Source organism: Anser cygnoides, chromosome 3, assembly GCF_040182565.1.
Source record: "Anser cygnoides isolate HZ-2024a breed goose chromosome 3, Taihu_goose_T2T_genome, whole genome shotgun sequence".
Lineage (NCBI taxonomy): Eukaryota > Metazoa > Chordata > Aves > Anseriformes > Anatidae > Anser > Anser cygnoides.
The window spans coordinates 105,541,805-105,613,893 of NC_089875.1; the positions used below are offsets into that span (position 1 = coordinate 105,541,805).

Genomic DNA, 72,089 nt, shown 5'->3' on the forward strand with positions numbered 1-72,089 from the left:
GTCATCCTGAGGAAGGGTCTCAAAAAGATTTGCAGTCATAAGAAAGAAGAACAGATGGTATAACAGCTTCATCTGGCAATGACTAACGTATACATATGAGGACTACTCAGGACTGATGCCTTTCTCCTCCAAGTAATTGAACAGCTTCTTTACAGGACAGCTGGAAGGACTGCTGAGCCCACTTCCATTCTTGTGGACACAGTGGCCTGGATCAGAAAAAGAACAGAGGAGCTGAGTTTCCTGGCATGACCAATGTTTTTTCTCACAAAACCAAACACAAACAAGGAGAAAATAGGTAGGGTAGTACCAAAATAATAATAATAATAATAATAATAATAATAATAATAATAATAATAATAGTCTCTATATTCCTTTTGTTTATAAACCATGAATTAAAAGGTTTATGTACCCGTGTGGCAGAAATGAATCTGAAGTTGAGTTACTACTAATGGAGACAGAATGAGCAGGAGTACTCCTTTAGCAGAGTAAGAATAGCTTTGGGAGCTAGAAATTCTGAGAGATGTTCCAGGGAAACTATAAAACTAGTGAACAGATACAGTCAAGACACATTTAGAAGAAGATTGTTCAATGACAAAAGACAGGTGTAAACTTAGATTCAAGGCAGGTCTCAGAAACTTTTCTAATAAAACAAACAAATAAACAAAAAAGCCTTTCTAGGAAGGAAGGAAGGAAGGAGAGAGAAAGAAAGAGAAAAAGAAAGAAAGAAAAGAAAGAAAGAAAGAAAGAAAGAAAGAAAGAAAGAAAGAAAGAAAGAAAGAAAGAAAGAAAGAAAGAAAAAAGAAAGAAAGAAAGAGAAAGAAAGAAGAGAAAGAAAGAAAGAAAAAGAGAAAAGGAAGGAAAGAAAAAGGAAGGAAGGAAGGAAGGAAGGAAGGAAGGAAGGAAGGAAGGAAGAAAAATGAATACTCTGAAACACAGACTGAGAAAGCAAAATCATCCATGGAAGTGTCCAAGCTTGAATGGAGATCTAGTTTAGGCCAAGCATCAATTGAAAACAAGAGAGAGATACAAAAGGGGGAAAGTTTAAATCCTACATTAAAAAAAAATAAAAATTCAAAATGCTATTTTAAATATTAACTCTAAACTCTTTAAAGGCATTTTTGCACTAGGTTATCCAAAGACTGAGCCAGAAGATATAAATATTCTGCCAAGTGTTGTCCTGCATACTTATATCTGGCATTCCTTATGCCAGCCACCAAAAGAAATTGAAAGTGGTCAAAGATTTTTATCAGATCCTCACTGTAGTCACTACTAATCTTTTTTGTTTCTTCTATATACCTTACATTATGTATTTGTTCTGTAGTACCTCAGCATTTTATAAATGCTAGTGAATTCTTAAGACATACCAGAAGTGCTGCTTAAGAAAAGTTATGCTTCTTTAAACCAAAAATCAGGAGTTGTTTGTTTTTATTTTTCCTTTTTTTTTTCTTTTTTCTATCTCATCAATTGAAAAGTCACATGGTGTGAAGTCTTACAAAATTGCATATGTATACCCGAGGGGAAGATTGCTAGTGTAGGGACCTATGTGAGCAATGGGAAACTGGAAGAAAGATTAGGTATATATCCTCATATATATGAGGATTAGAATATCCTTAGCCAGTACTGCTGCTGAACATATTTTGTCGTGAAAGCACAGCTCTACTTGCTAGGTCACTAAGCCTGGCCTACTTGAAAGACCAAAGTAATTCAGACTCCCATGCAGAGATTTGCTCATCCAGCAGTGTGTTACAGCCATGAGCCTGACTGACATGTGTGGCATTCTTCTCTTTCCTCTAGCTAAGGCAGACAATACTAGAGCCCTCCTGTGGAAAATGAAGACTGGAGGAAGCTATTCTGCATCAGCCAACTATCCTTTTGTAGAGTCAACATGATGATTCCCATTCTCCATCTGCCATATCCACACTGTCTGCCTTTCTCAAGGTCACAAAACTCAACAAAGCGTTTTAAACTACTCTGCAAAAGTATTCCACCACTGGGGCTTTCTAGAGGTAGGTTAATTTGCTTCTGAGACCATCACAAATACTCCGTCCCATTCAGCTTCCCTGAGTGCATGATATTTATAATCTTAGCATATGTACCTTAGGGAGAAACACTCCCAAGTTTTGCAATCAAGCCATTAGGCTATATATCTGAAGTGTGTGGTAACTCAGACTGAACCAAATGATAAGGGGTCTGAATGAGCAGAGAGCTGAGAGACAGAAGGTGTGATGATATATTTGAGCACCAGGGATCAGATTTCTGACAGTGACAAGGCAAAGAATTGGAAACAAGTTTCCCTGTGGGTCCTGGCATTTTCTAGACATAAAGGTGACACATATTCAGCCTAGGCTTGGGAGTATGGATTTATATAGTGCAGGCAAACACATCTGCTGCATGTGTAGTCCTCTAGCTTTGGATTAAAGATTAGAGAGAGGAGAAGAAGAAAAAAGAGAGAAAAATTTGTTGTCCCCAGGTGGTTCTTTTAATGAAAGATTATTTTGCCACTGGAGATTAGAGAGAGTTAGAACAGCTCCCAGACTTGTCCTAAAACCCTAACTTCACCCAGGTAGTCTGTGTGTGAGCTGAAAAAAAAAGAAAAAAAAAAGTGGGGGGTGGGGCCACATTTAAAGAATGTCAATGAAAGCAAAAGATGAAATAAAACTTTCTTTCTTGCCAGGTTCATGCTAGCTGAATGAGGATTGTTTGGCATGAATGCCAAACAGTGAAAGAAATATTCCTCCAGATCAAAGTGCATAACTCTGTAGGCAAATGAACACTTTGTTTTTCTTTGTCTTATGATGAAAACAAAACAAAACAAAACAAAAATTGCCTTCTATGTCTTATCTTTCATGACAGCCCATATGTGATTCCAAGTTGTCATGTTCTGAGATCGATCTAATTGAAAATCTATTGAATTGAAATAACTTAATTTTCATTAGAATATTAAAAAGCATCATTATCTTTCAAGTAAAGGAATCATAGAATCATAGAATGGCTCAGGTTGGAAGGGACCTTAAAGATCATCTAGTTCCAACCCCCCTGCCATGGGCAGGGATGACACCTACTAACCCAGGTTGCCTAGGGCCTCATCCAACCTGGTCTTGAACAACCTCCAATTCCACAACCTCTCTGTGCAACCTGTTCCAGTGCCTCACCACCCTCTGAGTGAAAAATTTCCTCCTAACCTCTAATTTAAATCTCCCCTCTTCTAGTTTAAAACCTTTCCCCTTTGTCCAGTCATTATCTGATTGAGCAAAATGTTGCTCCCCATCTTTTTTATAAGTCCCCTTTAAGTACTGAAAAGCCAGAATGAAGTCACCCCAGAGCCTTCTCTTCTGTAGGCTGAACAGCCCCTGCTTTCTCAGCCTTTCTTCATAGGAGAGGTGCCCCAGCCTCTTCATCATCTTTGTGGCCCTCCTCTGGACCTGTTCTAACAGACCCACATCCTTCTTGTGCTGGGGGCCCCAAATCTGGATGCAGTACTCCAAGTGGGGCCTCACAAGGGCAGAGTAGAGGGGGACGTCTGGCCACTCCTCTTTTGATGCAGCCCAGGATGCAGCTGGTCTTCTGGACTGCAAGCATGCACTGCTGGCTCATGTCGAGCTTTTCATCCACCAGAACCCCCAAGTCCTTCTGTGCAGGGCTGCCCTCAATGAGTTCCTCTCCCAGTCTGTACTCATGTCTGGGATTTCCCTGACCCGGGTGCAGCACCTTGCACTTTGACTCGTGGAACCTCATTAGGTTCAAGGGGTCCCACTTCCCTTTGGATGGCATCCCTTCCTTCTGTTGCATCAACAGAACACCTGCAACACCTGTGTCATCCGCAAACTAGCTGAGGGTGCACTCGATCCCACTGTCTATGTCACTGATAAAGATATTAAACAGTAAACAGTACCAGTCCCAGGACAGACCCCTGAAGGACACCTTTTTTTTTTTTCTTTTTTTTTTTTTTTCTACAGTTTTGAGGAAACTCAAATAAGTAAGCAAAACATAATGGGGAAAAAAGTGCCTTTCACTCAGTCTCCCACTGCCCAGTCTGTCTGCAGGGAAGGTTAAAGACACATGAGTAACTCTCTCCTGGTCCTTAGGAAGTTCTCTTTTGTACCAAGGCCTAGTTCCTCATACCTGTCTTTTCTCAGTGGCTTCTCTGTCTGGGCTGCAAGCTCCTAGTGCTTGCCATGACTCTCTTTTATTGCTTGCCAAGATAATAAGTCTGGAGCATTCTGCCAGGACAGACTCAGTGACTCCATGGGGAATGAGCAGTCTCCCCTCTTTCCACCTGACCCACTCATTCTCTTCTTAAACCAACAGCATATACCCCTGAGAACAAACCTATTAAACAGATACAGTAGATATGTGAAAAACAGCCTTAATAGCATTAAATCTACAAATATTTCCTGTCCTATCAACAGTGATAGTGGACATGAATCTGAAGAAACCATCTGCACCAGAACACATCCATAATTTATACAAACTAAAACACAGATTGCACTTAGTGCTAGCCCTTTTCTATTTACTGAATGCATGAAGCCAAATGTCCTCAGGCTTCAGAAAAGTTTGCATTTGTAGCTGAACTTTATGGCTTATATCCATCTCTGATTAGCAGCCAGACTTTCTGTGTTGGCCCCTCACAGATGATGTGTTGCAAAAGCGTCATTGAGATATTGCTTCTTCCTCACTTTCTCCAAGTATTTTTGGTTCAGTCTTTATATGTCATCACAGCTGGCCACTTTTCTTATAGTTTTGGAGTCAGATATACCTTGGAGGCAGATGTATATTCAGATTGCTTGGCAGCAGAGGGTGTATTGCTAGAGCCAGGAGAACAAGATTAGAAGGTGAGATAAACATATGTTTTTATCTCTCAAATAAAGATTGGCTTCTGTAGTTCCTTAACAGTGAAACTTTGGAGCCTCCAAAGAGCCTTGGAGCTATGAATTTATAGGAGAGTGAGCCCGTTTTTCTCAAGTTAAAACATCAGGTACTTTCTACCATTTTTACTACTTCTTATAAATCAAACAGAAATGTGAAACTTGTTTTTATCACTCAACAGAAAGACCATTTGGGACATGTTACATATAGGAATTTTCATCAATGTTTATTGATTAATAATAAAGAAAGTGGTTAGTAGTCACAGACAGTATGTTGCAACAGTGTATGAAAGTCCTAGAGAGCATGCAGGCATAATACTAAGGATTTAGTTGTGTGGTTTTTTTTGTTTGTTTGTTTGTTTGTTTTGTTTTTTAAGGATTTTTTTTTCTCACTAACTTCCTCTATGACTTTGGAAAAGTCATAGACTGACAGTAGTTCTCTGCTGAGGTTAACATGTGGTTTTCTGTTAAATACAACAAAATGAAGAATGAAGCTTTAATCTTGCAATTTTTATGTCTCTGTAAAAAAACAGAAAAAAAAATCAAAAACACAACCAACCAAACAATAACAAAAAACACAAACAAACAAACAAAACAGAAGTAGAATAATTAACAAGTTTTTATATGCCACACTGTAAAATGCTTAAGTTGAAGAAAGTGCATCTAAGAACACTTTGGAACTCATATATTGTACATTGTGTCCTTTGCATCTATTTCATAACAAACATGCATATGCACATGTCATTGTAGTCAAGGTGATGATATAGTTTTTTTTTCTTTACACAGCTTCATTCTATGATACTGAAAAGGCTATATTTAAGAGACTCAGCATGTGTAGATAAAGCATGTATTTTGACCCACTTCTAAGTCTAAATAAAAGTAGCATGCTGCATTCTTTTTGTTCACAACATATTTCCTCTGTAAAAAGTGTTGCTTTTGCTCATGTTTCAGATCAAATGAGCTTTTGAAGCCCCAAAGGCATCTTTGAAAAGAAATTTAAAAGGTTTTTATACTTCAAAATACTCCAATATTGTTAAAGTAGCTGTGACTGTATTGCTAACATTGAAATAAGAAGTAATGCTATGGAAGTCAAAACAGCATAAGTCAGCTGAATGTGAATTAAAAGTGCTTTATGTTCAATCTGCAGGTAAATAAAGCAGTAAAGAGTTAGAAAGCTTTTAGGTCCCAATCCATCAATGTGCTTAAGCATTTTCAGCATTAATCATCACAAGTGTTTTGATTGGTTTCCATTGAACTATTCTAAATCTGAAGTACTTTGCTAATGACTGAACTTACTGCTTTACAGGAACATATAGAACTATAAGGATTTCTACCTAGCACAGGGACAGAGGAGACAGTCAGACAAAAGGACAATGGACAAGCAAAGCCATTTCAGAAAGCTATAACTCTCATAAATATCAATATATACTTCACTTAAAGTTTACAAAGCTGTTTTGATCTGGTGCAGCAAATATAATGCAAAAGAGAAGATAGATTCTAACTCTCTTGATGTTTGTGTTACATAACACAGGTTACTGGAATAGCTAAGTGGCTATTGTTCCAAACATGAAATGTTTTAAGTAGCGCACAGTCCTCCAACAGTTAATTATTTATTTGCCAAGCTGGTGAGTACATTTTTGAAAAACTACCCTGAGAATGTTTACCTACAAAGCTAAGACATTTTGAATGACATATCAATTTCTATAGATTTCCTTCCTGCACTCGGAAGAAAAGGAAGTAAGCATACAAGTGTTTTCCTGTTAATATTGGCCAAAATTTGGCTTTGCAAAGAGAACCAGGTAAGAGAACCAGGTTAAATATATATTTTCATCAGGGATTTTAGAAGTTATAATGTAATATAAAATAAATCCTCCTATATGATGTTATCTATTGCATTAAAATAAAAACTAAACTAAAAGATAAACTAAAATAAAGAGAACGTTAGAACAACCATGCTGTGACAGACCAAAGGTCCATCTAGCCATCTAATATCCATTCTCCAGCAGTGGTCAAAAATGCATGCCCATGGAAGAGGGTAGGAACAGGGAAAAGATGTAGTGATATATTTTTTTGAACATCATCCAGCAAATTTGTCAGTTGAGTACTCCAGATTATTAAATAACACTGATGTGTTATTAAGATGTTTTCTCTTTCATGAACATTCACAGCTTCTCCATGAGTTAAGGTTACTCTACACCACATCTTGCAGTGAGTTATGTACATGGATGAAGAACCATACTTTTTGTGTGATTTGAACCTGCCTTTTGCAAGTTTCTTTTGATGCAGTCTAGCTTTTGAGCTGGAAAAGAAAGCAAATTACAGACCTCTATTCACCCTCTCTCTGACTCGTAGCTTTTAAAATCTCTGTTTTATCTTCCTTTAGTTATTATTATTTTTTTTTCCCAAGGTGATGAGCCCTTATACTTGTTCCTTGCTTGAAAGTTTCCACAGAACTTTGATCAGCCAAGTCACCCTCCTTAGAGTCTTTTCCAGATTTATGATATTCTTTCTGAAATAAGGGAAACAGTACTACATATATCACTACAGATAAAGGTACACCACAGTTTTTTGTACATTAGTATAATGTTGTTTCCTTTCCTGTTCAATGTTAGTTTCCCAAACATTCATAACATTTCATTTGCTTTTTGGAATACTGTTGGTTCTGACCTTCTTGTTATAACTCCCTTATTTTATTCCTGAGCAATAATGTTTATGTTAGGGCCCATCATTTTCTATACACAGTTATCATGATGTCTTCTTACCTGCACCCTTATACATTAATCTTCGAGAATTGTTACAAAGTTACAGGAATGCCTGTGAAAGTTGTTGTGCTGGGTGTTTAGAAATTTGTGTTAGAAAACAAATTTAGTTTGATCTAGGCTGTGTGGTCTTTACAGTACCTCTGTTCATTGTTTGCCACAAATAAATTATTGTCCCAGGATTTACAAAAACATGCAATCCTACACAAAATATTACTTTGTGATTTGGTTCTTGAAGCAGTAGAATGTGCCTTAAGGCTTTTCAGAATAAAGGATTTAAAAGTTAAGGTTCTGCCTTAAGCGTTATTGTCCTTGATAGAACAGCAGGAGGCGAGGACTGCAGGCAAAATTGTCATAGCCTGAAGCCAACCCAGCTGCAACAGGAGAGGGAAGCAAGAGCCAGACAACCCGACAGAATCATATGCCAGCAGCAGGACAGCAGTATGAAAAGCTGATCTCAGCCAAAACTGGAGCCACTATATTATCAGCAATTGGAATTTGGGGTTATAGAAATGCATTGTTTGATTTGTGAAGAAGAAAAGATATAAGTGTGTATCATGCATCAATAGGCTCACTAGCACTGCAAAGAATTGCAAGAGTTACTTCCCCAGTAACTCTGAATGAGAAATTTAATTAGACTTACAAATAACAGCAACAACAAAAAGCTATGTTATGAGAGCATGATTAAGTTACAAATTCAAGTTATCCAAAGTCTGGGCCAAAAGCACTCAGAGTTTTGGCCAGCCTATTTCCAATCCCTTGTGTGCATGTGTTATGATCATTAATAGCACACTCACTAATTTCTGATAGGAACCTTTTCTCATTCAAGTGCACAAAATGAATGATGTTCACTTAGCAAATCTTCAGAATTGTTTAATTTCACAAAGGAATGTTTTTTCCTGATCTCATTCCTCTGTTATTTGAGATAACCTAATTGGGCTGGCAAAGCTTTTTAAAAAATCAGACACAAATGAAATCAAAGAACAAATCAAAATGCAGCAGCCAGCGGCAGGTACCCATGCTGGAAAAGTACAACAGAAATCGTTGAAGCTTCACAAACTTCTTAGTAATTTTTATAAGTCTCTCATAATGGGCAATAACACAGAATCTGAGTAATAGGTAGTTAGCAACCACATCTAAAACAAACTCTCTGTATGTAACCTTCAACTCCAAATCTTCTGGTTCTCATGGACTATCTACTGTAAGTTTTAAAACTGTATATAATTCCATGTTCTTTTTTATAAAGACAATATTTACATCAGACTATAGAATTATAATCACTGGCTTCATGAGGGTATGTGCGTCACCCAGTGAAGTGTTCCTATCTGATTCACATGGGCTATCAAATCTGAAGTGTGGCCTACCACTGAACAGATCTAGGTCTTTTCTCAGGAAATTTTCTCCTGTCTTTGAGTCTGTGATGTCTTGATCTGACTGAGAGATCTTAATTTCTCAGACCTGTCTTTCTCATCCATTAATCAAGACTACTAAATATGAGGAATCTCCTCCAAGAATGGAAAAAATACTGCTTTTTTCTCCTTCTGTTCCATGGAACCTGAACTGGATGTATAGAGAGCAAGCCCTGTAAGAGCTAAGTAGCATTGTGTTACTGGCTTTGATCTCATCTCCCAGCTTTTTTAGGCATTCAAACTGTCTTCCAAAATGGTAATTGTTTTGAATTTTTTCTTCATCATTCCTTCTATATTTTCCTATATGGAGGAACAGAAAATTTAAAGGAACAGGAAAAATGTCAGCATTTTTTTTGTGGTAAATGACAGAAAGAGACAGGCAGTCTGCACCATCTATTCTTCTTATGCTAGTATGGGACATGAAGAAATGTGGGAATAGTGAGGACTTCTATCTCTTTCTTCTAGTGTGAATCTAATAGCATAAAAAATGTCAAATATTTAATCTCTGGCTGGATTAAGAAACTGCGTTGTTCATAATTGTGACAGATACTTATTTTTTCACCTAAAAATATTGATAACCATTAATTTTCTCATAAAAATATTAGGGATGAATGTGAAATCACTTTATTATCATCAAATGACAGTATGGAAAGTTAAATATCAAGTGATTAGTTACCCATAGTGAGTACTGTTTTAGTACTTTTTCTGGGAATGCAACTCTTGCAGGAAGATTTATATCACTGATATTTATTTTTTTTTGGGGGGGGGGGGAGGGGGGGGGGCGTCATGGTTGTTGTTTTGTTTTTTCTCTTTCTTTCTATCTAGCTGTATGTCTGTTGGTCTGTTTCTTTGATTATAGACTCCTGCAATTCACAGCATTTTACTGGATTAATTGTGTCCAAAGCACTGAATTTATAGGTATGACTTTACATTCCAGTTAAAATGCCAGATTTAAGTCTCCGAAACATATCTTACCCGAATGGACATTATTTTTGAGTTTGCCCTGAGCAATAATTTTATTTTTCCTTAAATTTCACTACCTTACTTATTTTTTAATATTTTTTTTTTTTTGGCATGAATAGAAAGTGACAGCCCATGTCTCATTTTATCTAGAGGGAACTTCAAATTGTTTTTGCCCATATCACTGGCTTGGAAATGTAACTTTTAGAAATACTCTATCAGATTTACAGACATTGTAAATATTTCATATTTCTATGGATGTCTAGCAATGATAGATTTTGTTGGGGTTTTATGGAAAGAACTGCATGAGGCTAAAATCCCTTGAGGACTTACTTCACACAAAACTGTTTTTCAAAGCATATTCATCTGAGGAATATTTTATTTTTGCTGTCTTGAAGTATTCTTCAGGTAAATTGTCCGTAAAACAAAGCTTACAAGCAAATATTTTAATTATTCCACTTCTGGTTTGTTGTTGTTGTTGTTTGTTTTGTTTTGTTTTGCTTTTTCTGTTTTGACCTAATAATCAGAAAGCTTTGTACACCAAATATTCCATTTAAAATGGAATTGCTGTGGAAATCACATATGAAATCCTGGGTGCACAATCTCACTTGATCAAGGTTAGGGATGCAGGTGGCAGGTATCTGTGATGACTAAATATTTTGCTTTTTTTCACTTGATTATACACTTTTTAAAATTATGCTTTTGACAAATGTACTGGGATTTCTATGACTTTTTCTAGAGTATCATGTCAAACCAAAGTCGCAGTAAGTATTACTGACAGTAGATACCAATTGTTGAAGCTGTAGATTTTAGTGATACATTTTTGTATTGGTGTATTTTGTTAGGCATGTTGAGGTAATACACTGTGTGACCTAAAATGAACAGTGCACCTGAGAGGAGAAGCAGCACCACCAACATGATCCCATGAAAGTCACCATGTCTCAGAGAATGAATTACTTGTTGGAGCTTTATATTTTGCACACACCTTTTTTGCATACTCAGGAGGAAACAAACTGATAGACAAAAATAAAAATAAAAAAGACTCCAGATTTTCACCAGGGGACACTTTCCTCAACACTGTTAAAACACAATGTTATTAGTCCCATAGGGAGAGGATTAGCTCATCTACCATTTGTCATCTTGTCTACACTGCACGTTTAGACCTCTTTTCTAAGCAATGGAGAAAGATAAATGGTCGAATCCCTTTTCTGCAGTGACTGTTTCCCCTGTGACAGCGGAGGCCAAGTGGCTTAGTCTAGACACCTAATTTTGGGGCGAAAAATAAAATGAGATGATCACTATTACTAACAATTTGTAGAAACCTATTTGGAACCTTACACATGACATTTTACTGTCTCCACACTCAGAAATGTTGTGTTTTCTGTCTCCTATACATAAATGAGCTGTTCTGTGTGGTTTTTTTTTTTTGTTGTTCATTTGTTTGTTTGTTTGTTTTTCTGAATTATGACACATTTCACTTACAATCAAAAACGTAAGAGAAAAAATATCTTCATGCAACTAGAATCCATACAACTTAATTAGCATGCTTTTTTCACAACCATTGAAAGCTTCGGCCCACCATTTTGGTGTAGAAATGGATAAAAAAGTACAAGTGGACACATCCTAAAGGAATTCAGGAAAACCATACGGTTTGGTACACTTACAACTAGAAACCTCTGACAGGTTGAAACTAGAAAGAAATCTGGCTAGAGAGCTTATTACTCTAGCATTAACACCTAAGAATAGACAGGGGTCTTTAGGAAAGCCAGTTCTGATATCAGCAGAATTAGTAAACCCTTGTTTCCTTTCTCTGAAAACCTCTGCACCCTCCTCCTCAGGAGCAACCTCTTCCAAGGCTCACTATGACAAATACTCATGAGTCCAGGAGTACAAGTGCTGTGGAACAGTGTCCTGAGCCACATTCATGGTCACCCATCAGACAATTCATGCACGCTGGTGGGATCTCAGGCTGTCACCCAACAACACTGTCAACAGTTGCATTCTACTTGTCTTGGAAAGGGACAATCTCTTCGTTTTCTTTTTTACCCAGCTGGTTTTCTTAGCTTTTAGTTACCTCTAAGATGGCACTGCCTTTTCCATGGCTGCTTGAGAACAACTGTGACTTAGCATCAGACACTGACAGACGACCGTGTCTTCATGACAATCTTCATGACTATCTTCAACATAAAATAAACTGTCATCATAAGTGTGATGAGGTGTCAATGCTAGGAAATTAAAAATGTCCAGAATAAACAAAGACAGTAAAGCTTTGAAGCACTGTGTGATTGGGAAAGGGTTCACTATTTCATATAAATTGTTCTGGACAATGAAATTGTAGATGCTCCTCAAAGCTCAGTAAAAGTGCTGGGTGGCAGAAATACTGCCTTTGCAGAAATACAGCAATTGGCCCAGGCCTGCACTCTGCCTAACCAAATCTGTCCCTTAATGTCACACATTAACTTTATGTGTAAATCTACTAGGCTCGTTCTCCCCAGTAATTCACCTTCTCTAGCAAACATTCATTCAGTATTAATGGAAATGAACTTTTTTATTTTTTGAACTTTTTTATTTTTGGTGGTATAAATAATCAAAAGTGTTCATGGAAATCATATATTTTTCCCTACAGAAAACCCTAAACAACTCTCCCTTCTTTCTTCCTGGACTTTAATGAAACAAATGTCTTCGGGAGACCAGAGAATGCCATATAAAGTATTTGCTGAGGCACATAAATCTTATAATAATTTCTTTCATCTCTCATCCATACTGGAATACTATAAATATCCATATAAATATATGGGAAAGTATTTCTTTTTATTAAAGACTTTAATAATATTTTAAAAATTCTATTTTTTTAATATTTAAAATATATATTATCATGATCTTATAGCGGCAGAAAGTATTTCCAGAAGTGTTGCATTAATTTGTCTTTTACTTTTCTTTTAACTTCTCTACTCTAACTCCAGCTTTGTTTTATAAAGGAAAATATTCTCTTGCATTTGTTTTTGCCACTGTGTATTAACAATTTGGAGACCGATGACATTTTCAGAGACACTGTTAAAAACTTCATTATCCCCAGCACTTACTATGTCTTTACAAGTGAAAGTTCGTTAACTTAAGAAATCCAGGTGATATTTTAGAGAAAAGCTCTGGAACTGCTGGAAGCTCTTCCATTGCACATCAGTTTTCTGATATATGCTGATATTTCATTTCATTCTGAATAATTTTAAATCCCTGTTTTTGCCGGAATAATACTGCTTTCTAGAAATTAATTCCATAATGATAAGCTTTTAATACTAGATAAACTTTTAAAACTAGAAACCTATTTTGGTAAATGAGGATATTTCCTTTCCTCACCATAGTAAAGAGTTTATTAAGAAAAAATATCCTTTCTCTTTCCAGCTCCTGTTCTAGCTCCCACTTAGAGGAGAGCTTCACTTATCAAATTCCCTTTACAGATTGGATAAGATATAACCAAGATGTTATGATCAAACTACTGTCTACATGCAATGACATGCCATCATATTCAAATTATAAAGTAATGAAAGTCTTACAAATGCTTATTTGTATGATTACCTATTTCTATTGCCTGAATTTTATGACACGAAAAGCTTGCTTTGGACACCATTAAAGAGTATGATAATTTATAAATGTAAAACCAGACTTTGTAACTTAGAGCAATGGAATTGTATTAAACTAATTCTAGGAATAAATAAATAAATAAAATTGCTGAAGATATACTTTAAGTTTCTGGCTGTCTGGTTGAGACCTAAGGGCAATGAACAGACCTGTGTTCCTAACAATGTTCTTTCTTTTTTATTTTTATTTTTTTCTCCACTAGTATTCTTGGCAGTTGGTCTTCCCAAATTAGACAGATAAGGCAGATCATTCAATAGCAATGTTAAGCAATAATTAAGATACACCTTGTATGAACCTATATAGTTCTTTCAATTAATTAATTGATCAGTAATGGGGACCAGAGTTCTAAAATAAGCTCATAATTGGATAAAATGGTATGATTCCCCTGTGTGGCAGAAACACAGTGGCCATTCCACCCAGTCACTGCACTTCTTGGCTGGAATGATAGAGACTTTCTGTCAGCCTATGTGTGGGCAACTTGTCTGTTTAAATAGGCCTTTGAAAAAGAGAGGACAGGAATTTCTAATGCTCCTAGTAGTTGGTGTGTCTGTCAGCTCCACTGATACATCCAATATCTTACCAAACACTGTAAATAGTGGGACTCTTCAGGTCCCCGTCCCTTTCTCCTTAGGACCTTGTATGAGCTGGGTCCATGACACACCTCCACAAGAGAAATAACAGAAAGCTTTTCTTGGGTTTTGCAGCATTTCAGTTTGTTTCTTGGCAGTGTTACAGAGGACAATACTTAAAATGGGTTACCTTTTGCTTCCTTCACAGGCTTAGTTTTTGACTAGGTAAAGCACTGACAGTAGTAGATAGCTATAAAAATAAGCTCCAGGTGTGTGACAAGTTGTAGGTATTTCAAAAATTGAAAGAACACAGCAGGTTCTTAGAGCTGATTATGCACTATCTACAAGATGGGTCTCTAGTGAAATGTTGCATGTTTAAGTCCTTCTTTGAACCAGAATTAATAGGGATGTTTTGTTGAAAAAGCCAAACTGATCAGTGTGGCTAACAGTGATCTACTTGATAAGTGTAATTAACTTACTACTGGTAAATTATTATTATATATATATATTAATATATATCTTTTTTTTTTCTACGCCTGTAATAAATTCAAACTTCTCTCAGAAATAGCACACTACCAGCCTCACATAATAAATTAATTAATTTACCAAAGAGTCAGAACAGTTGTTTATCAGTCTTTCCCCACTCACAAGTTCCTGGTGTTCTCATCCTAGCAAAATATCACATCCAAGTGAGAATGCAGCTGACAGAGAAAGAGGGAGAGGGTAATTTCCTAAGATTCATTTAATGGTGTGAAGAGAGAAATCCTGTTTCCATGAAAATTTACAGCAAAGTAATGGAACTCCACTGCCTTCAGTAAGGTCTTTTATTAAATGTTTCGCAAAACACTGATTCGGTCCACTGATTCCTACTAAAGACACCTGGGCTCTATATCCTTTTCCTCTTTACATTTCCCTCATTTGATATAACTATTTAATGTAATGAAAGGATTTCACCTTTCCTTACCTTACTTAATGATTCTGGGAGAGGATATGATTAATGATTCTAAGCATAATGTGTTGCAGAAAAAAAAAAATGGGTTTGTCATAATTATTTTTTTTTCCTTTCTTTCAATAAAGCTTTGGTTTTTATAAAAAAAAATATATACTTTGAAATAATGTTTTTCCAAGGCTTTACAATATTTATTCTAGGTACTTTCCAAAAAGCTTTTAATTCTAAACTATACAAATCTATTCTTCATTGTTATAAACATTAAACAACTTTGCCTAGCTACCAGCTGCTACTCAGCACAGCTGTCAATATGGCCAACAGCTTTATTCAAGACCATTAAAGCAAAAGAGCACCTATTTTCTGCTACAAGCTACCACCTTTCACCCAAGATGATACACAAAATGGAAGTGGAGTACCATTTACTGGATTAATATTATCCAGTGTTTACAGCTAATGGATTTGTGTTACTGCTTCATTTTACAAGGCCTTTTTTCGTCTTTTAATTTATCCTCAGGTCTGCTGCTTTATTTTTGTTCCATCATCCTCATAAAAGCCATTATCTTTCCATTAGCAAACCTGTTAAATAACTCTTCATATGCTCTTTGATCTGTCCAGCAGCCGTTTGCATTCTTTGCAGTGAGTTTTTCAATTACACTCAAGAATTTTAAAATACGAGTTTGCTGAGAGCTACTTCACACACTGTGGTACATTTAATTAACATAGGATCGAAGAAAGGTTTGCAACCATGTCACTACTCTTTGCTGCCATAACAACTCCTGGTTTCCTTCTCTTTTATGCAAATTGGGTCACAGTCATTTATGTCAATGAAATTGCTTTAAAACTTTTTTATGTAATAGTGGACCAGATACACTTCTCAAAATCTGTACGGAAATAATTGTACTGTATTTTTGCATTTGATGGTTTATCTGAAAAAAATGTAAGGCTCTGCAGATATTTTATGCTGAAAGTACCTTCTGAGTAAGTTTGTGCTTGATTTCACAAATAATCTTTCCATTTATTCCTTTTTTTTTTTTAAATATTATTCCTACTAGCAAATGTGGAAAGTAACTCTTTTCTTAAGCTACCTTTTCTTTTTACTCAATGTATGACTACAGAGTTGCTTAGTCATATCCAACAATAATAGAGAAAATATTTAAGCACCAATTTAGCTCATTAAAATTAAAAATATGAGTATTGCCTCAGCACTGAAGTAACCCCTTGGCTATGAGAATCTAGTGAAAACAAATCATTTTTTCTTTTTCATGACTCATCTCAGATGTCAAAACACTCTCTTTTTCGTGGTAGTCCACAGAGAGATCACACTATGAATGTGCTTCTTGCACAGAGATATATATTGACACAGAAGTGAGTGCATCAGAGGATACCTGCCATTTCTACTTAATGCCTTCATGCCAGAAGAGGAAAATGCTCAGTGGAATTATCTTAAATCCTTCTTTCTAGTAACACCAAAAAGCACATTTCTAGTAACACAACTTATTTGGAGTCCTGATTTCAGGAAACAGGGAGATACCCTCTGGGAGTTCAAGATCCTAAAAAAATTTCTTTAGATGCTTTTTCTAACTGAAGAGAATCCCTGATATTCACTGGATTTCTAGGAGTCAAAGACAGAAGTCACTCCTCTGACCACCAAATTATTTTTCTCCACTAGTCTTGTAATGATCCTTCTTTTATCTGCAAAATAGTGATAAAAGTTGCACTTTTATTCATAATTCTCATCAGAAACAATACCTTCCCAAGTTTTTCTACAAACAGTCTTACAGAGGCAGTAGAAGAAAGAGGAAAGGAAGTTGTAGGGATACGTGTTCATGATCAAGAATAGATGATCAGGGACTATAACATATGGAAGAAGTCCAGACTCTGCAGAAGAGCAAGAAGGCAAGCTGGACCACATGTGGGAGTTCCATAGATCATTGAGGATTGCAATAGATTGTTACGGATATGAATTTCAGGCCATCATTAAGTTTGATTTTCACAACTGGTATGCTATTGTTACACTCGTCCTTTCAGACCATTTAACCGTAATGCTGTAAGCTTCAAGATGTTTTGAGCTGTTCTGCTCTGAGAATGATTAATACTAAAAGCAGATTCAGTACAAAGAGCAATATTTGATCAGTGACATTTGGACCAAAAAATGCACCAGCCCAATACCTATCTCAACACTAGCCCATTGCTGTTGGTATATATATATATACATATACATATACATTTGACATGGGAGGTTTAGGTTCAAAATTATATGACATTTCTTCTCAGAAAGAGTAGTCAGACGTTGGAACGGATTGCCCAGGGAAGTGGTGGTGTCACTGTACTTGGGGGTGTTTAAGGAAAGGTTGGACATTGTGCTTAGGGACATGGTCTAATAGGTGATATTAGTGGTACGGGTATGGTTGGACCAGATGATTTTGAAGGTCTTTTCCAACCTTAATGATTCTATGATTAAAATAGTCCTGTTACCATTAGTCCTTGATTATAAGTCTTTGAAAGCAGTACCTTTCTGGGTCCCCGCACTTCACTGCTTCTAAATAAATTTCACTTTGCTGCTGCTTAACCAGCAGAAATCATGTCAGTCACATTCAGCAAACCATTGAATTGTTAAGAAATGTTGACAGTAACATACATGACTTTAACCACCCCAGTAACAAATCAAAAGATCTCTCTGTAATTGATATTAGGAGTGCAGACCACTAAGATGGAACAATGTGACACTTGAAGAATAACCATTTTGAACTTTCTAGTGACCTTTTCTGCCTTAGGGATGATTGCTTTTCTGAGATAAAGGTGCAAAAAAATTGTTTATGAACTGAATGGACTGTAACCTCTCAGTCATTTCATTTTGCCATTAGCTCAATTTACCAAAGGAGTCACAGGATTGTGATCTGATTCATGTGGGAGCTGCTGATATAAAAATAACTTCTTTATGTTTTATTTTATTTTTTAAGGAAGTCTTTACTGCCAAGTAAATAAATCCCAGAATCAGCTCAAGAACACAAGTCTTTGGAGTTGCTCCATTATCCTGCAGTCTTTTGCTGTGGTTTCCCTTGTTCTGAAAGTAGAGCAAAATTAATCACGCTATCTTTCTTGTCTTTTCAATACCTTCAAGCCCCTAAGGCCCTTTGAAAGGACTACATATTCTGGGTACAGTCACAACTGAAGTGTTCAGAGTGTCTTTTTTTTTTTTTTTTCCTTTTTCCTCTCATAAAATTCTAACACCAGTCTTGATACATTTTCTCTGAGGTCCATTAGAGTTGCATCAAAACCCTCCTTTGGAGGGTAGAAATGAAATTCTGAAATTCGGGCTGTACAGATTGATATGTCTGTTATTGTTCCACAGAATTTCTCTCCCAGGTATCTGATGAGATTTTAGGATCTCCTTAGGATGTTGTTTTTATTTGATGTGAAATGGCTGAAGTAGGATGAAAAGCAGCCCTCCATGTTTCTTCTCTAGCCATTGATTTTGTTATGGATTACTTCCAGTACAAGATACAATTTTACAGGATTTTTGCTTGTTTGTTTGTTTTTACATGAAATATTTACTTTTAACATTTAACGTAGATGTGTTGTCCTTGAACAGCAGGGTATTATTTTCATTACTGAAACTCTGAGAGGGAAGGAGGTATTAGCAATCAGTAGACAAAATTAGAATGAAAACCGGCTGTGATTATTTAACAGTCATCCTATGGTACATACTAACTTAATTCTGATTGACAGTAAAATTTCACTATTCTTTCCTCTTGGCATCAGGTAAAGACATGTTTTAATTGCTTACAAAATAACAGACAACCCTCTTTCACCCCCACCCTTCTTTCATATGTTTTTGGATTTGTTTCAAGAATGAAGTTGCAGGCCCAGCCCTGTTTGGTATATGCTTTCTGAAGGTAGTTTGGCCTGTCATTTCTGCACTGAATACTGGATTAAGTAGTAAATCAAAATATTTAATGATATCTGTCCTAGGAAGTTTTCAGAAATTTGTTGATTATTCATGTTAAATACTACTTTGATAGCTATTTACAGCATCCATCTCTGGGATTATTAAATCTTTTAGTGCCTGTGTTTACTAGACTGGAATATCCATGAAAATGTCCTATATCCTTCCCTAGAAACCACTGTAGCTCATCAAGAATGAATAATAAAAGGCATTCACATTCAGATATCCATGCAACTTTCATATTTGCCAGTTTATTACAACTCATATTTCTCACTAGAAAAACATATACACACACCTTTACATTGATTTCATGAGCTCAGTGTGATGCACTCAGTTTTGTACACAAATGATTGACAAGTTAAATGAAAAGACAAAAGATGGACATTTCAAATGTACTGCATTTTTGCTTTGTTCAGAAGTGAAAATTTGGCAAATTTCTGTTTTACATGGAACATTTGAAAAGGAGATTTACATTTCTATGAATGTTTGAAATTATTATTAATAATAATAATAAAAGAAAGACATTTGAATGAAAATAAAGATATGTATACATCAAGAGAAGATAGGCATTTACTTGTAGTCTTAGATACACTGTCTGTCTGAAAGCCCATTTCATGACTGTAGTCTAAAGAAGACAGGCTTAAGAATGAGACTCCAAATTTGTATCATTACAAGGTGTGATGAAATGAGCAGAGCTCTTGTGACACTATGCAAGTAAAGTGAGTCAGTGCTAGACATATCAGAGAAGGTGAAGTCCCCTGCTTTCATGGAGCTGTACTACTCTTTTTCCCAAGTACATTGATGCTTTTTATTTGATGCTCCATTGTAATGTCTCAGAAAGTGAAATGTGGAGATTTAATATACTTAGTTTAGGAAGGAGACTTCATTCTGTGCATGGTATAAAATACATCATGGGCTTAGAGATCTAGTAACTGGGGTACCTAAATAGCCTCTCTACCTAGGGTTGTTCTTCCTGTATGTATAGACCAAGGACAAAGACCTATAGACCTTGGACCTATAGACCAAGACCTAAAGACAACTTCATCAGTTTGATTAGTGACAGATAATGCTGGTTGGAGGAAGCGTGATTGTCCTTGTTTATGTAAAAAAAAAAAAAGTCTCTGGTGCATGGCAGGATACAAGACAATACTCTTCCAATGTTAACAAGTCCCTGAAGTAAAGCTGTGTAAGACTAGGCAGTGCTTCACTGTCACTTCACATCTACCACACCAGGGTCTATTGCAGATATTGAATACATCATTGCTGAGCCAATCTGCCAGTCAACATCAGTTAAACTAAACCATGCAGTAATACATAAGTTGGCTTCTCATAACCAAAACTGTTGAAATTATTTATTAGATTTTCCCACTGAAACAACAGGAAAAGAAAACCACAAGGAGAATTAAGTACCCTCTGGGATTGCCTACATTACAAGAGTAGGGGCAAGCCTACTTGTGAGACATGTTTCCCATACGCTTTCCTGACTCTTAGTCCAGAGGTATCTTGGGCTTTCTCTTTATAAGTAGCTATGCCTAAGTTTTTTTTTTGTTTTTGTTTTTGTTTTTGTTTTCTGAGGAACTGGACTAATGCATGCTTTTAGCTGTTTTGCCTATCTTGGTTATACCGTGTGACACAAAACTTTGTCAATGCTGTAAATAAATCATGTAAAGAAAAGAAACTGCATACGGGTTATGTTAAATGAAGAATTCAGGTATGTGTTCAGAATGGTGTTTCTTTCAGGGACACCTAGAAGCTTCCGTATATTCAATAACTGGAAATAAGTAATCATGTAAAACAGAAAGAAAAGAGAGAAAATTCAGCAAAAGCAAGGAGGAAGTGTACAGCCAAACACTTATATGTACTTATTTATAAGTCATTTTGATGGACTGAAATTATAATTTCATGATATAATTCATCATATATTAAGCAGCATCCCAAAGAGGCAACTTCATCTCCATGCTCCTTTGCCTTCCCTTGTAAGGACTCTTGTATTTCTTCAACCCCGTAAAAAGTGGTTCAGGGATCTTAAACAGCATAAAAGTAATTATAGAATCATAGAATTCTAGAATACCCTGAGTTGGAAGGGACTCTCAAGGATCATGAAGTCCAACTTCTGTGTCTCTACAGGACCACTCAAAAATCAGACCGTATGTCTGAGTACATTGTCCAAATGCTTCTTGAACTCTGGCAAGCTCATTGCTCTGACCATTTCCCTGGGGAGCCTCTTCCAGTGCCCAACCACCTTCTGTATTAAGTTTATGTGGCAAGGTATTGGTAGGAGGGAGGAGCAGGGTAGCACATTGAGCAGGGGCAGAAAGTGACCATGAAGGAGTGGCGGAGATGAAGCGTTAGGGACTGACCGCAGCCCCCATTCCCCATTCCCCTGCACCACTCAGGGGGAGGAGGTAGAATAGGGTGGATGGGAGGAAGGTGTTTTTAGTTTACTTTTAGTTTCTCACTGTTCTAGTCTGTTAGTGATGGGCAATAAATTACATTAATCTTCCTATGCTGAGTCTGTTTTGCCTGTGATGATAATTGGTGAATGTTCTCCTCATCCTCATTTGAATCCTTGAGCCCTTTCCATTGTATTTTCTCCCCCTTTTTCTTTGAGGAATAGGAGTGAGAGTGTGGTTGTGGTGTAGTTCAGCTACCCAGCTGGGTAAAACCACCGCACCCTCTCAGTGAAGAACTTTTTCCCAATATCCAGCCTGACCCTTCTCTGTCCCAGCTCCATGCCATTCCCTTGGGTCCTGTCTCTGTCCCCAGAGAGCAGAGCTCAGAGACTGCCCCTCCACACCCCTCGTGAGGAAGCTGCAGGCTGCCATGAGGCCTCCCCTCAGTCTCCTCCTCTCTGGGATGAACAAACCAAGTGACTTCAGCTGCTCCTCTGTACTGGGTCAGGCTGGGATGTTAACTTTCCCTGCAGCAGCCGCTACAGTGCTGTGCTCTGCACTCGTAGCTAAAACAGCAGTGGTATCACACCAGTGTTGTGTCTGCTGCTGAGCAGTGCTGGCACGGCATCGGGACTCTCTCTAACCCCCCTAGGGGTGGGCAAAGATGTGAGAAAAGAAACATCACCAGGGCAGCTGACCTAAACCAACCAAAGGGATATTCCATACCATATGATGTCACACTCAGCAATAAAAGGTGGAAAAAGGAGGAAGAGGGGAGGGGAGGGCTCTCATTGTGAAAACGTCTGTCCTCCTCCCGAACACCGTCTATGTGCGTTGAGGCCCTGCTTCAAGGACGTGGTCAAGCATCGCTCATTTGTGGGAAGTAGAGAGTAATTTCTTTCCTCTGCACTTCCACATAGCCTTTACTTGTTTTGTTTAGTTTTCCCTTTCCCCCTCCCTTTTCCCCTTTCCTTTTTTTCCCCTTTAGTTAAATTGTTAATTGTTCAGTTAAATTGTTTAGTTAAATTGTTTAATTAATAATAATCTTTCCTTAATAATTATTTTTTTTTCTTCCCTTTAATTAAATCATCCTTATCTCAACCTCTGAGTTGTTCTTTCCTTTACTTCTTCCCCTCCTCCTCTAAGGAGGGGGAGAGAGAGAGCGGTTGTGGTGTTCAGCTGCCTAGCACGGTAAAACCACCACATCCTCCCATCTTCACCTCTACACCCGTCACCATCTTCATAGCCCATCTTTGGACACTCTAATAGTTTTATGTCCTTATATTGTGGCACCCAAAACTGTACACAGTACTCAAGGTGAGGCCACACTCATCTCTACATATAGCCAGGGTTTCCCTTTCCCAGGTGCAGAATCTAGCACTTACTCGTGTTAAACTTCATATTGTTGTTCAGCTCTCCAATTTGTCAAGATCTCTCTGTAAGACCTCTCTAAACTCATCAGAGTCAACATCTCCTCCCAATTTAGTATCATCTGCGAAATTACTCAAAACACCTTCTAATCATACATCTGAGCCATTTACGAAACCATTAAAAGGAATAATGTTAGAGATGACTTTTTTCTTGGTTTAGTGTCTTGAAATAGCTCATCTCAGGACCATAAAAGTACCCATAATTGCATTAAGGAGGGTGAAGGAACCTACAGCCAGTTGCTAATGGGAATGGTGAGTCATATCACAAGCAGCAATGAGATACTATTTCTGCTCAATTGTATTGTCAAAATTACACCCTAGTTCTCTACATTTTTGTGTAATCCCCAGTATACAGTATCATTTCTTGAATCAAGATCTATTAATAGATTTAGAACAGGAAATACTTTTTTTTTTATTTTTTTTTTTTTTTGCTAGTTTCCTGATGTGATAAGGGATATTTTGACTACATGGTAATAATCTGAGATAGTCCTTAAGAGTATTCAGATTGCCCATGTCACAAAGTATTCAGCTACTTCTATTCAGCTGTCTGTAGGACATGAGGGACAAGTAAAAGTAAGATGATAACATTCAAAAGCAGAAATGGTTTCTATGAACTTGAGCAATTCTGTGTACAGTTTATACTTTCCTTCTTTAGCGTCTTTAGAGAGATTTTTTAATCTCCACATTTGAAAGAGAGCTGTTTCTCTAATCTTGTTCCTGTTCTTCACAGCAGGCCTACACAGTCCCTCCTGCTGTCTGCAAAGAGTTACCAAATTGGACGTATTACATTGTTCCCCTATGCAGAATGACATGCAATCAGTAAAAACTCCTTTTGTTTATACTGTTAATAACAGATGTTGCTCTGCGACATCACACATGCTGTTTAATATTATCAAAACAATTATTCATTTATTCGTATTTGTGCAGTGTGTGCAAGCTGGCATTACAGATCTTGCAGACATAGCCTTCATGAATGCATAAACAGAAATGCATGTCATATATAATAAATCACCCAACAGTCCCATCACCATTTTTAATCTTATATCTAAAATTTTGCTGATAACTTCATTGCTTACAAATAGACAAGGGGGTGACTGACAAAACTTTGGGCATGTGGAAAAACCACCGAATTAGCGGAGGGCCCCTTACTACAGAAAGCTGTTTTATATGTAAAAAAGGAAGAGAGCTTTGCTTTGTCAGGGTCCGGTGACAAGCATTCTGGTGTTCATGCTTCTTCCCTTTATCCCTGCCACCTTCCTCCAAAAGGAAAACACAAGGAAGAAAAACAGTTCAAGAGTTGGTTTGATTCTTTTTGATTGAATTAACAAGGGTTCATTTTAATTGAATTAACTAGTGAGATAACAGCATGACTGAATTTTAAAGTATAATTAAAGGATTCATCTTCTACTTAATGACAATGGGATAGAAAATTACCTCAGAACAGACGCTACACAAGTTGTCTGTTTTCCCATTATAGATGATCATTTTCAGGTAACGTGGCCATTAAACCTTTGATATTTGGCACAAGGTTTTGAACAAAAATTCTGAGTTTAAAACAAATCAATTTATGCCTTTGTAACCTTAAATGTTTGCAGTGTTTATGAGGACATGTCACTGTCATTGGACATGTCATGAGGACATGTCATTGTCATTGTTTGTTCTGGTTAGGATCTAGGACTATGTGGCATATTTATTAAAATAACTAAGTTACTAAGATATCTTCTTCCAATAAAAACAATCTTTTTGTGTGTGCATATGAATGAAACCTTTATGAAACAGTGTGTTTATGCTCCTGATAGTATGTTTGTGTTCTAAAAAAGAATGATATTTTCTTCATTTATTTAGCAGAAAATAGATTTTCATAGATTTTCATTTCAGAAGAAGTTATTTCGCACCAACATGCGAAAGAACTTCTTCACAGTGAGGGTGATGGAGCACTGGAACAGGCTGCCCAGGGAGGTTGTGGAGTCTCCTTCTCTGGAGATACTCAAGGCACATCTGGACGCCTACCTGGGCAGCCTGCTCTAAGGAACCTGCTTTGGCAGGGGGGCTGGACTCGACGATCTCTCGAGGTCCCTTCCAACCCCTACAATTCTGTGATTCTGTGATACTAATGAGGTAAAACAAAAATTTCCATTCTTTCTACTTTCAACATCACCTTCTTTGAAGAAATAAGACAAACTATTATCCTTACAGGTTCATGGTAGTTAAAACTTCAAGAAAGAAATCTATCCTTAAAGTAAATGATTTGAGGTGAATGGAATTTGCTCCCACAGGCCTGAAAGTAATAGCTTTTCCTTGTATAGAAGTATATTTTCCTTGTATAGAAGTATATTCCAAAAACAATTACCAGGTACCTGATACTATCTTGTAGACCTGGAATCCAGAATTCAGTAGGTTTATCATTAACCTTCATAACTGCATGACGTAGTGCAAGGGAGGTAGAAGTGGCTAAGGGGACGAGTGAACAATTTCTAACTTCTTGTTTCTTTCTTTGGAGTTTTGCTTACAAAATCTGAGTCCTTTGTGTAATATGCTATTGAAAATAATGGTGTGACTTCAGTTTTCAGTCATTTTCTTTTGTTTTTCTTATGAACATTCATGGAGCTCCTGTTCACTGCTGTTGGGAATGCTCAGTAGAAGCACAGGATCATTTACGTCTAGCATGTCAAAGAGCCATTTCCTTTAAAATCTACTTTCTCAATTCATTCTTATTATTTCATGTACTTTTATCACATCTGCCTTTAACCATCTAAAGTAATAATCTTTTAGTCTTTCTTTCAAGTAGAGGTGTTTGTATTTGTTTTTCCATACCAATAAATTGCTCTTATCTTTCTTCACTCAACTCGTCTATTTTTTCAGTATGTTTTCTCTGATAAGAAACCAGTCTGAAGAAAGATGTATTAGGGGCTACATCAGTGACAATATAAAAGACATTTTCTGTATTACTTACTGTCCCAATGTTTATGCACCTTGAGAATTTATTAGCTTCCTTTGAATTCAGTTGCATACAAGCAGAAACGCTTGGTGAATTGTCTGCAAAGTTTCCAAGAGAAATCTGAGTAGTCTATGTTTAACATTATGTAGCAGTTAAAGAAAAGAGCATACGTGTAACATATTTATAGCTATATTTTTCTTCACCGGGCTCTCCGGTTATCAATGGGGACCACGGTATTGGCCATTTTTCCAACTTGATTCAATACTGTTTTGCACAGGCCCCTCAAGATTAAATCAAATATAATGATAGTTTAGGTTATTTGAACATTTTTTACTTCATTAATTATTTCTTCTTTCTAGATAACTGAAAATGTATTAAATCATAACCCTTATCCATAACCTTTAGAAATCCATCTGTTAACATTTCACCATGATGAAAACTGATGGTGAATTCACTGATGTTATCTTCTGTTGTTATTTTTTTTGGTTGGTTGGTTGGTTGTTTTTATTGTTTGGTTGGTTGTTTGGGGTTGATTTTGGTTGGGTTTGATAAAGGTCTGCTTGATAAAAGGTCTAGGTTCTAGGAAATCTTTGAAAGAGCATGAAAGTCTGCCACCTAATATTGCCACTTCTGTGCATGAATTTGCTAATGGCCATGTGAAAGAAAAGGTAGCTGCATAGATTGAATGCATGCCCAAAGTCAGCATTCAATCTACCTCTGACCTAAGTCTGATTCATATTTAAGGACTTATATTTAGGTGCTAAACATGCTCAGATTTACCTAATGATGCAGAGCATCCTCAGTGCTCTTTTTTCCAAAAAGAGAATGGAAAGAACTTGGAACTCTTTAAGGTTTTTTTCCTATGTGTTTCCCCATCATCAAAAGTATCTCTTTGATTACATTTACACTCTGTACAATGTTTCTATGTAACGTGTCTTTTTACAATACTTTGAGACAGCAAATCTCAAATATATTTATTGCCAGTAATATATTAATTAAGAAAAAATATTTTTGTGAAGTGTGAGTTGAGGACAGGAATCAACCCAGCATTTCATGCACCAATAACTATCAAAGTCCACAGACCTGTAAATTTAAAATAAAGAAATGCCTGATTTAGACAAACACCTTCAAATGATAGGGCTGCTTCAGGACACAGGTTAAATAGAACACATATGCCCACAAAAGATACTTGATAACACAGATGCGGGAGATATCAGATTTCCACCTCTGAAGAATGATTATAATAACAGGGATACTATTCCACATGGACTAGAGATCTGTATGCACAATAGCCTTTAAAGGTGGGAAAGTGTTATTGTAATCATACTACAGTCAGGGAAATTGAGTCATAAAGAGGTTAAATAAATGTTGCTCAGGGTTAAACATGAAACCAGCACAGAGCTTCAAACAAAGATGAAATTCTCTGGAATGTTCACTGAGGTGAACTCCGAGTTTAAGCACACCGACTGATGGGCCCTTGCTGGGTCTGTACTGCTTAACCACACCCAGACCTCAGGTACGAGGAGTTCACACTGCAGCTGGGAGGAGAGGAGCTTGAGCTGTTTGCAGGGAAGTGGCATGCTTGGTTCTGGGAATGCCAGGAGTCTGTGAACATGCTCAGACCGATCACCACTGCAAGCTTCGGTGCTCATCAAAAGTGTAGGTCCTACATTTGCGTGTATGGGGTGCTATCTGCACTGACATAGCCATGCTCTTGAGAACTAGTGTGAGACAACAGCAACCAGGTAGTCATGCTGCTGGCTTTCGTCTTATCCTAGGACAGGATAGAACAAGAAGCATTTGTTTTTCTGAGGGAATAACCTTTTTGCATTGAAATATATGTCAAATAAAGATATGCTGCAAACTTTCTGACCTTCCCACACCAGTGCTTTTCTCAGACTTCTGATAGAAGTACTTCAAGCTAAAAATATTTCAATTTGCTCTATTAGGCTTTCATTGCTATGTTTCCTGTCTCTTCCAGAAGGTTCAATTCCATTAGTACCTCACTATCAGCAAATCATAAAGCTTTTCCATCCAATAAAATGGACACCTTATAATAAAAAAACTATTGATGTCCACTTCCATTATGGCACCGTCTGTCGAGCACTGATACGTATTAAAAATGCACCAAATCTAAACTTCAACTTAGAAAGGATTATGAGATGCAAAGTTTTGATAAATGCATGTATACAAATTTAAAATTGGCATCATTCTGAAGTTTGAGTTTTCTTCCAATTAAAATGTTAGTGACATCCTATTAAATGACACATTGTATCCCTGTTTGCATAAAAACCTATCCCACTTACAGGGAACCAGTTGTTCATTTAATTTTGATATTACTGAGATTTTTATCCTGGGCCCATGAAAGTAGGAGTACAAGGTCAGACCAACTCAAAAACTCTAGCTGCTGTATTTAGTTCTGCCTTGACTTGTTGACAGCAGCTGCTGATACGGATCTTTCACAAAGCTGACCCTTGTTTGCTGCCATTGCTGGGACATTTCTATTGTAAGGGGACTCTTGGAGCCTAAATCGAAGGTCACAGTTGTTCAGTGCACAGCATACAGTTCCCATAATTAAAAGCATTTGTTAAACTCGTTGGTTAATGTGCCTGTGTTTTTATTTGAGAACTCATTAACTATTATACACATCAAAAGACAATTTTAGAACTGGAGGGAAAAGCCTCACTATGTAGATGTGTGGGAATCAGCTGTAAAATGAAAGAAAATAATGAATAATTGTTCTCCAGGAATGAGCTTTGTATAGCCAAGGCCCTGGCAATGACAGAAGAATGCACCAAAGTTGGAAAGTTAACAATTGTTTAGTATATTCTATCTTGCAGGGATAATTTTTTAGTTTCTTGAGTTTTCTATATCTCTACAATAGACAGCAACAATTTGTTCATCTCTGGTGCTTTCTTTTGTAATGTTCTAAAAGTACTCCCAAAGAACAGAAATAATATGAAATGATAAGTACTGACATTTGGTTGAGAGATATAATATTAACTTCCTTTTGACCAAAATATGATGGTTCTGAGAGTGTAGGGTGGGATAAAGCCCATCTGGTCTGGCCTGGCAGTGAGTCCCTCAATGAGTGTTTTCAGACAAGTCAGAAGAACCAAAAAGGGACTTACATTTCCAAAACAGCTTTAAGCTCCAAACCTCCCCACTGAAACTGTCAAAATTTCTGCCTAAATTAACTACTAAAGCTTGTACTGCTGTGCACACACAGTTATTGATGATGAGTTGCTTATGACAGGACTGTATGTACTGCGTGTAAAGATTTAGATTATTTTATCTGCAAGTTCTGTCACTATATTTTCATTATTTAGAAAGATCTAGTGATTTTGCAGTTTAAGGGCAGTATCCTTTTCTCCTCCCCGGTAGTCTCAGTACAGAGTTAAGTTGGTTTAAATAAGTGAGACCTGTTCATACAGGAGAGGTGGCTAGTTGGCAGTCATTTACAAGCAGCTTTTCTTCCTTTCATTTTTAGCTAAACATTTAACACATGATAGATACCGAGTACTAGCTTTGCTGTTTGGAATGTCCCAGAGATGGATTTGGGAATGTTTTGTCCTGATTGTTTCCATTTCAGTAAGAACAAAAATAGAAGTTATTACCTGTGATTAGTCGTCTGGTGATACATAAAATATTTCACTTGGCAATATTTCCTGTTTTTCTTGAAAACACACATGAAAATTTTCTGTTCATGTGTCTAGAGAACTGTATATGAAATAGGAGTGGAGAGAATCATAACTAAATTTTTTACATGTTTCTGATATTTTTTTCAGATGTTTTGCCAAGTCCAAGCCACTGAGACAGGCAGGCTGAATACATGGAACATAACAATGGAGATACTGAAGGAGACTTAAGTTCTTTTTAGTCAGTATCCTGTCTGACAGTAGCCAGTAGTGCATATCCAACACTTAATATATCACTTAGAGATGCCTTGAACTTGAGGTCATATTATTCAGAAATTTCCTAAAACTTCACTGTTTTCCTTTGAACCTTTCACCATCTAAATTTAGCTGGGATATAATCTGCATCATATTAAAATATGATGTAAACATGTAACCTGAAACCAGATTTGAAACATTCTGATACGCTTCTGGTATCACTCTCCATGAACATTAGTGCAAGCAAACCTTTACTGAAGTGACTTTTCTTTGGAAAACTGAATTTGGGGACAGTAGCTGAAATTTGTTTTCTGATTAACTGCAGAAAGCAATATGTTTCCTGCTTTTTCAACTCACTCTATCCATGAAAAAAAAAAAAAAAAAAAAAAAACTTTATCTGAAGCAGATCACAGTATTCAACAGTGAGAAAAAATTCCAAGCAGAGATATTGAAGTTATCTCTTGGTGACCACATCAGGATTGCTTATCAGCAGATCAGCAGATGATCTCAGCTTGGACACATTTTATGGGCAGATCCTTTCCTCATTCTGTGGCACCTCATTTGTGTATTGTCTACTCTGCTGACAAGTAATGAAATAAATCCTGCAGTGAATACAACGAAGACCAAGACCTACTGAAATGTCCTCCTGAACCCCTTGAAGTTTGAACAGTGGTGAAGCTTTTCGATCTGGCCTCCACTGTAAGAATCATATCCTGAAAAGTTATGCCGTGTTGATTAGATGCCTAGGGTACATTTCCAAGCGTGAGAAATGTGAGAAAAATAGAAGCCAGACTGTTAAGAAGCCCATTTTGGAAGTATGTGTGTCTTTAGAATGGCAATATTTGAATGGTATGTTTTCATCAATAATCCTGGATGAATTCTGCTACTGCTAACAAGGATCTGCCTGCTTTTATAGAGCTTCTTATAGCTTCAATGCAATAGCAAGGGTTTGTGATGGTGGAGTGAGATGGCTAAATACCACAAATACTTGTTGTAGGTCTAAGATATTTTGCCCTGCAGTTTTTATAATGTATTACTGGAGTAATGAGGAATACATGTGCCTTCAGTGGTTTTGCCAATCATTATTTGTGACATGTGTGTGCAAAATTTTTAAGAGAATTTCAGGTATCCATTTCATCTTTATGTCATGGACATAAAGGAGGTAAAAAAAATATATGTGTGAGCTCTTATGCAATAGAAACATCTATTAATTGTTGTATTTGAGTGAATTATTGAATATTTGCTTGTATATAGTTTGGCAGAAATGGGAGCAAAAGAGCTCGTCAGCCCAAATTATTTTTCTATTGTATTATTCTGGCTATTATTTCTAATAAGTTTCAATTTTGTCACATTAAAACCTGAATACTCATCTTGCTCTAGATTTTTTTAGAATTTTAATGTTTATCATATCTAGTTAGAAAAATATATATATGTCTAGTGAATTCAAGAGCTGTTTGAACAACTAGAGACCAATTATTTTAGGATTTTTAGGAAACCAGAAAAATAAACCTTGATGAATGGCAAATGAATAGACAAATTTTCCATTGTAGTTTCCATGTCCTTGAGGAGGCTGCCCAGTGCAGAACTGTACTTTTCTTTTTCAGGGATTTTCAGTTTCTCCTCCTATCAGGTATTTGCTTTCAACAGTAAATCATTCTCCCATATTAGCTACTCGTGTTTTTCTCTGGGTCACAATTTATCTTGTATCATTTTGGATTCTCCCACGGAAAAAAAAAAAAAAAAGGCTGATTCTCTGGAATTAGCCAAACAGTGCATTGCCAGAACTATAACTTCTATTCATTGAGAACAACCACGAGCTTATAGAGAACTTAATTTGATACAGTATAGATGTGTAAGAGTAAGCAATCTTTATAACAGTTATGGGCATGAGAGCAAGATCTGGAGTAATCAGGAAGACAAATGAGAATGAATGGCTTATTAATGAAACAAGGCTTCTAGTAGAACTGGATGCTGAGACAGCAGAAAAAAGATCATGGACAGAATTCTTAAGGACTAATTACTATGGACAATAACTAATAAGGGAGGAAAGTTACAGAGAATACAGTAATAGAAACATGTAAGAAGATTTTCAAGATTACTTTTAGTTAAGCAAGATCCATTTGTAGGCTTTTTTTTCTTTCTGCAGGGAAATGACCTCACATTTCATTTAAACATAGGCTACTTCTCTAGGCTATTTAAATAAAATGCTGAAAAGGACAGTTACTGTGAATTAATGCAGAAAAATACAGATCAGCTTCTCATGTATAAATCATTCAAAAAACTTTTGGCACTTACCATTTACCAATGGTAAAGGAGATATTAGGTCCATGGTATTTTACGTGTGACGTATATATAATATGTCATGACAGCAACACATATTCACAAATGATACCCTCTCTGGAGAAGTCAAAAATAATTTCTCAGTGAGAATTGTGAACCCTGCTTGTTTAATAGGGTCATCAGCTCTCCTCAGCATACAGCAGATATCATATTGAGGCTTGAGCAAATTCTGCTGTAAGACCAGGGAAATCCTACAATACAATGAAAAATCAAAGCTAATCGTTGTGCTACATAATATCCAGCGTCAAAGCCATTTCTGTACCCTGCCACTCTTTCTCTCCTCAGGCCTCAGCTTTCATTGTCTCTTTTTCATGTTTGTCAATCATTTCTTCCCCCTTTTTTCATTCAGCTTTCTCTTCAGCCCTCCGACACATACTGATGATGGGGATTTATGTGAATTAATTTCTTAAATAACTTTCCTCATATCTTCTGTTTGTCCTTCCAGTGTTTGCACTTGGCATGTGGGTTTGTGTGTCCAGGATATCACATAATTCCATTTGGATTCTACTGGAGCTGAAACCTCTGTCTCTTCTAAGCTTTGTCTTCTGTGGACGAACCTGGAAAGGCATTTGGCATTTACAAAGGAATCAAACAGACAAAAAAAAAGAACCCCCAAACCAGAAGAAAATTGCTCTAACTTTTCCTTGTAGAAAAAGCATTTAAGGTAATATTGTGAAAAAGTACTATTAAATAAAGCTTGTAAAAAAAAAAAAAAATTGAAGAAGTGATTCCTGTTTATTATTTCCTTTGAAGAAATCCAGTTGCATAGAAGTGACTTCATTCTGAAGAGTTTATGAAAAGTTTAACTTTCATATGAACTTTTTAAAGGCACTTAGTTGCCAATCGAAGAAAAATTGTTTTCAGTCTCTCAAACCAGTCCAGCTGAATAGACTCTACGATGGTAACGACATCTATTTGATATACATATACATATTCAGTAAAATTTGATTTCTATCATATTAAAAACAAACAAAAAAGAAAACAAACAACAAAAAAAAGAAATAATAAAGGAGCCATGGTTTTGATCTTGTAAAACGTAGTGCTAGGTAACAGTGTCTTCATTCTTCCTTCATTTTTTCCTTTTCCTTCAACAGAGCAGAAATAAGCTACAATAAGTTAGTTTAGCAGGCAGCTGTGTGTTTGTGTGTATATTTGTTTGTGTGCCTGAAGAAACACTCGTGGTCACACAAAGGTTGTAGCTGTGATTGCTAGTACTACAGAATTGGCACAGATGAATCCTGAAATATTCAAATGCATTTTAAGTACCTTTAAAAATAAAACAAAGAAGAATGAGTACAGGGCAAGAGGAGAAGCAGAGGCAAAGAAAAAAAATAATCCTGTTGGCATTAAAAAAAAAAAAAAAAGTCTTGAAAGAAGATGTAGATGGTCTAAGGACAAGAATTGTTGATTCGGGAAACACAGCATATAGCAGTGCCTCTAACTGATGTGCTATCTTTTTGTTTTGTGCATATAGACCATCCATTAAGGATGATGATAAGCTCCAGGCTTAGTGCCATGGCTAGGATCCAATTTGAAGATCCATTAGTACTCCTTACCTCTTGAAGATTCTTTAGATCAGCCACTATTCATGATAAGGAAATTACACATTAATTTGTTCAATAGAATTTAAAATGAGACACACCAAGATCACCCTTGGCAACAGACATGAACTGATCGATGCTAACTGTTCCTTAATTTAATTTATTGTTCAGTGTTGTTCCACTTTTTCTTGCATTCCATGGTATTCATAACCAAAAATAAAAGAAAATCACGACTTCTCAGGCATTTCTAATATAAAAATGCTCCAGGGTATAATGGATCTACAAGCTAATTTAGAGGTTAACTTGGTTCAAAACAGCATATAGGAAGAGATTCATGGCTGATGTTTAAGTAACTAAGGTGATTTGAGCAAATAGCTGTCACTGCTTCACATCTGTTTAGCAGATATGACTAACTGAATGAATGCCTGACCCATGTACTCAAAGGAGTACTGTGGGTTTATATTTACCCAGCGTTGGCACTGAATACTTTAACTTGTGGTGTGGGCAGTTTGGCTTTATTTAATGAACTACCACTGGGAGTAGTTTAGATAAAAAGAGGTTTGTAATGTTATGTCCAAGGAAGACACGGAGGTACTGTGCTGGTATGTGAGAGCAATGTTCCTTCATAGACCTGGTAGCCTCCTGCCATCTCCTTCTGCTCATATTACAGACTGGTAAAAACACCACAGCAAATCCCTATAAGACAGCCAAAGTCTCATCAAATCTACACATACAGGTATTCCCCCTTGCATTAAAACTCCCCTGAGTCATTTACTATGGCATCTGGTGACCATCTTCCATGAAGGGAAAACACAAAGCCCTGCCACAAGTAGCAACTCTTCAAAAGCCATTTTGTGCTCCACCTGCCATCTGCACAGCACATCTGGGGTTAAGGGCTTCAAATCTCATATCCTCTTCCTGACAATAGAAGTGCTGCCACTAATTAAGGATAATACTAGAAATCTCCTCAGGCAGCCATAGCCAATTGTTATGGTTTAATGGTCTGGGCGTTTTCTGCACTGCTCTGTTTAAATGTCCTGCACTCTGCATCCTCCATGCTGGTGATGCCCAAGATGCAATGCACAGAGGTGCAAGGTCTAACACACTGCCAGAAAGGCCCTGAAGAGGAGCTGTCAAGACTGCTTCTAAAAATAATGGGTGATGGAATGTAGTGTCATGAATGATTTTATGTAGAATAAGGCAGCTCCTTCTCTTTCTCAGTGAATTGTGTACATCTACTAAGATGCAGTACATTTGTCTTTAATTAACAGGAACTAAAAAAAAATGTTTAGAGAGCGTAGGAAAGAATGGAACAGAAAAAAAAAAAGTCTAAGTAAATTTCTCTCAATAACTTTTTCCCTTTAGAAAATCCCTGGAAGGATCACGATGCAAATTTAAATATCTCATACACTCTGGATGGTGCCCCCTGTGAATGGAGGAAAACTGTTTTTAAAAAGCTTTCTTCAGTTGAGATGTTTTTGTAGTAGCATTTTTAAAATGTATTTCCCTATTAGTAATAAAACCTTAAAAAAATTCCTAAGATCATTTTGGAAAGCATCCCTGCTGAGTCTCTTGCAGGCTGCCTTCTCTTCTCATGTATAAAGTTCATACCTTTTATGAAGGCAGTTTTAAATTCTGACAGACTGGCCTCCAAGCTGGCACTCTGAATGCTGGTGACCAACATGGGAACTAGCACTTTCCCAGCTGTCTGTGCAGGGCTGGTTTAAGCAACCCCTTCTGGGATACACCAGCCGTGTTTTCAGACATCCTGTTGGAGTGCCACCTTTCAGGATGCCTAGGGACCACACGGCTGCTCCACACCAGGAGGACTTCGCTCAAAATAAAAATGACAACAATGCACTCTTTTCCACCTGGAGCTTCGCATAGCAGTGATCATGCCATTTCCTGCTCAGGCAGGCTCCGTTAGGACTTTTTAATAAAATCAAACATTTAAAAATTTCAAACTGGATGTGATTTGTCTTTTGGCCATCTGGAACCACAACCTGTCCAGATTAGATGCACATATCCAGAGCATTCTTACGCCTGTCTTTGGCTCCGTGCCTGCTTCACTGATCCCAATGAGATTTACCATACACATGGGCTGTTGCTTTTGTCGTTTTTTAACCCACCCCCTCCTTTCTGCACTACCCTCTATGACTGAAAATTTATAGGCTGTGCCATTTAGTCTGACTATTGACACGCTGCATAATTCCTCTCCAATCTCCCATCCATGCCTTTAAAACATTGCTGCTTCAGCTACATTGACCTGTGTAGATGTATGCTCATCTTTAATATTTCTGCAATGATTATTTATAAAGTACCATTATAATTTGTGCACTGATGTAGTGGCTATGCTTTCTCAAGGAACTAAAGCCTTCAACACAGTCCCTGAGACTTAACTATAAAAAGCAACAAATAATGAAAAGCAATAATTGAGGCAACTGAGGATAATTCCATATACCTTTAGAGAGCTAGAAATCTTGAAAAAGCTTGATTCCAAATGGACAAGCAAGTCTGCAAGCAGTGGGATATATTATACCTGGCTTTTTATGTGGAAATCCATGTGGGTTACCCAATGTCTGCTAATCTGTCAATTTATCCCTTCAGTGTGGCACTAAAGTTTCCTAGGATTTACCTAAGTCTTCACTTTTACAAGATCTGCACACATTGTTTTACTCTCTGAAACCACTAGCACTTTGTCAAATTTGGTTGAAACCGCCCCCCCAAAATATTGCTATGAGACTCATACCAGTTTCCTCAGGTTAAGTTTTTCCCTTGAGCTTGACTAAAACAGAGCAGTTTAGTGGTTAGATATATGCCAAAAACAAAAAAAACAAACAAAAAAAAAAAAACAAAAACAAAAACAACAACAACAACAAAACAGTTCTATATTATCTACAAAAAAACACCACCAACAACATGAAAAACTTGTTGTCCAGAAGTAGAGCAGAAGAGTGAATCCATCTAGACACCTGTCTTCTCTCTCTTCAGGTGAAAAGGAAAAATAATTCTCAGTGGTCAGCCTCTTCTAAAAGGTAGATGCCCCTCTATGTCATATACTTTATCGCTTTTAAAGTTTAATGTGTTTATTAATATTGCCTCGTTCCATGAATCTTTCATTCTTTTTTAATGTTCAGGAACTTCATCCCAGAAATGCTGCATCCAGCATAGATTAGCTATGAGACTTTCTGCTTTAGATTTCACAACATCTTATTGATGTTTTCTTTGAAACTTCCATCCAGATGAATTCTGCCATGATAGTTTTTTTAGCAACAACAGACATTTTACTTGACATTCTTTATCCTTCAAATGTCCCTGAATTTCTATTTCTCCAGAAAACCTATTTCTATTTCTATTTTCTCCAGAAAACTACCACTGTGAACCAATAATATTTTGTCTTTCTTCTGCATAATGTAACAGCATCAAGAACTAAGTGCAGACAGTCCTACACATTTAATCTCAAACTTCAATAGACCATATTTCTAGATGCTGTGTACTTCTTCTACAGATACTGCAGTATGCAGTATGTTGCCAATATTCCCATTAGAGATCTGCTGGGATTTGGCAATAGATACATGAAAAAAAAAAATGCTGGAAGGGTCTCCAAGAGACAGTCCATCCCTCAAGACAAGATTAACTATGCATGTTATCATTGCTGACAGATGGATCTTTAGAATATTCCTAAACACCTCAGTGATGGAATGTCTCAAAACAAGGTATTCAATGTTCTGTTTTTCTAAACTTTTAAAAGTTTAGATGTTTAACTTCATTCTTTCTTGCCACAATTTATTCCATGGATGTAGAACACAGTTTCTCACCATTTTACAATAACCTTTCATACTTGATGAATTTTTTCCCATGTCCACCCTAAGTCTTCTAAGGTGAAAGAAATTTCATCTATTTGAATCATTCCTCATAGATCATGCTTTCTCAACCTCCGGTCATTTGTACTGCTTTCCTACAGACTGCCCACCTCACAACAGGCTGTACCTATACCTGGGCACCAAACTCCAGACCAGGGCTTCTCCTCTGCCAGATGGAACAGAAAGAGTCCATTCCCATGACTTGCCAGACCAACTCCTACACGGTGATTTCCTTCTTCACAATGACGTTACTTATACCTGGCTTGAGGTTCTCCATATAATATACTTTTTATTCCACCAACCATATTTCTTGCTGCATTCAATGCAGTCTTCCATTTTTGCACTGAATTGGTGGTAAATGCTCTGTGAGCATGGTGAGATCCAACCAGGTGTTCACCCTTCCCCATAACAGAGTCTGTCTGTGAGAGGCATGAGACTGTGGCTCCCCCAGGGCCAGGCAACCAAAGCCAGGGGTGACCCAGCCCTGGCTGTGCCTTTACCCACACAGCTCATTCCCAGGGGGCTTTTAATGGGGTCCATCAACAGCAAGTGATGAACCAGGGCCAGGGAACGCCCAGGGACTCCAGACAGGAGCAAAAGGAGATGGGGACAGGGACAGGGCTGAATACTGGCCCTGCTGTGGTGTTGCTGGGACAGGGACTGAAGGCCCCAGGGAGACTGCAGTGTTGTCCTGGGACATGGGCAGAGTTACAGGGGGAGGCCACAGACGGGATTGATCAGGGACATCAGGGCTTATTAGTGCCAACAGGGCCAAGTGTCATTCAGATCATATTTTCCCAAAGTGCTCATAAGACTGTCCTGTGAGAAAGTCAGTTTTACCAGAGCTGTGGTTTGACAGCTGCTGTGTTTTTGTTTGTGTTCCTAAGACCTGTTACTGAAGGTGGGATTCTTGCTTTTTTTAGTATGACTATTGTTAGCCTCTATTTTCTTATGGTTGGTCAACGTCCTTTCATAAACATAGGAACTTAACGCTATTCTGAAATGAAGTTGTGAGCCCATTTTACTTTCTGTGCCTCCTTCTTGTCAAACATCCACTTCTCTTTGTCTTCTTGATACAATTCCGTTAATATGGATGGAGTATGAAATGCCTACAAACTTAATAGACAATATTCTTTAGCAAGTTTTTGTCAGAAGAAGAGACTGCAACTGATACATCAGGTGAAAGGTAAACCTAAGAGTGGACAAGACATTTCATAAACTTTTCTAATGTATCCAATGCATTCCAGTTAGTTACTATAGCAATCCCACCCATGTGATATTTAGTTTTGACTCACAGCTGCTGGAGTCTCTGGCATTGTTCTGGAATATTTTTTTCTTACTATAATAAAAATGCTCAGACAATAAGCATCCTGCTTGAGGCATAAGCAGCAGCTTGATAAGGAAAAGGTGCCTGCTGCTTAAGCAATATATTTTACTTTTAGGGCTTTTTTTTTTTTTTTTTTTTTAAGAGAAATGAACTAAATGACATCTGCCTCATCCTACAATTTTCAACTTAGATTGCACAAAATACATTTTAAAGAAATCTGGGCTGCTGCAGTAAAAGTGTCTTTGTTTTTTCTCAGATTGCAGACTTTGAGGGTCTTCACACAAATGTATTTTCATACAGAACAAATTGATGGTGAGTATGTTTGAGCACAGAGAGCCATTCTGTTCTGTTTGTGGAGCTCTTAGGGCGATTGGAATTCTGCACCAAAATAGACTCAAAAAGATCCTATCACCTGCAGTCTGCAGAGTTCACAAAGCTCTTCTGCTATTTTTCAAAGCTTTTTCAGTCTTCTTTTTAAGACCTTTGCTCAGAAAGCTGTCCTCCTTTGATCAGGTTTGTATGGTTATTTGCTTGCCTACCTTACACTAGTCTCGACCTAAAATATCAGAAGATAGTCTTTTTTTTTTTTTTCCCTCCCTCTATTTGTAATGATCCATAATTTTACCTTATTTTGTAATTTCATCCCTTCATTTTCCACCTCACTACTTTAGGGCATCCTGGTCCTGAAATAGTTTAATTAAAAATACAAGGTTTATTCGGGTGGGAACAGCAGACCAAGAAATCCTAATCCAGCCAGATAACATTGTATTCTTAGAGCATGAAAACAATTGTTGTGGCATTATGTGGAGAAAGAAATCTAATATGTCTATAATAATTAGTTTCATCTTGTTTGGAACCACTAATGCAACTTATGCATTGCCATATGGTTACAGTGTGATGTATCACAAAGAAGTCTTATCATTGTTTGTTAGCTTCTCCATGCACTAGTTATTAGAATGATTTTTTTTCCTAAATTACTTCTATTCTTGACCTATTCTTTTAGTGTAATTTCTACTAAAAATATTAACATTTTTAAGGGACTATATTGCTTTAGTTTACTAAAGCTAATTATGGTATTACTATGTGTTAGAGAGTATAAACTCAAATGGGTTCCTAAATTATAGTTATTTATATTGTTCTGAATAAAATTGGTTATAATTTGTCAGTTAATAGATTTTTTTTCAATACACTTAATGTGTACATTGCAAGTTTGATAATCTAATCAGCAGCCTACTCATGTTCTGATGGCTTATTGATAGCTTAAACCATTTTAAGAAATATGATGCATTTTTTTTTTCTTGTTCTGCATCTACTGGGGAAATTTTAAGATCATAATAAAAAGAAAGTATTGACAAAAAGAAACCCACTCCCTCCTTCTCGTACTATTAAAAATTCTGCTTAGAAGCTTGGCAAGGTGAATTCATCAAGGATCTAATATAACTTGGCAGTCCAACTGCTTTGATAAAATCACCTTCATTAAGTACATGTACCTTTCAATGAACATTGCAAAATGCAAAATGTTGGTAACTTATGAAAAAATGCATTATTAGTTACATGGTCAGACAGCCACTATCAAGCCACCTTACTTGGTATTTACTTGCATCTATTTGCTTTCAGCTTGTGTGTTTATTCTTCACACCATCATTTGCTTTGCAAAAATTTTCCACTAAAAAAGTGCCAACTGCATGTAGTGAAAGAACCTGTCTGTTCCACCCCTCTGCTGAACAATGCTGCTTTTCTGAATTACATTTTGTCTCTAGTTTCCACCTCTTTTTTATGGTCAAACTTTTTGCCTTTGATGTAATTCTGCCTCAGCTGTGTGAGTCAGTGGGGTTAAGAAGCCTGATAACATCACATTTTTGTACGCTACTCTACAGTAACCTAAATCTAAAGTGAAATCCCACTCTGACTAATTTGTGCATAAGTTTCAAATGTCTCACAGAATATTTTTTCTTAAATATTTTGCCATGTTTCTTAATAATTTAGGAGAAAGGCTAAGTAAATCTAAAGCTTCCAGAAAGCAAACTTAATGTCTAATTTAGATGCTTAAGCATGGCCATTCAGGATCCATGGCTGCAGGTTTTTAAAAGTGAGTATTTCTCTCCATGGATAAATTAAGCAAATGCTTTAGGAAGTGATGAAGGTACATCAGGCTAGGCACATTAATCTGGTGGATCTGATTCATTCAAAGGTCTTTTCTCCTCCTGTTCAGTGACTCTGCCATGCTCTTTTCTCAGATACAGAGCAAAGCTGAAATTTAGGAGACAAATTCCCAATTATAGAATTTATAATCCAGTGTTCTTCCTCACCTTATAGTTCAATATTCTTTTGCAATGACTATGTCTTAATATATTCTCCAGATTTTTTTTTCCATTTTTTCCACTTAGATAACTTTTTAGTTGAACATATACTCTACTGCATGACAAATTTGGCTCATTTGTTTTATAGGGATGTCTTTGTGACAGGTTCTGAAAACACCTAATTTTTAACATTAGTCCTTCACTTTTTTTCTAAAAATGAGTTATAGTTTTAAATTACTTCAAATAGAACATAAAAAGTAAGGCTTCCCAGATCTTCTCTGTAAATCTTAAAACTATGAGTTCTACTTTTTAAGATTTCCATAACACCTTTCTCTTGTCCATTTGATTCTTTTTCTCCCACTTTCTCTTTAATAGTTTTCCCTATTTCTTTGTTCCCTCATGTCTTCTTTTGGCCTGATTTCCCACTAATACTTTTATCTATTATTACCCATCACTTAACTCATTACATACCTGATTTAAACTTACCTGTGCCTCTTGGTAAGAACTTGTCTCATTATCTGTTCCACATACTTTTCAGAATTAATAAGTTTAAAAACAGGAATGAATATTAAGCATACCCATGATTAGATTACAATTGCAGAGTTGTAAGATTGCATAATAGGCAGAACAAAAAGAAATACCTTTTCATATTTGCAGAAGAAAATTATCTGGCACAAGGAATATGCAGACTGGATAGCTGCAACACACTCTCATGGCTGTTCCTTACCTGTAGCCTCCCCATAATCAGTTGCATACCCTCATGGATCGTTTGCTTCAATGAAGCATATAAGCATAGTCTTTAGACAGCAAAGACACAAAGATACATGCAAGAGCTTTGTTGGCATATTGCCTATGCTTGGAAGGCCAAAGACTATTTCACACATTGAACACTGCAGACATACAATGCAGCTGTAGAGCATAGCAGGAGTATTTCTTATCTCACTGTAGCGTCTGCTTGTTCTAGTTTGAATTCCAGCAGCAAAACCAATTCCCAACTGAGTTTGTACTTCATTATATACCAACCCTGAGAGGAATAGTTAGACTGCAAGTTCAGCTTTTTTGGCAAGGAAATTATATCTTCTTGACAAAAGTCGAATGTGTGCAGACATAGTGGTTGAATATTTTGCTTGCTCTTCTGGTTTACTTAATCTATACAAGTGAGTGGATACATCAGATTAATTTTATGGAGAAAACAAACACTGTTTTCATATTAGGAATTTCTCACCTTTCCCTAATATTTTTGAGTGTCTGAAGTGTTGCTCAGTTCTGTTTTGGGAAAGCATTTTGGCTTTAAGTAATATAAGAGACCACCTCTTAAACACCTGTTACTAAAAGTCTCTGGGAGCTCTTCATTACATTTTTCATGAGACATGATTGTCTCATTGATTTTCATTAGCTTTTTCAGTTGAATTGAAAATATTGTTAATGACATTTTAAGCAGTGTGAGTGAGGTCTCTAATGGAGTTACCTGCCTTTTTGAATCTTGCCCCTCAGTCAAAAAGAGTCACTCACAGAAGTTTTTGCAAATTCCTTGTATGTCCAAAAGTTAAAAAAAAAAAACGTAATGGTACAAAACAAATACAGGCTCCTAGAGCTCTTTTGCTATGAATGTCTAAGTGTCTAGGCACCCATCTTTCCAATTCATTTTCTTAGAGTTCAAATTAAAATTCCTCATTTGGATGGATGAACAACAAAGAATCGAGCAGAAGCATCCCCGGCAGCTCAGGTCTGTGTTCTGGCCTCTTGCCTTTGGAATAGATAACTTTAAACATGAAATAATCCTAACAACAGAAGTCTCGAAGCCAATTCTGACCCTTCTCAATGTCTTTACCACAAGCCTAAATTTGTGGTTCCTCACTTTTATTCTCTGAGTATGTGACTCTGCTGCACAGTAGCCCAGCTTCAACTGGATGCATTTCAAAAGTGTACCCTTCCAGTGGACTGCCGTCATGGGAATTGGCCACACATCATCTTGTATTATCATAGCTATGTTGTCTGGTTAGGTCCCTGTGGAGGCTTCTGTGTGAGCTCCTGAATCCATTTCAGATTAAGCAGACTGTTTAAGAAAATGCCTTTTTCATATACTGATTCAACTGCATTAATTTTGTCTGATCCGAGTTTAGAGACTTCCAGAAGATGCTGAATGAAATGGGTCTGTAACATAAACAGGGAGCACAAGTCTTTGGAGACATGGTAAGCAGTAGCTTGTACCTCACCTTTGTCTCAGTGTGACATTTAGTTAAGAGTAAAACAAGATTAGAAACAAACCATACTTCCTTCAAGCCCTTATAGTAGACCTTGAAAAAGTTTAAATGCAAGATATTAGACATTGATCCGTTTCTTAGCTTGACAGCTTTATCCTCCTCTGCAAACTTCAAATCTTATGTCTTTACCAGTTCACTAGAACTAGTTCAGAACATTATTAGAGTTTTGATAAAGAACATGAGACCCTAGAGGTGACTTTCTTACAGTGCTGTGTTGTTCCTCACAAAATGAGAGGTTCCTCACAAAAGGAGGCAAGGAAGGAAGGAAGGAAGGAAGGAAGGAAGCTGAAAAAGACTGAATTAGTCTTGTGCAGAGTGTAATTTGGAATGCTGATTCTTAAACACTAGTTCAGGATGGTATTAAAATATAAATCCAATTGCAACACTGAAAAGGTGTGTTTATATATATTTGTAAAAGAAGTACTTTTTCTTTTTCCCCTTGGCTCTACAAATTTATATTAAAATAACAAATGTGAATGCTCCATGTGAATGGAGGAGCTTGGATTTTGTACTGCAGCAGTATTTTGCCTTATTACTAATACCAATTACTGCTTTGATCTAAGACCTACCTCTGCCCTCCAATTCATCAGTACCCTACCGCCACTCAGCTGTTGGGGTGATACAGCCATCTTGACAGCCCGACAATTCTCTCATAGTGACAATATTTCCCTTTTGGAGTACTGCTTCTCATCTGCCTCTGGCTCCCTCAATAATCATACACAATAGCATCATGTAAAACATTTTACTTTGGTTATCGTCTGTTCATATTGCAAAGCTCTTGGGAGAAGATTATCCATCTTTTATTGACTAAGTAGCAGAGTCCTTATATACCAGAGATTATTATTTGAATCCTTTCACCATCAGCTCTGAAGTATATTACTCTCACTTGCAATCAGACATCCAGATTTCAGGGAGTTTTAATTTTTTATTTATTTTTTTTAATTCCTTGCTGGAAAGCTGTTTCATGACTCTTTATTATAAATTGCCAGATTGTACTTTCAAACTGAAAATGCATAGGAATAATGTTAGGAAACTAAAATGAATTCCAGCACAAAAATCCCCCACCTCTGCAGTTTCTCAAGGTTGGTGGATTTTTGTATAATAATCTTTTTTTAAAGTCATGTATATTTTATGAGTCTGAGACACACCGATTCCAATAAGTCTTTGGGCTATAGAAATAGAAAAGAAACAGGATGTAATGTTGCATATCATAATATATGAAGCAATCATTCAAATGTAGCTTGCACTAAGTCAATAAACCTCTACTGTATTGAGGCAACTGAAGTATAGGATATTCATGCAAAAGATGTTTATTCACTGTATGTGAAGACCATTTTTTTCTAGTTTTCAAAATGTGCCTGAAATGTATTGCTAATTCCTTGCAATGAGATCAATAACAATGTGGTAGATGCATTAATGGTAGTAAGAAAAATAGAGCATAGACAGCTTTCCTTTTTGCAGTTCTTAGAACAGTAGATAAAGTCCTGTGAACATAAAATTTTGCATTTCTTCAGTCTGCCTTGTGATGAGGGAAAAGATTCCAGCTATGGGTATTTGGAGCAGCTCTGTACACTCTTCCCAGTTCTGAAGAATGAAGAAAGGGTTCAAGAATCTGTTCTTCACAGAACCCAAGGTGCTGTAAGGCAGCTAAGTCTATGTTACAGAGTCCCTAGATTCTCTATGCTTACTAGTGAAAGTTAATGGTTACACAATATAAAGTACACATCTTGACAAAAGGATTCTCATTATAGATGTTAAAGGATGGTATTTGGGCAAAGCAGAGTGAGGTAGCCAAATTGAGCCACAATTGTCTACTCAGCACAGGATAGAGAACATGGGTTCCAGGATGACTGCGCTCATCATCACATTTACCAGAAGCTACCCCATAGAAAGGAAGGGAAAACTTGCGACAATGATCAGTGCAGAGCAGAGGCCGTTGGTCCCAGGGACGGGATCCGAGTCTGGAAACTGAATTAGGAAGAAAAAATTTACTTAGTGTAGGAGCAAGAACATGACCTTGGCATAGGCCATATTGTAAGCAGAACAAGGACTGAGCCAGTTGATGCACTCAGTGACAATCCTTGCATACGGAAGATGTGTACCACATCTTTTTGTGTGATGTACAGCCTCTCATCAAAAAGTAAGAAAATGAACTTTTTTTTTTTTTTTTTTGGTGGAACTGGCTTTGATCTGAGTATCTGCCTGGTTGTAACGAGGAAACAACACTGATGCTGATGTTAGGGCCAGTCCCTTGCATCACCTGGGGCACAGAAGTCTGCTTGGCAGGAAAATGTCTCCATCTGCTGCTGCTGAAACTACTTCCCTTCAGTGTGTGGCGATGATCCATAAAAGCAGTTAGTGTATTTTATAGAAGGCAATACTTAACCAAATCGGGGAATGAGATTCTCAAACCTCCTTATCCAAGCCTTGACACAGAAGCAATTAAGCAAGGTCTAATCACACCATTACAGCAAGAACTACACAGACACATCCAAGTACTCTGAGGCAACGTGAAAGTGATGGCGATAAACAGTCTTTTCCACATCTCCTCTCCCCAGACCTACCCAATGATGCCGGCGTCCAGTGTAACTCAGAACAATAAGTACCTCATATTAACATCAAAATGACTGTGATGCAAAAAGAAAAGGTGTAGAATTCATCTAAAATACTGTAGCTGTTACATTTCCCTGAAAGAGAGAAAAATGATTTCATTATGCTGCCCTCTAGGTTATAAGAGCAGCATACATTCAGAGAGAAGGAAAGAAACAATGCTTTATGATTTTTTCTGATAAAGTCAGCATGGGTTAGATTTCAAACACTAAGTAAAAAATACTTATATCATGCTGATCACAATCAGTCTCCAAAGTAAAAAAGACAATGGGAAATCAATATATCTCTCTACTCACACATTCTCTCTCTGAGCAGAGAAAGAGGGCCATGTAATTGAATAAATCACTTATTGTGAATTCTTCATTCAACTTTCATAACTAGGACTGAAGTCTCTCCATCAGTTATCATTATATATCCTATTTTACATTTCAGAGCCACACAGAATTATGTATTGATAGTTCATGAAGTAGTTTCAGGTTTTCCTCAAGACAGAAATTTACTTCCAACTATTTCCTGCTTCTAGAGGTGCAAAGTCTCTTCTACAGATGTCTACAAGGATTTTGTACAGGGCTAAGGCTCCAAAGAGAGAACTAGCAATGACTTACGGAGCTTGAAATAATGGAATAACTGTGAGTTAATGTAATGCAAATGTAACATTTACTTCTCATGATCTTAAAAACAGGCTAGAATACTGTTCATTGTGCTCCTTCTTTAGGAAAAAAAAAAAGTGGAAAACAAACAACCTGATTGTTTTTATAAAACCCAACTTTATAACACACTCCATGGATGTTTCAGAGAACATTCTGACAAACAGAATGCAAGGGACCAGGGGCAATTTAATTACAATTTTGTGCGTATGGAGGTTCACCAGATGGCAAATATCTTTGCTGCAAGAAGAAATCCTTGAAGACAGGGAATGTACAAGGTTCAGATGGTACTTTTTATATGTCTTATGTTAAGTAGAACTGAAGCTAATGATAAATGACCTAGTAAGAAAGACTCAAAGGTGGATAAGACTTAGTCATAGTTTGGGCCTCTTAATTACCCTCACGTTTATGTTTCTGAGTAATGCATTGTTAATTCTAGCAAGGGTGTTCACACTTCAAGGGTGGCATATGAGTACATTTAGATAATGCCAATAATAACTTGTTTGTACAAGGCTGAGAATCCTCTAAACATCTGTCAGAAGTTTTGTTGTTTTTCTTCCAGTAGAGAAAAATACTTTCCTGGAATTACATGTTGTCTTGGATAATGCCATCCTATTTTCCATTACATCATCATCATAACTCTACAGCATGAGTCAAGGTACAGAATGTTAGAATCCCAACTGTATTAGATTTAGGTTCTTGGTTAAGTTCCATATAGCACTCCAGGACACCTAGTTTTGGTGTTTATGCTGAATTCATTTAGTATTCTTATCTTTAGCTTGAGTATTCCTAGTATACTTAAACTTAATTGTTTGCATTTGTCCAAAGCATCTCTTTCAGGAATGTAAACCATAATATCCCATCAGTGTTTCATGGGGATGTGGAAAAAGACAGATAGGAATCTGAACTCTGTACCTAGCAAAGACAAAAAGGACATCATGTCTATGTTATTTCCATCCTGAATATGATGGAGACTGCATGGGGGCTACGCAGAGGAGTGTCCTAGTGAGACCCCTCACCGTCCTTCAGAGGGATTTTTACAGCAGCTGAGCAGATGAGGCATTCAGTTAGGAGATGGCAAAACTCTGTTACACACTTTATTCCCTGGAAAAATTATTCTGAGCTAGTGAAGATATAATGTAAAATACACCCATTGTTAGATCAAAATAAAAAAAAAAATGTATAGGTTGATATAGGAAGACTTGCTAAGGAAATTGGAAATTTGAATTCCAGGCCCTTGGAGGAGTGATGTGGTTTGGGCTTCCCCATGATAACTGAGTGGTGATGTGCAATCCCTCCTAACTTTTTTTTTTCTTTTTTAATTCTTTATCTTCCCACTCCATTTAGCCCCAAAGCTTTTGCACAGTTGCAAGGGAGGCAAGGGAATAAGCAAATAAATGAAGGGTAGACGGAACTGCCAGTAATATATAGGCAGAGATATTCCCATTGAATTTCCAGTATCTCGATACAAATACAAACATTTAGGGTACCTTAAATTCTCTTTTTGTTTGTTTGTTTGTTCATTTGTTTGTTTTGTTTGTTTTATTGAGACCCAGCCACTAGTGAATGTTTTTTTTTGTTGTTGTTTGTTTGTTTGTTTTAAGTTCAGTCCTGAAAGAAGCAGACTAGGATAGGCATGACAGTGATCTGTGCATGAGCTCACATTTGACTTGCTGGAGACTGCAACACAAAACAGCCATGCTCTCTTCACTCTTGTGAGTGGGGGTCCAGAGGCAATAGAGATGGCTTGAGAGGGGCTCAGTAGTTCCAGACAGTATTGGGTTCACGTGGCAAGGTTTTGGTAGCGGGGGTCTGCAACGGTGATCACTGCGAGAAGAGTCCAAAAGCTGCCCCATGTTAGATAAGGGCCAGCTCCAGCTGGCTCCAAAAGGAACCCAACACTGGCTAGAGCTGACTCAATGAGTGACATTGGTTGTTCCTCAGGTAGAGCAGATTGAAGAAAAAAAACTGTTGTGCAACTGCAGCTGGGAGAGAAGAGTCAGAAAGTGTGAGAGAACCAGCCCTGCAGACGCCAAGGTCAGTGCAGCAGGAGGGCAGGAGGTGCTCCAGGCACACAGCAGCAGTTCCCCTGAGGCCTGTGGAGAGGCCCCTGGTGGAGCAGGCTGTCCCCCTGCAGCCCATGGGTCCCACACGGAGCAGATCTCCACGCTGCAGCCCGTGGAGGAGCCCCCGGCGGAGCAGGTGGATGTGGCCTGGAGGAGGCTGCGGCCCATGGAGAGCCCCCGCAGGAGCAGGCCCCGGGCCGGAGCTGCAGCCCGTGGAGAGGAGCCCACGCAGGAGCAGGGGGTCTGGGGGGAGCTGCCGCTCACACGTGGGGGACCCGTGCTGGTGCAGTGTGTTATCATTTGGTTGCTTGCCTGCAATGAATTAGTTAAATCGGTAAATAATTTAGAACTACTTCTCATAAAAATCTATCCCTCACTTAATTTTCTGTCTTGCTCCAGACAGAATACTTTCTGCTATACTCTAGACTCCTCTATCCAATGATCTTAAAGATGAATGACAAGAAATAAATTAGGTCTCCATCCACTCCAGATGGAGTGGAGTATTATTATTTGTCTACTATACTTAATCCTTTTATTACTGTCACCAGTCTGGATTCAAACTAAGAGCCTGTCTTTCATTTCCCCTTCTGGAAACCCAGAAAGACCTACTTCCTTAGACCTCTCTACTGTGCAGGTGAGTGAAGAGTCAGTCCCTCTAGGTTTTGTTACAACATAGGCACGCTACCACAGCAGAATTAGGGGTACTGTTTAGCTAATTCATGCTCAGAGACCATACAAAGTAAAGACACAAGCCTTTATTACTGAGCTACAGTCAATTAATTATGAACTCAGTGATTCAGTTATAGTGATACCACTGCATATCAACAAACCAGCACTAGCATATAAGAGAAATAACTAGACTATGGACTATGAAAAATATGGACATGCTGGCATATGATGTAAATGTTGGCAAGCTATGTGATAGTGCTTGAAAAGAAGGCAGTCTTCAAACAAAAGGCAACTTTCTTCTTTACTTTGAAATGCTTACAGGTGTTCTTAAACAACTCTTTTTACTGCACACTGCCTCTTTCTTTTTTAACTAGCAATCTTTGTTGAAATACAGTAAAGTTTCTTTTTTATTTTTAGCAGAACTGCAGAGCACTGGATGCTGGGGACAGCTGGAGTGTGTGGGATGTGGCATGCTATTTATTCTCCTCACTCTGAGAATACAGCAGATGGGTGACTACTTTATTAAATCAGAGTCCATGTATGGTATCTTCCAGATGTTGACCACATGATCTGCCCTGCTATGGCATGAAGAACCTATTCCTGTGTGCCCACTTTCTAAAATTCTGGTTCATAAGTGCTCATTCCACCAAATTGCTGAGCTGCTGATTCACATCTGTCTTGTTTTACTGATGGAATAGGAGAGATGTGCTTTAAAAAAAAGAAAAAAAAAAAGGAAAAGAAAAGAAAACAACATCTGAGAGCTTTTCATATAAATTTAAGTACTTTCTGTTGCATTTATAAACATAAAACAGAGCTTACAGTCACTTCAAGTACTGTGGTTTGTGCTCTAATGGCACAGTACACTTATAAATACATCAGCATTCCAGGGAGCAGCAATATGGCACCTGTAGGAAAGAGAGGGGCATAGGACATTTTCAAGCCTCCATATAACAAAGGATATAGATGAGTAAATAGTGTGGGCAGCAGATTAATAGCAGTGTAGTAATCCTCAGTGTACCAGAAAAGGTGGGGGGCATTGGTCATTGGACTTAAATCCAGAAGGACAAAACTGAGTAAAGACCAGCCCTTACCAAGCCAAAACTGATTAATTTTTTTTTCTTCTGTTTTGGTTACTTATAATCAGCACATGGATACCCCAGCAGAATCTCTTCATCTTCTAAAGTGTATGGGAGATGTGTGATATAAGGGCTGGAGTTCTGTTGTATGAGTAATTACAGTCTTGTTTTCTTTCCTGGGCAGAAAAAAAAAAAAAAAAAAACATGGGTGAATGTTTCACTTTCTGTAGGAAATGAAAAGTAATGGTTAGAAAACTTACAGTATTTTCTAAGAGTCAGACCAAGTGAGTCTAAGCAGCAGAACTTCAGGTGGTTCCGTATGGCTCCACACTGTGCAGTTCATTATGAGTCTTATATGTGCTGTATTCCTACTCAAACAAATAAGTACCAGAGATGTGAGGTAGCATGAACCTATCATAAGTCCTCCCTTTACATGATGTCTGCAGAGGAGTGCTTGAAAATAGAACAAAATCCCTTATGTGTGGTAATCAGGCAGTAAAGGAGAAAGTAAATACAATTCATCTGACTGCACCCCAGCATAGTTGCCATCTTGCTCAGCACCCTGAGGAACGAGCAGATATCCACACTGGGGCTGTTAGAGCTCTCTACTTGATGCTGGTCAGCCAACAAAGCTGAGTGCTCAGGGAAGCAGAGAAGAGCTATTTCCTGCTCCAGTTTCACCATGGGACAGAACCATCCAACAAAACTTGTAGAAGTTTCTACACAAGAAACAGGTACTCAGGGTGGGTGCAGACTTGATTTTACAAGTACATCTGTTCTGTTTATTTTTGCTTCTTTGCAGTATTATCAACTTCTGCTCCATATGGATGATCCATATTGTGCCTTGGTGAAATGATACCACATTATGCTTTTATGCTTTTATCATCAAACACTACTCATGAAAAAATCACCAGGTTTGCCTAGGTTCATCTGTTCAATTTATTTTCCCAAAACTTTATTTTGAATAAAACACCTACGGTAAATGTGATTTATGTAAATGAATAAAACAAAACAGTTATATAAGCTTTTTGAATCATTCAGATCTTTTCTGCTGCTGTAAAACCATATGAAATACTCTACCAACATATTTTCTTTGGGTTATTTCATTTCTAAAGTCTTACGGCTAAATATATGAAATAATAGGATATGTACAAAGGCTTTCATTTTGATTTTATTTCCATTCTCTATGCCAATGTTTTCAGATGAAGCGGCTCCAATATTTCAAAGAGACTTTTACTTATGAGTTTTTCCAGTCCTTTCCAAATGCCTGTTGCAATCTTTCCCTTCCCATCTTGGAAGTGGACTTTCTTTTTATCTTTTCCTTTTTCTTCTGTGCTTTCCCACTCCAGCCCTCAAGTCAGAGGAAACAGGACCAAAAAACAACAACTTTAAAGAAGAAACGTGGTAGCTTTTTAGTCCTAAATTGCTATCTCTTGTGTCTTCTTTTTTTCCACCTAGGCTCAATCTTGCAGACCCACAATAAATCCTCCAGTCTCGGAGACCTCTAAGATACTCACTTAAGTGAGTAAGGATATCTTTGTTCAGATCTGTTATTTATTCTTCTGTAATTGGAATAAAAGTAAAAAGAAAAAAGAAAAGAAAGAAAAAAACAAAACACCAAAAGCACTGAAAAATAAGTTTAAAAAAAAGACCTAGACCCTAACTGATCTAGGTCAGCTGTGCGACATGGATAGCTAGAATATCTACAGTAGATTCTGCTGAAACTTTAGTACCTGTACAAGGGTGCACCTACAGGACCCCCGCTAGACCTGAGACTGTCTAAGGACAACCAATAAAACTCTGTCAGGACACTAAATTTGGCCATCCTGACCATGGGCTCTGCTGAGCCAAGACCATGCACAGGCCCATGTCCTACCTGGCCTCAGCCTGTCCCTAGAGATGTTCCTGATGCCTGGATCTGGGGCTTCCCAGGTGCCCGAGCTGTCCTGCTCCTGTCTGGAGTGGTGGGATGGGTCCTGGCTGCCAGTCCCCACCCGGCTGTCCCCATGGAGAGACCCCAAAGAAGTTCTTGCTACTGGAAAGCCTCCAGCCCATGCTATGCCATGACATCCTCTATTACATCAAGCTATGTCTAAAGGAACCTTAAAACAGAAGCAAGATGAGTTGAGGTTTCCTTTCTCCTTACCTATTTCTCAAGGAGACAGAGCTGGACAGGTGAACCCTTGTATTGGTTTTCTGTGGCAAAGCTTTGGTAGCAGAGGGCTGCAGGGGTGGCCTCTGTGAGCAGAGCCCAGCAGCTGCCCCTTGTCAGATCAGAGCCAGCTCCAGCTGGCTCCAGAACGGACCCTCGGCTTTCCAGAGCTGAGCCATGAGCAATGCCGGTTGTGCCTACGGGAGACCAGATTTTAAGAAAGGGGAAAAAAACTGCTGTGCAACTGCAGCTGGGAGAGTGAGGAGTGAGAAAGTGTGAGAGAACCAGCCCTGCAGACCCCAAGGTGAGTGCAGCAGGAGGGCAGGAGGTGCTCCAGGCACACAGCAGCAGTTCCCCTGCAGCCTGTGGAGAGGCCCCTGGTGGAGCAGGCTGTCCCCCTGCAGCCCATGGGTCCCACACGGAGCAGATCTCCACGCTGCAGCCCGTGGAGGAGCCCCCGGTGGAGCAGGTGGATGTGGCCTGGAGGAGGCTGCGGCCCATGGAGAGCCCCCGCAGGAGCAGGCCCCGGGCCGGAGCTGCAGCCCGTGGAGAGGAGCCCACGCAGGAGCAGGGGGTCTGGCGGGAGCTGCCACTCACACGTGGGGGACCCGTGCTGGAGCAGTTTGCTCCTGGGGGATGGACCCCGTGGTACGGAGCCATGTGGGAGCAGTTCTTGAAGAGCTGCTGCCTGTGGGCAGCCCCCGCAGGATCAGTTCAGGAAGGACGGCATCCCGTGGGAGGGACCCCACGTGGAGCAGGGGCAGAGAGTGACCGTGAAGGAGCACTGGAGACAAAGCATCAGGGACTGACTGCACCCCCCTATTCCTTGTCCCCTGCACTGCTCAGGGGGAGGAAGTAGAAGAGGATGGATTGGGGGGGGGGGGGGGGGGGGGAGGTGGTTTTAGTTTGGTTTTAGTACCTCATTGTTCTAGCCTGCTAGTGATAGGCAATAAATTATATTAATGCTGAGTCTGTTTTGCCCGTGATGATAATTGTTGAGTGATCTCCCTGTCCTTATCTCAACCCTTGAGCCCTTTCCTCCCCCTTTGCCTTTGAGGAGGGGGAGTGAGAGAGCAGTTGTGGTGGAGCTCAGATGCCCAGCAAGGTAAAACCACCACAACCCTGTTCACCCTCATGTTGTGATTGGACTGCCAGTGTCAGCATGGCTATGAGAACGACTTATATTGCTGGTACGTTCACTTAAGGACATACCTGAACATAGCCCTACCATAATCCAAAGCCAAACTGACAAAAAAAACAAACAAACAGTACAGAGAGTTGGGATTTCAAACAGTGCTCAATGCACTGGAGCATCCAAATTGGTACCACTTTGAAACATAAAGGATCTTTTCACATTGTTGAGAGGTGGCATATTTTACTAAATAAACAACTTCTGATTCATGTTTATCACACTCATGCCCAGCTTCTACAGAATGACTACTACTCACTTCTTAGCTACTCCTTTACAAACACCAGTCCTCTGAGATACATTTATATTATTAAAAACACTCTAATTGAAGAATGGAGCCAGTCAAGCCTTTGCAGTAAAAGTCAGATCTTCAGAAGATAGCAATGAAGATATCGTTCCCCTCCTAGCAAATCTTTGGACTTATTCCAATTTAGCACTTAGGTAATTTTCGTTTCATACCCCTTTGGCCAATTCATACCTCTTTTGGCCTCTTCTCTCCCAGCAGAGCAGCCCTGCCTACAGTGATTTTACTTCAGTGCTTGTTTTCTGTACACAGACTTTGTATGGTTTTAGCTACATCCCGTCACTGTCATACAGTATGACATCAGCTGTCATCAGGTGTGGATGCAGCTATTTTGGTCGAGCAGCTCTTTATAGCATGAAATTATTCCCTGTGGAAGAGAAATGAGATGTACAATCATTCTTTTAAAAATCATAAGTGTTTGTGCATTAAGGGATATAGCGGTATAATTTTTTAACTTCTATTTATTATTATTTTTATTTTTTAATCACAGAAATCAACCAAGCCTGTGTACTGACAGATTATTTTTCCTTGTAGTCATCAACTGTACTTGGATAAGGAAGGTTTTCTTTATGCTGCTATTTAGAGGGACCAAAATCACTTTTGTCCATAGGGTAGTGTTGACAATGTATTTCCCTGTTTTGTAGTATTTATTCTGTCAATGGAAGTGTAATGGTGGAGAAGGGAGAAAGGAAGTGAGTTTGAACATGTTTAGTGACAAGGAAAAAAAGAAAAAAAAAAAAAAGACAGTATCAGTATGCTTTTTCCCATCCACATCATTTTTGAATTATAGTATTGACAGTTTATATTTAAGAAGATAATAATAGGTCTCATTGTAAAGCATAAAAACGTTTAAAGGTATAGAGATAGCATAGTTAAGATCTGTTCACCTTGTATCACTCTGCAACAACAACAAAACAGTGTGACTTTCAAAGGCAACAAAAGCAAGGAACAGAGTAAAGAATAACCTTTGCTCACAAAATATGTAGATCCTGTCAAACTCTGTGACAGGTGGTATTGCAGAGATTATCTGGATTTTAAAGTAAAAGAAGCTACTCAGTAACAAAAACATCTATTGTTTAGAATATATATATATATTTCTCACAATTAAATTTGGAAATATTTTCCTTAAACTTTCAGGTTTATTGTAGTGGCCAGCCCATGTGCCTGGAGGAATTATTTGTTGAGTGTGTCAGTTTTCTTATAGTCTGAGACATCTACTAACTGTAGCAAATCATATACTTAGTGAAAGTCTCCCAAGGCAAATGGATCAATAAGAAAACAAAGTAGACAGGAACAGAGTGATGGGCAGTAGAATTAAAAGGTAAAGGAGAGGAGGCAGGGAAAGAAAAGCAGTAATTTCCTATAAGGATATCACAGCTGTTGGATAGCATCAATGTTGTACACCGCCCTAAGAAGTGAAATCATAAGCATGAGTACAGTTACATATTTCACTCTTTTAATATCACTGCTGAAGACTGTATCACTGCTGAAGACTGCCAGGAAGACATGGATGGTAGATATGGTCAATAATGTCTTAACATTTACTCCAGCTGTTCAAGACTTTTCAGCATTGTTTGGAGGACTTTTTTTCCTTATGAGAAAGAGAAAACAATTATTCTGTTAATTAAGAGTATTACTGTTAAATCTTACCTCCAAACTTCTTTGTTCTCTTCTTTGATAATGGGCTGCTAGCTTGTTTGTGTGGACAATATGCTGCAGTGTGTCTTCTGTTGTTGGGTATTGTGAAGGCTAAGAGGGATTTAATTCAATACAGTATATTTTGCTGGAATCTTCATAGATATGAAGAATCAGTCTTGTGTGGTCTGTATATTATATGGAAAAAGAATGAGAGGCCTTAAAACAGGTGGTTGACAGATGCATGGACAAAGATGATCATGAACAGACACTGCAGCTCCTTTACCATAAGGAATTACATTATCCGCTGCTGGTCAAGGTTGGCAGAATATTATTTTCTTTAGCTGTTCGAGGGGAATGAACAGATGTGATGTAGCTCTGTACAGCTTCTTCCAGCTTGAAATGGCAAATCTTTCCCTTGTAGTTTGGGGTGGTGTCGTGTTCTGCATGTAAGAGAGACTCTTTCCTTGGAAAAAATAAAATAAATGAATAAATAACATAAAAAAATTACTATCATTGTATAAAATATTTCAACTGATAACCAGTAATAAACTATAAAAATGTGTATTTACATACATATTAATTCCCCAAATAGCTAACCTATTTGTATTCACTCACTTTTGATGGTCTCATCTCTTGTTTACATATATGTGTTCACTGGTATTGAAAAATGCATGTATATGATCCAACCTGTCAACATCCAAAATTTTGGGCATCAGAACTCTATGAAGAGTGAAAAAAAAAAAAAAAAGTTTCTTTTCTCTTCTCTCTCCTTGCTCTTTTTCTATATTCTCTTATTTCCTCTCCTTCAGCCTACAGTACTGTCACATTTAATCCACTGAACACAACTCACATAACTTGCTCTCTAATGCAAAGGCTACAGCGTAAACATTTATGGAGCTTAATATCATACCCTTTTTTTCAGCCCAGTATACCAAAGACAGACACATTTCCTTTCAGTTAATCCTTGTTGCATTTGGGGAACAGGGCTTTTGAGTGAGAAGGAGATTACTCCCCTGTGTGGCAGCTCTTGGGTATCCCACACTCTAAAACCTCATGCTCAAAAGAGTCCTGTTAGAAGGCCTTCTCTCCAGCTGTAAGTTGCTGCTGCATATTTTCTTCCATCTTGAGACATGATAATACAAAGAAAGTACTTGAATTGTCTGAATCTGACAGTGTTCTCTTCATATTTGATTTCTTTATCAATTCATATAATTTACTTTTTTTCTATTGATTTTTAAATTTAGTCTTTCATTATTTCTTTTTTCCCTCTTAAGATTCTTTATTATTATTTTTTTTCTGTATTTTTACTGCAATCTTAATGGTCTTTTAGCCCTCCTGCTGCAAGTCCCATGAAAATGTCATCCCCCCCCAAGGGAAAAAAATAAATCAGAGAATTGATTATCTTATTATTTTGGTGATTTCTCATTGACCTTGAATAAACATTAGGAAATAACATTTTCTTCTTATGCTACCTTTATTTGTACTATATATGTGTGTTACAGAAAAATGTAGCTGTGGAAAATTATCAAGAGTAGTTTTAGTGGTGCAGGATTTCCCTCTTGAATGATTTTATAGGTTGTAGATTAGAACCTTGAAATAATCCATGATGATCTGCACATAGGATGCCAGACTTGCTGGGATTATATTACAGGATCACCGTATCAAAGATTAAATCAGGTTGGAAGTGCCCTCAGTAGGTTTCTAGTCCAACTGCTTAAAGTAAGATCTACCACAAGGTCAGACCAGGTTCCTCAGAACTTGAAATCCTCCAAGGACAGAGACTGTACAACCTCCCTGGGCAACCTGCCCCAGTGATTGACGTTACTTATAGTTTCTCTATTCTTTCGCAGAATATCTGAGTTGGAAGGGACACACAAGGATCATCAAGTCCAACTCCTGGTTTTCCAAAGGACCACCCAAAAATAAAATAAAGTAAAATAAAATAAAATAAAAATCAGATCTCAGAAAACATCAAACTTTCATTTATAGTACTCCAGAAATGGAAACTCTACCACAGACTCTGTAAGTTGTTTCAAGGGTTAATTATTGTTCAGAAATTTTCTACTTCACTTAAAGTTTAAATTTGTCTCCTTTTAATTGCCAGCTGTGACATCCTTTTATATTTCTGTCTACAGTTTTAAAGAGCTCTTTGCTATCATATTATTTTTCTTCATATATATGTACTCTTAAACTATGACTACTTCTCTCCATTTCTTAAAGCAAAAAGTCTGATTTCTTTAGGTCTTTCACTGTAAAATCTGTTTTCAGTCCTTTATCTTGACAGCAATTCTTCTTTAAATCTCTTCCAGTTTATCACTGTTCTTGACCTATAGACACCTGAAATGGATATAATTTTACAGAAACAATCATACAGCACTTCCAGTTATACAAATAATAAAGCTATTGTTCTATTCAGTAGTTCCTGTTTAAACATAGTAACTTGATAAACATCTCTGTTCACGTGTTATCCTGGGACCTCACATTCAGTTAGCTATCACTTTCACTTTTAGTTAAAACCAAGTCTTTGACTAGGTCTGTGCATTAATCCTTCTCAAAAAGAGACCCGCAAGACATAAATATTTTTTTTCTAAAATTCAGAAGAGTTTTTTGACTTCTGAGAGCTCAGGTGGGCCTACATTTTGCATCACTGCAGTGCATAAAGGAAATGCTGTGGTGCTGTCGTCTGACTGTAGGATGGGGGTCATACTTAGGACTTGTGCAAAAGAGAGATTATTTCTGTTTCCCACAAGTGGGGTTAGCCGGGATCCATTTAAATGGCCGCTAGGTGTCAGTACTGTTCCATGAAAATGCAATCTGGAAAGCATTTTGTGTGGCTGTAAATAAGGCAAACTGCAGAAAGAAGTTCAGAAAAATTAAATCTGAGTTTAACCTCTAAAGATCCCCTTTCTCATTGGTCTGCACATTGCACTCACATGGAATCCCTTCAGGTCTCATAGCTATACAAGCCATCTTTCTCCACATCTTTCTACTTGAATTATCATCGCTGTATTCTATAGAGTCATCTATATTGGTCATCTTTTATTATCCTGCAAATATGCAGCATCAGCATCTCTTGGCTCAAATTGATTTACATTTAGAAGCCTTTCACTAACTGCATTTTACATTTGCCAAATGGAAAAATATGAGATTAGGGATTGATTGTTCTGCTGCTTAAATTTTCCTTTCTGTGCAATATGAACCTTTCAGATCGATACAGCTGGACAATAATGTAAGCAGAGGTCAAGTGTCTTTTTGATACACAGTTCTCTAGGTTTGTCAGAGAGGAGAATTTAACTCAGAAAAGATGCTTGCATATCAGTCTTTCCTGAACAACACAAAGTGCTTGATATCTCCATTCTCCAAAACCCTTATTGATTTCTAAAAGTGAATTCATCAGCCCCCGCTTTTTTCAATCTCAGAGGAGATTTAATTTTCTCTAATGTGGCCTCTGTATTCCACACACTGTGCGTGTGTGTGCATGTGCGTGTGTGTGCACTTTCCCCCCTCAACATTTCAAACACTTGACAGCTGGGTGAAGTTTTCCTTCCGCCCAGAGGAGGACTTTTTACATTTCATAATGGATTGCCAGTGCTGCCAGGGCTATTTTCTCTCCAGCTGTGAGAGTGGCTTTTTAAAATGACTCACAAAAGCTGCTAGCCAGCTGCTTCACCTCAGCCTTCACAAGGGCCCTGCATTCTAAACAGTGGTAGTGCTGACTTACTTTAGAAGGGCTCATTTATTTGGACATTGCAGATGTATTCTGCACACAACAGTTGATCCTAAAGAGACCTCCATTCAGGCAGGTGAGTCATGGGCTTACATCACTGCAGGTGTTGACTTCGCGTTAATGTTGTGAAGAGGAAACATCCCATGTGTTAGTCAGTCATCCTTGGACCCCTTCCAGAAAGTACACAAAGCAACGTATGCACAATATGCTAATTTGTAGCTACTGTATGCACTATACATCTTAAGACATCTGTACAAATTAGTGCTTGCATAGGTATTAAAGCAAAAATGTTTCTCATGATGTCCCAAAATGGAAAAAATACTAAGCTGGTTGGTATTTATATGGCAACTGGTCTTAAATCAAATCACAGAATTATAGTGATTAGGAATTGGGAAGACCTTCAGGTCACTCAGTCTTCTTTTATACCACTTCAGAAGTGTTTCCTGCAGCATCATCTATCTCCTATGGGCTGAGGAAAATAAATTTTCTCATCAGTCTCTCAGTCCGGGATCAGCTAGCACTACCCGATTTGGTGTCAGGCAAGATATGCTTTCAGATTTAGAGTTGAGGTCAATGAACAGCTTTTTATTTCTGGAAAGCAGAAACATTTCTACCACAAATGTTGATTTTTATTTTATTTAAATTTTATTTTATTTTATTTAAATTTTATTTTATTTTATTTAAATTTTATTTTATTTTATTTAAATTTTATTTTATTTTATTTAAATTTTATTTTATTTTATTTTAAAGGCAGGGATTACTTATACTCTGCTTTCCACCACTTCAAGTAGTATCTCATTATTATAAGTCATTGTTCATTAGGCATCCTCTGCAAACCCCAACCCACATTCCCACTTTTCCCTCTTATTGGGAATGTACACACATGTGGTTTGAGATGGCTCCAACTCACGAGTTAAACGTAAACAGGAGAGAAAGCCAAAAGCGCCTACAAAGTGGGAGTCAGAGAATTATGGTATTTTATCCAAGTTTCAATATCAGTTCAGTGACATAGAGTAGCATGGAAAACAAGCCTTCTGCAGCTTTGGGATCACCTACCGCCTCTCAAAAACAACACAACTATGGGAATATTTGTCCAGGCCAGCACAGACAAGTCTGAGCTCCTTTGCTGCAAGCAGTCTGGACAGATGCCAGTTCCAGTCTGGAATCCACGTAACAATGCTATCCACCTGGGTAATGAACCCTCCCTTGTACTACTCTGCTGAATAATTTCTCATGGCTTTCTAGCTTTTTAAGTCACATAGGAGGATGTACCAGCTTATACACAGCACTGGTTTAGCATACGTAAATATCTTCTAGACTGGAGCTCTCTCTTGCCTGTCATTTGTGAGACACAAGCAGTGCAGGATGGGCCTGTCTGTACCTGTCCACATAGGCTCCAGTAGTTAAAAATGATGTTGGAAATTCTTCCACTTAGATCCCTTCTAAATTGTATCTTAGCTTTCCTAAATGCCATGCAGGTGTTTAATAAACCCATCCACATTCTTCCCAGGTCTACAAAGTTGTGAAGGCAACTACATTTAAGAGTGGTCAGGGATTGGAACAGATTGCCCAGGGAGGTGGCGGCGTCACCATCCTTGGGGGTGTTCAAGGAAAGGTTGGACGCAGTGCTTAGGGACATAGTTCAGTGGGTGACACTGATGGTAGGGGGATGGTTGGACCAGATGATCTGGGAGGTCTTTTCCAACCTTAATGATTCTACGATTTATATTCTGAAAGTGCATAGCGCATTCAGCTGGGATGTAACTCTAGAAACCTACCACCATGAAAATGAAGGTCACTGAGATTCTTTTTGCTCAAGCTTGCACGGGACAAAGTTCTTCATCCATGCAAATGTGAAAGAACCCCTGTGCCTTCCCAAAGTCTCTTTAAATGTTGTGAGGATTGCTCAAAATGAGTAGGGTTTCTTATATATAACCAGCTACAAGTTTCAGCCACTAGCTTGGGGTCTTTTCACAAGGATGATCACTCATCAATGAAACACAAATTGCAACACCCTAACTTGAGAAAGGGCATTTTAATTATTTTTGCACAGTTACTCTTGTTTTGACCCAGCAATTAGGACGCAGTTTTGCAGGAGGTCAGGATAAATGGACAGAATGGTTCCTTCTCACCTGAAATCTGGGACTCCAAGGAGTTTTTCAGCAAAAGAAGAGAAGGTTTTGAAAGGGAACATACAATATCTTCATTGCTATGTTGTATTGTTTAGGCCACAAATCAGGAAAATTTATCTGGTTTGATTTCACAAAGAATGGCAAAGTATCTGAACTCAGGGAAAATAAATATGTTGAGAGGGAGAGATTTTCACAGCTCCTAAGAATCGGTAACCCTGAATGCTGGCAGTTCTAGCTTTCACTATCTGCTATTCTGACAACTAAATCTATTCTTTTTCATTGCTGGTAGTTCACCGTACACTGAGTAGTACTGCTGTTAACACAGATAATACAGAATATTTTTCACTTCTAGTGAAGCCTTTATTGCCTCAGAATTCTAGCACATATTAGGTGTTTGTTTGTTTGTTTGTTTGTATTTCCCAGGATCTATCCTTTACTGTGGATTTGTACTGTGTTTCTGTTTCCATTACTCATTCTATGTGGTGAATAAGAACTAGCTCTGAAATCAGTACCCTCATCCTATGCCCCTAACAACTGTAAACATAATATATGTACTTCTGGCCCAAATTTCAGTATGTGCCATATTAATTGCTCCAAGTATAGTTGGTCATAAACCTATGTTTATTTATTTTTTATTATTATTGTTTTTTTCCAACATACATTTTTATACCCTTTTTCATGCCCTTATTGCTAGGATACCTCAAGATCTTGCAGCAAGAGCTCAGTGATCTCCCTCTTAAGAAGAGAGGGGTGTTTTCTATGTGCTTAAGAATAAAGCATCTGGCACAAAGTTCCTGTTAAATTAGGACAGCCTTGCCTTTGCTTTGCGTGTATACTTTCTCTTTTGGTCAGGTCCTCCTCTCTTCAGCAGCCTGTCATTTCCCACTTCCCCATGGTCTTCACAGGTACGCTCAGATTCCAGGAATGACCACTGACTTCTAAGAAGCCAGAAGTATTATGCCATAGGGTTTTAGCATGTCCAATAAACGGACCCATAAGGAAACTAGGGGTAAAGAAAATACTCATGAGAAACTGTTTAAATTGCTTTTCTATCTGAATACTTACAGACTGTCTCACTGACACTTTCAGGCAAAACAACACAGATTATAACAATGAATCTATTTTCTCTCAGTTTAAAAGAGCACATGAGCAAAAGTGTCTGCTAGAGTTTTACAACTGAAACTCAGATGTGCATTTTAATCACCTCTCTCCTTCCATCAAGCTGCAGCTCTCCATGCAAATGTGAACATACTGACTGACACAGTGCAGTCCTTCAGTCTCACCTAATTCTTGCCACAGGCCTTCTGTTAAAGTAGGCTGTGGGGAGGGCCCCAACATGTTGGTGTATGCAAACTGTTTTGGACGAGAAGGACATTTCAACACCCCAGGGTTTTAATAGGAAGCACCTGGCCAAAATAATCTTTCTGTTTCAAAAGAGGGGACCGAAAGGAATGAAAGTCTTCCACATCAAGTGATGTCAGGCTCATCTCATCTTCAAATAAAGTCTTCTCCAGATGTTTTTGAGCCATCAGTGAAGAAGGTGCCACTGGTGATCTTGAGAGTACACAACTTAGCTGAGAAGTAGATAAACTCTGTAGTTAGCCTCTAAAAATGTAGGTATACCAGTTCTTGCAAGACACTTAAGGAGTGTATTTTGCACAGCATTACCTTGAATGTAACTGCAGCTGCACAATAAAAGTCTCTTGAAGAGATTTCTTATCACCTATTAGTGTAATATAAAATAACTTTTAAAAATATTCTTCTCCTCCTAAAGTAGATTATGACAAGTCGTTCCACTAGAAAAGGAGAGTGGGGTGTGAGAAAGTGACAGACTTATGAGGAAAAAAATGTGATATTAGGCATTTCATAGCTTTCATAAACCTATTTGTTACAATTACTGTTTATTTATTAAATAACATCTGTTTATACATAGTTTACACTATATATCACACTCACTCGGATCTTGTTTATGCCCCCCCCCGCAAAAAACAAAACAAAACAAAAAAAAAAACATTAGATGAAGGAGTATATGTTCTTAAACTTAAGTCAAAGATATTATTATAGGGGGAAGAGATTATTGTTTCATGCATTTTATTTCTCAATCTTGAATTGAATTTAGAGCTTCGTTCTTGAGTATATGGTTCCTTTTTCTCTTTCCTTTTTTTTTTTTTTTTCCAAATGAAAACAACAGTGGCCTACACTAATGTCTATAAGATTGTTTTAAGACATCAAACTCCTACTGACATGTAAATGAACAATTTTCATTTGCCTGGTGCAATATATACAAAAGTGATTGATCTACATAAAAGAATGTGATTTCTAAATGTTTTCTATGGCCCCAGCTGTCCAATGCTCCAAACATGTGGAGAATATCAAGGACAAAAACTACAAAGTATGTGATTTTTTTTAACCAATACAATGATTGAATTGTGTACCACAAGAGACTTCCTACTGGCGTATCAGGAAAAACTCATCTAAAGCCAATAAAATGGAGTGGATCAATGGATATTTCATCATAGGAAACCCAGCTGCAAGATAACAAAATGGACTGCATTTAGCCCTTCATCTCTCAAATGTCTGACACTGAAAATGGGCAGCTGTGACTTTTTGGTTGTGCTGTTTGTTTATTTTGTGGCAGACAATTGCCTTTGAGAATGTAGTAAATACTAGAGTTTTAATCACTTACTTGAGGGAAGGAGGGGGAGGGTGTTGTTTTTTTTTTCTTGTTGTTGTTTTTTTTCTCTTTTTATTTCTGAAGATACTTGGCACATAGTATTTAATGTGACCTAACTATAGAAGAAAAAAAATGCTTTCAGTGTGGTTTGCTGAACACCCACGCATTAAATGCATTCTGTAGAATTTACAATAATAACTCACTCTGGTTACAGGAGCAATGATTTCTAAAAACAAGTTTGAAAAACCTTCAAAGCTTGTATATTGCATTCTTAAATCAAAGATTCATCTCTGCATAGTTTTTCCTTTACAATACTTAATGCTTTCCTAGCAAACTTAAGAAGATTCTCTTGGTGGAAGCTTCAGTGTGTTCCTGAAGTGTTCTGCTGGGCATCTAGAGGGATCTGCAATGTGTCTGACACTAGTCAACATTTTTACAACTATTTGGAAGCAAATGTAAAAATCATTTTATAAAAAATTACCTCTTCCAGAAGAAAGATTGACAGAGATCTATGATGTCAAGGTAGTAATCCTGTATGTCCTAGATACCCTCATACCTCCTGGGACTGTTAGCCTGGGACTTATATAGCCACGTGTGAGTCAGGAATGTGAATACCTCCTTCAGCATCAGTCTTTGTGTACATCCCGTACAGCTTTAGGTACTTGAGTTAGGCACCAAGTACAAAGTTGGTGATAAAAATTATGATTAAAAGAACCAATATCATTGTGCTCTTCACTGAGGGGAAAAAAATAAAATAAAAATAAAGTTTACTCTTACAAAATTCCAACTTCTCTCCTGGAAAATTATGGCTCTAAAAAGCAGGACATACTGAACTATCCATTAATTCTACATACAGTACAGTGGAAATTGAGATAAAGACTGGAAACTAGAGGGATAAGAAGGCATAGCAGAACAGTTGGAATCTAACTGACAATAAAATTAGGCTTGTATTTTTATCAGCAAAAATGATTAATCTTGGGAACAAGTTCATATGGGTAGTGGTGGACTATCCATTTCCTGATGTCCTCCCATCAAGGCTGATGGCTACTTTTCACAAAAAAAATATTTCAGTAAACATAAATAATGTGTCAGCTGAGGACTATGTGTCAGGCTCTAAGAAACTGAGGACATTAATGTAAGATATACTGGAGGTCACACTACAGTATCTCATGGCTTCTCTGCTTCTTTAATTCATTAGTCTCCAAGATCCAGTTCAAATATCTATCATTATAGCATCTTTCTGATGTAGATATTATTTATCTGTTGCAGATCATCAGGGAAACAAGCAAAGAGGAAGATTTTTTCCAGACATAAGTGCCAAAAGTTAGATAGCATACTTTGGCATCTGAAGGAAAACAACTATTTCAGCCTCCCTCTTAAACTAGCCACCAGCATGTTAACAAAAGTACTGGTTTAAAAGTCAATCTAACTTTAAAACTTTATTTTTTTTTAATTTGCATTTGAAAATGAAATTTAAATTTAAAACATTTCCCTTAAATTGATGATTCATATATTAAATCAGTGTTAAAGTTTGGAGTCCTGACTCAGAATTAGTTGTGCTTTAAGCAAAATTATTTATAAGCTATACAAATAATGCAATGACTCTTATGCTTCCTCATGTAGAAATGGAACATCAGATACAGAACTATGCATCATACTGGAATCAGGTTCATGATCCTGGGAAATCCTGAACAGATACATAAGTTCCTCAAATTACACACAGAAAATCCAAGAGTACATTTTTTTGTAATCCTTTCCTGGTTCCTTATCACTGCATTCAATATTCTTTTAAATATGAGGAATATCATAACTGGATCTCTCTTCCTTATTCTCATCTTAACAGTCCTGTAGTTAAAAATAAAATTATCATCCTGTATATACTGTCTATACTTACATCCTTTCCTAGGCTTGAATGCACTCCATTTGATCTATGTTCATACTAGGAGCCTGTATTCAAAATTAGAATATGTTCACAAAATTTCTGGTATCCTTTCTTTATTCCCAAATGTTCCTTTTTTAAGTTTATAGAAGATTTGTTTGGTCTTGCATTTACTTGCTGAAGTTACATTTCAAATTGCTTGAACAATACATTATATTAGCAAGCATTATTGTAAAATCAGTCAGTTCACAGAATCTCCAAAACTTTTATAAATGTGAATCTTACAGCATACATTGGTTATGTACAGTTTAAGTGCATAATTGTCTAATTCACCTATATAGGGCTGACACATTTTATTTAGTAAAGTAGATTAACTCCTTATCCGAAGACAGTAACATTTCACATGTAGCTTATGGTAATTGATGTTTTTTACAAGTGAAAGTGCTCCCTAATTATTTTTCTTTTCCTGTCCTAGAGAGAGTGAAACTCAAGTTGTTTAATTTATGAAGTCATTTATGTGTTAGGTTACTGCCAAACTGCATTACATTCAGCTAACTTGTTGCCAGGTTGAGTCCCTTATACTTTTTCACTACTGATAATAGAGCCAAACTCATTGTCAATCCAGACTGCAGTGTCTATTCTGTCAACATGTTGCTGAAACACACCCTGAAGGGAGCATTTTGTAGTCCACAGGAGCCTCATGTCAAACATTAACATTCTGCAATATTGTATATTTGAAAGTATTGTCTGAAAACATGTTGATGAATACTGTAATACGCTTCAGAGAGATCTATATTTTCTAGATAAGGACTCTCCATAATGCACATATAATTGTCTCCATAGCTGTCTCCAGTGCTCGTGTTGTCTTTTAGTTGATGGTTCTCTTTTGATTTTCAGTATATGAAGAACACTAATCATATTATTTTTAAATATCAATTTCATGGTGGGTTGGGGGGGTGGGGGTGGGTCATATTTTCAACAGTTAGTTTATTCCAGGCTGTCTTCTTCCATTATTTTTCTATTTTGCCACACTGCAGACTTTTTTTTGATAGTTTATTACCCAGGTACTCAGATTACTCTCTTCTTTACCATATGTATATATGTAGGTGTGCATTTTCTCCTCTTCTCCACACGTATGTATATGTTTCAGAAAAATCTACTTTTTAATTGTTTTTGTTTACCATAGTTTTGATACAGCATATGGCTTCCATTTCCAGGACTTCCACACTGAAATATCCACACTGAAAACCTAAAACATACTTTTCTTCTCGTCAGCCAAATAAAACAAACAGAAAAAAAAAAAAAAAAAGTTTCCAAAACCATTTGAAAGTTAAGAGAAAAAAATCTGTTGTAGATTGGGGGGCACTTGTAATTTTTTCAATTAAATCAGCCTTGGAAATTTAAACTTTGTAGCAATTATCAGCCTGAAAATCATTGGATTTTTATATTTTCCCCATTTCTTCCTCTTTCTTCATTTCAGGATTTTATTTTGTTACTATTGCATGTTTTTGTGGTTTTGTTTTTGTTTTCTTTTTCTTATGGCCAAATCTGGAAAGAGGATTCCGTTCTCTGGTCTATATCTTCACAAGTATACTGGAGCAACCTTCACACTAAAGAGATTATCAGCACTGGGGACAGTCACTGTGGAAAGTATGTAGGACCGGTCTGTTTCCTGTTCAGTTTTAATGGAGGAACAAAATTGTGTGGTTTGGGTCGAGTTTAGCATTGAATACATTCAAGAATCATGCACTACTGTGGTAGAAGGGCTGTGCAAAGGAATTTAAATTAGAATACAATGAGGGCTTATTCTGAAGCACACAGGGTCACCTTCTGTTCAAATTTGTTATACAAATGCTTCTCAGCTGCAAGATGATTCCCTTTCTATCGATATACTCACCTCGAGTGTATCAATGTACTCACCTCGAGTACTGTGTGCAGTTCTGGGCACCACAGTACAAAAAGGACATTAAACTGTTGGAGAGTGTCCAGAGGAGGGCGACGAAGATGGTGAAGGGCCTAGAGGGGAAGGCATATGAGGAGCGGCTGAGGTCACTTGGCCTGTTCAGCCTGGAGAAGAGGAGGCTGAGGGGGGACCTCCTCGTGGTCTACAACTTCCTCGCGAGGGGGAGTGGAGAGGCAGGTGACCTATTTTCCGTTATCACCAGTGACAGGACACGTGGGAACGGTGTTAAAATGAGGCACGGGAAGTTTAGGCTAGACATCAGGAAGAGGTTCTTCACCGAAAGGGTGGTTGCACACTGGAACAGGTTCCCCAGGGACGTAGTCACTGCACCAAGCCTGTCTGAAATTAAAAAGAGATTGGACTGTGCACTTAGTCACATGGTCTAAACTTTTGGGCAGACCTGTGCGGTGCACGAGTTGGACTTGATGATCCTTATGGGTCCCTTCCAACTCGGGATATTCTATGATTCTATGATTCTATGATGTTTGTTTGAGAATTTCCAGAGCTGTAACTGTTAATATCCTACCTGTGTTTTAAAATTAATGAGAATTTTTTTTTTGCCTGTGCTGATGGTCCTATTAGGCAGCTCATGAAAGAGGGAAAATAGGCTGGGATTACCAACCCTCACCTGACCTCAGTGAAGGAGGGTCCACTGGTACTCTTGAAGATAGTGAAGCTTCATCTTTACCATGAGATTCCCACAAGGGGTTGAGTCATATCCAGGAGAAGGATCTCCTTTGCAGTCAGGAAAGTATATAGCTCTAGGAGTTTTAAAACAGATGCCATTTACTTAGAAAAATAAAGATATTTAACTTGCAATGAATGCATTCACATACCTTAGGATTTTCTGAAAAACATGTTTTTGATCTGCTGTGCTGTAGATTTTTAAAGGTAGAGATCAGATATGGAAGCTAGAAAAAAACAATTACATCATCTTTGTTAACCTTCTGCACAGCTTAGAAGGTGGTTATCTCATGTCATTATAGACAAAGCCTTGTATATGACAAAGGCATATCAGATGCACCTTTTCTGCCTTTCCTCTTTGCAATTTGAAAACATCTACATTACTGAATCAAACATCATTCATCTCTGAGACTGGATATAGCTCTGTCCATAACCTCAGCTGAAGGATAACAAAAGATGAAGGCTATAACATTTCTCCTGTTTACTATTTCAAAGGATTAATCACTTTCACTATCATAAACACATGTTTTCTTCCCAGTCTGAATTCATCTGCCTTTAAATTCAGCCTTTGGTTTCTCTTATGTCTTTTCAGCTACATTAAGAAGATTGAAATATTCAATATTTTCTCCACATGAGAGCATTTAGACTATCCTACAGTCAAATCAACACTTGATGCATTTGATGAGCTACACAGATCAAGGTCCCTAAGTCTCCCACTGTAAAGTATTTGTTCTAGTCCTCTCATTATTCTGTGGCTTCTCTCTTCACCTTCTCCCATTTTACAAGAGAATTTTTAAAAGGTTTTCCATTTTTAGTTGAAAGATATCAGAATGATAGAAAAATATCTGTTAACTTTAGCTTTGTCCAAAATACATATATGTAAAAATATATACCTTGACATCACATTTCATCAAATTTCATCAAATTGCTGACTTTTAATTACTTCTCACACATTTAACAAAGCTGCATACAGATCCTTAAATTCACCAATGACAGACTTGTACCCGTCTCTATTTAGAGCTGTAAGAGGGTGCCTTATACAGTTGAAGGAGAGAAATAGCCACAGTGCCAGTTGGCCTAAGTACCTGTTACTTGTCATGCTGTTGAATCTAGATGCTACAGTATCCCCAAAAACTAAGCTACACATCAATAACTGCAATATCAACTCAACATAATGCCCATGAGTGGGGATTCTTGCTTCATTATTATGGTGGGTTGACCCTGTAAGTGGTTAGGAATTTCACACCTATGTCTGTACCATAATGGGAAAAGAGAGATACTATTTACTTTATTTCCATTTCAGATTCTGCATAGGCATCTCTCTTACTCTCCAAATTGACAAAAAGAAGGTAGCAAGTGAATCAGGGAACAAGTGTACTACCTGGGAGATACAACTGGAGGATATTTACAGGGTATACCTCATCAGTAGTCATATAATTTAGCTCACTGGTTTGGTTTTGTGTTGGCCCTATCTGCGGGACCTATATTTTAGTTGATATGTACACTTGATTTTTAATAAAATAAGCAAGTTTCATCTGAAAAACAGTTTCCTCTTGCCCTCCAGATATGACTCTCTATGGGTTATATGGGAAAAACACACAAGAAGCATGCTTCCCTCTGCCAAGTTCATCCCTTGTCTGTCAGTACTATCCCATCAACTCTAGACTGTCACCACCCCTCACACACTTACATGCTATCAATATCCTTGCCCTCATGATACAAAAATTCCACTCTGGTGGACTCCAGATGCTTTGAAAGGAGAAAAAAAAAAACAAACAAACAAAAAAAAAAAAAACTACAGCAGCAGCAATGTTTTACAGCCATATCTCTCATTGTTCTGGGGACATCTATATGTAGTGTTAAACATCAGGAAAAGAGACAGTCCAGTCTAAACCTAGAACATTGTAAAAACATGTACTCTACACCTTCTATCCTGAGATACAAGGATTGTTCCGGGTTGTGGATAGTTTTGTAACTATAAACATAGCCATAATATGTGACTAAATGAACCTATTTTAATGGACATTTTAAATTGTTATATTCATGATGGATCAATTTTCTGTCCTTGGAAATTTTCAAGACATGGCTGGTAAGGCCATGGATGATCTGATCTAGCTGGCAGTAGTCCTACTTCAGGTTAGACAAGATGCTTTCCAGACACTCCTTTTAGTGAAAAATTTTATAACTTTAAGATCCATTTTTGATACCGCAGCTGGACCTTTTGCAGAATTTCTTCCTGAGTTGGGCTTTAATTTTTTTAAATAAATAAACAAATAAATAAACTGTCTGTCTTGATTTAAACACATCAGGAACAGAGAATTTCTCTCCTGAATGAGAAAATTACTTCAAAGTTTAATTAACCTCATAGATCAAAATATGATTGCTAATTTTGGTTCCAAATTAGGGGAAGTGTAGCGAGGTTATAGCAATGTCTCCAAGACCACTTTGATCTAATAAAAGGGAATGCATATGAATGGTGTTTAGTTTGAGCAATGTTAATAAACTTCCTTCTGAAAAGGAATGCCTTTGGTTTATGTGCTGCAGTCATTTTTCAAGTCAGCTACAGGCTTATTCTCTCAAAATGGAGAACAATGGCAGTTGCCATTTTTCTTAAGAAAGTGTAAAGTGCTCGTTACCTCCAAAAAAATTAAACCAATCACATAAATCTCACAGTAACTGTGAAAGGCTGAGAAGATCAAATCCAAAATAGAAGAGATTGAAGAGATTCAGAAGTTCCCCATGTTTTTAAAGCCATGATTGAAAATAAAGTGATTAGATAAAACCAATCAAAATAGAATTACAATGCTGCGTTAGTCAATATTATTTTTAACATTGCATTTGCACTTATCTTATTATTTCAACTAAGTCTCAAGCTCAAAACAACATAAAAAATTTTCCTTCTTCCCTTCAAAACCTCTGGCTTTAGTCATAAAAGTTTCTCAATGAAAAAGGTGCTGTGGTGTTCCTGTGACAATCACAGTCATACATTCAAAAGCATATAAATGAGTAAGGAAATTAGAAGATCTCAACATAGGATCAACTGTCTCCCTTCTTGGACATATGAGGACATGACCTCCAGCCAACTTTTCCTGAATTGAGAAATCATCTATTTAAATGCGTACTTGAGCCACATTTGATTTTTTATTCATTTTCTCCTGACTTCTAAAGCAGTGCAGAGAAGGAAAAAGAAAAAAAAAAATGTTGTAAAAGCACCAACCTGATAGAATGTCACTAGGGAAAAATATAACGTGGAGCAGAGACAATAATAGCCTGCCTGTCCTTCAGCAATGGGCTACA

At 37.6% G+C, this 72,089-nt stretch overlaps 1 long non-coding RNA gene across 1 annotated transcript; it reads right to left on the minus strand.

Annotated features, from left to right (window-relative positions):
- Nucleotides 1-53,527: 53,527 nt before the first annotated feature.
- On the minus strand, nt 53,528-58,704 carry LOC136790519 (uncharacterized). Its single transcript, XR_010830591.1, has 3 exons — nt 56,017-58,704; nt 55,746-55,918; nt 53,528-54,462 (listed from the first exon to the last, which is right to left on the minus strand). It is a non-coding gene; the product is annotated as an uncharacterized lncRNA (long non-coding RNA).
- Between the last annotated feature and the right edge of the window lie 13,385 nt (nt 58,705-72,089).